This window comes from Ixodes scapularis, unplaced genomic scaffold (genome assembly GCF_016920785.2).
Source record: "Ixodes scapularis isolate PalLabHiFi unplaced genomic scaffold, ASM1692078v2 PGA_scaffold0__279_contigs__length_252992795, whole genome shotgun sequence".
Taxonomy (NCBI): Eukaryota; Metazoa; Arthropoda; class Arachnida; order Ixodida; family Ixodidae; genus Ixodes; species Ixodes scapularis.
In genome coordinates, this window is record NW_024609835.1 from 21,710,255 (window position 1) to 21,782,343 (window position 72,089).

The 72,089-nt window shown below is 44.8% G+C and overlaps 1 protein-coding gene across 1 annotated transcript; it reads right to left on the minus strand.

Annotated features, from left to right (window-relative positions):
- Positions 1–26,506: 26,506 nt before the first annotated feature.
- LOC115331266 lies at positions 26,507–50,762 on the minus strand. The gene is made up of 5 exons (XM_040216389.3): positions 50,655–50,762; positions 45,657–45,829; positions 43,724–43,782; positions 35,939–36,033; positions 26,507–26,675 (listed from the first exon to the last, which is right to left on the minus strand). The coding sequence occupies exons 1-5, from the start codon at positions 50,760–50,762 to the stop codon at positions 26,562–26,564; spliced, it is 549 nt and encodes a 182-aa protein (XP_040072323.1). The 3' UTR covers positions 26,507–26,561.
- Positions 50,763–72,089: the final 21,327 nt, after the last annotated feature.

The window sequence follows — 72,089 nt, forward strand, 5'->3', positions numbered from 1 at the left end:
GTATGCCTGGCCATATAACTCGCCTGCACAAATCGCATTAATTTAGCTTTCACGACCTTTCTAAACATATATGTAAAGCTTAAAACTAAATTGCCGTGTACAACAGTGAAAAGGCGAAACCACCATGTTGGAGCCATATGGCTCCAACATGCCGGTATCGCCTTTTCGCTGGTATAGGATGTCCCATATTACGTTATCCATGTATGGTTCCGTCCGCCTACGTGGTTCCGCCATAATCCACTACGCCGGTATAGGACGTCCCATAATACGACACGCTTGTATGGTTCCGCCTACCTGTATCGTTCCGCTGTAATCCACTATACTGGAGCTGCCTTTTCGCTTGTATAGGATGTCCCATATTACGGTTACGCTTGTATGAGCCTTTTCCATCATCTTTCCATCATCGATATTTTCCAACAGGGAAGCGCATTATACGCGGGGAAAGTCTGTATTCGTAATCGTCATGCTCATTTTTCCTGAGCACATCAAGTTCTCCGGCCTATATGTCTCTAAAGCCGCACTCACACGTCTCAAACATCGAACAAACGACACGCTGTTCGCAGTAGGCATAACAGGGAGTTTTAGGGTATCGCGTTTGCACATTCGATACGGTGCAATGGGCCGTCCGCTACGAACTGCGCGTTTGAGAGTCTTTAGCGGTAGTGCGTGCGCAGTTCGTATCAGAGAGTCTATCGTGGCATATGGAATGCGCAAAAACGGTTCCCTAGATCTCTCTCACAGGGAGGTTTAGGGAAGCGTTGTTGCACATCCAATAATAGAGAGTTTTAGGGAACCGTTTTGCGCACCCGATACGGCAAAATGGGCCCTCCGGCACCAACTGCGCATATGTGTCTTCTCTGTTAGCGCATGCGCAGTTCATGCCGGAGGATCCGTCGTACCGTATCGGATGTGCAAAAGCGGTTCCCTAAAACTTCCTAATAACAGAATCATGCGCGGACACGCCTTATGCATCCTCGAAGCACCTTTGCTTTATACATATTTATAGTTGAAACGTGTCTGGAGATAGTTCTTGTATGGCCGATGTCGTGGTAGGACCTTTACACAAGCAAGAAACACGTTTCAAAGAGTGTCTCCAGACTGTCTTCTCTATGATGTATTTGCAGCGTACCCTCGGCTTTAGACTTGATTAGCTGACTGCAGTGAGAAGGTTACACCAGCGAGCAGTAGTAATGTGTGCTCCGAGGCAAAGTAGGCGCGCAGACATTCTAACCGCGCCTCTGGTCAGTGGCGCCACTCAGCGGGTTGTCTTATAACTGAACGCCGTTGACGAACACGGCGCGAAAGTTCGATTGTCTGCCTCGCGGCTGTTTCGGCGTTTCTGCTGCGCTAGGTACTTACGCAGACTTAAGAAGTAAACTGCTACAAGTTACAAATTACTTGTAACCCATTACTTTTTTCAGGTAATCTTCTGATTCTCAGGCTACATCTTGTAGCAGTAATTTTCGAAGCATTTTAAGTAGAAAATATTGCAACGAATCACTTTTTTAATTTCTCGTTTGTTTTATTTAAAAGTATGAATGCGGTAACTAAAGTCCTATCTTCAGTCAATTCGACCAAATAAAAACAAAAACTTAGTACAAACTACGTATTTCAGAAGTACAAATGGAGCGTGGAAATAGAAAAGCGATTACTTTCAAAGCAAACGCCTAAATGTTGGTATTGCGCTTTTTTTTTGTGTGTGTGTGTGGAGTTGCTATGATTTTTATGTTTATTAATACACATTATGTCGAAAGCAGGTGAAAGTACAACTATAGTCAGTTGCAACCTGAGAACGAAGGGCGAGGGTAAGACGGGGCGGGGAGGAGGAAGCAGACGGAACGCTAAAGAGAGAAGGATGTTTCCCGCTCTCTTCTGCAGCGTTCCGTCTGCTTCCTCCTCCCCGGCCCTTCTTAGCCTCGCCCTTCGTTCTTAGGTTGCAACGGACTATAGTGCAAACGTAGATATGATTCGCGTAATCTTTTTTACGACATGACACGCTGTCTAAATATCCTTACAACCCCATTTATTATTTAAGCGAACGGAGTCTGCCATTTTCCGTTACAGTAAGTTTTTTTTTTTTTTTTTTTTTTTTTTTTTTTTTTTTTTTAGGAGTTGCAAAATAAACTTTGAGTTTGGGAGAATTGGGAAATTACGAAAAATAAACTCCGACAAACACCGAATTTTTGCTAAAAAATAAACTCCGAAAAACACCCTCCGAATTTCACGAAAAATGAACTCCGAAAACACGGAGCCCTACCTATATTTCACTTTAGGTGTCTGCAGAGGGCTTGCCTTGTATTCGAAGTGCCAAAGTTAGAAAAGAAATATTACATCGAGGACACTTTAGCGTTGTAAGACCGGGCGGCGGAGAAAAGCTCACCGGAGAAAAGCTCACCGCAAAACCGGAAGATGCGGAGAAAAACTCACCGGCCTTTGAGCGGATGCGGAGAAAAGCTCACCGATTTTTCTTTAACTTAGCGGATTTTGTGTCAAACGTGGTAATTTAACACAATTCGCATTCGTCACTTCATTAAAAATATGTCCTCTTTTTTTTGTGACATTCTTAAAGTTCATTGGGCATATTTACTAAATCCTCAGAAATTAGTAATCACCCATTTCGTATATCAATGAAGCCACAATTATAAAATCAGAACATTGTACACCGGTAAAAAATACAACAATTTATTGACAACTGACAGTGTGCTGTCGGTAGCTCTGTCAAATAAAGATGTCTGTTCTTTGTGAGCTAATATGAATAGCGGTGTGTCAACCGTTTCAGCTCCAAATATTGCGTAGTGCCTGATAGATAAGTAGGTGATCATGTAATCAGTGTCCGCTACGCTGTTTTTTTTTTTTCAGTTAATTTCATTAACAAAACTTTATTTGCGAGAACAGCTTCGTCCCGTCGTGTTTGTTGTGTTCACTACGTCGTCATGTGAGCGGTATGTATAACGTTTACTAACTCGCCCTATTCGCTACCTTACAGAAGACTACTTCTTATATAGGTCAAGAGTAACAACGGTGCCAGTGTGCAGCCTAAAGGTCACGGGTGGCTCACCGAAGAAGGGCACTATCACACAGTGGCAACCTGTGGAAACACCAGCACGAACGGCTAGAAAACGTGCAAGTTCCTGGAAGAAAGAAGCCTCGATGTCCTACTGACTGTTTTATCCTGTTTTCAAAGGTTAACAACAGCTTCAAAAAGAATTTCAGGCACCGCGTTGTTGCGCATGCACCTTCGGATTTTCGGCATTTACAGTTCTGATATTTAGGTTTTAGGCAGACATTATTAAGTTTTCGAACTTTTTCCTGTTCTTCAAGTGCATGAGGACATTTTCTTTTTTACAATGCTGAGGAATTTTAATGATAATAAATTGATATATGTTACGCATGACCCAACAGCCTTCATATAAAATGAAGGGAAAAAAATCGGTGGGCTTTTCTCCGCATGCGCTCAATAGCCGGTGAGCTTTTCTCCGCAACCGCCTGTTTTGTGGTGAGGTTTTCTCCGGTGAGCCTTTCTCCGGTAAGCTTTTCTCTGGGATTCGTAAGACCACAACTTTCGCTCCGTTCTATATTTTAGTCGCCGGTCTGTTCGCAGCCGAAATCGAGCACGGCGAATGTCACCGGGGAAACTCTGAAACAGAACGACGCAGTGTAAGCGCGGGTTTACGCGACAAAAATACGCCTTCGTTCGAACGTCTTGAGTTATCCCGTAGATGGAGCCACTCGTGATTATTCTGCTTAGAGAGACTAGATTTAGAATAGGGAGCAACTCAGCCCATGGATAGCGTTTGCAATTTAATGGCGGTCGCCTCTTTCGCAACTTGGTCGCCACTGTGCATTCGCTGCATCGCCGCGCGGCGAGAAGGAAAGTGGATCGAGAAACAGAGACGCTTACAGAATATCATTGCGTTCGTCTGCTCCTTGTAACTCGTATCGCAAACGCGGCCATTAAACCACGTGACCGTGATCCAGGAGTTGTAAACACTGGGAAATCTAGGCTCACTAGTTCCGCGTTATGCCATCACCACCACGACGCTAATAACGAATTTATTCAGGCGAACGAATAGGTTAACTGGCTGAGATCAATATCCAACGTTCTCGAGCATGGTACAGAAAACGAAACGCCCGCCAAGACGGCTTCCGCGAACGGTGTATATGCGTGGCGCAACCAACCAGTGGCGCCCCCCTTGTGTGACGGGGCTACGTGCTAAAGCCTTCAAGATTGAAAGATAGAATAATTACGGTGTCAGAAGCTGTTGATACTGAAAATGCTAAACATTTCGACAAAAACCCCGAGACTGGGACAAAAAGGGACGGACAAACACAAAGTCTCAAACACAGCTGAATTTTTGATTTGACAAGGAAGGGTGCTTATATAGGCGTCAAGTCCTACACAAATCAAAAGAGACTAAGGAAAGAGAGGGAGGAACCTTCACAAACAAAAGAGACGAAAGAAAAAAGAAAACCCGTGCCACAAGCAGTACAAAAAAAAAAAACAAGCATTACAATAGAACTGAAAAGTTTATACAAAAACAAAAGCTAAGTAGAAGGACTAAAGTGCATTAGTCCCCAAGAGACCCCAACACTACAACAGGTCGTTTATACAAAAACAAAAGCAAAGTAGAAGGACCAAAGTGCATTAGTCCTCAAGAAACCCCAACACTATAACAGGAAGGACGCAACGAACCAACGACCAGGAAACAACAATGCGAAAAGACTTAAAATCGGACAAAGGCCTCAACACATCAATTGACAGGACGCGCAGACATCAAATTTGTAAAAACTTTCTTTGTTCTTTATCTATTGTGAGGGATGGCTTATTTACCGCATTCCCATGATTCATGATTGTTATAGATTATTTTATCAAACGCTTCCGATCATCCTTTTCTGATAAGATGACAGTTGTTGAGTCCCAGTTGGGTAGACAATTATTGCATTCAACTACATGTTTTGATACTTCCGAATAAGGATCTTTGTTTTTGACACAACGATTGTGTTCGGTGAGACGATTGTTTATACAGCGCTTGGTTTGTCCTATGTAGCATAATCCACAATCAAACGGGATCCTGTATACTACTCCTGACACACAACTGACCTCTTTTTCCTTGTGTTTTTTAGTGCACCCGGCTCTGGCGGAAGCAAACGGAGTCAAACGATTCAGTTTGTAATCATTAATGAAAACCGTGCTAATACCATACTTATTACCAATAGATTTAAGATTATGTGAAATCTGGTGAAAAAACGGAAGAACTACACGCTTTGTGGGTTGAAGAACACTTTGGCACTTTTTCTTGAGGGAGATGAGAAACAACAACTGATTGAACACGTAATCTTGAGGGTACCCAGCGGCTTTAAACCGGTCAAACAGGCGCTTGAGAGCAGACTCAATAAAGTGGGAACATGACTTTTTTTAGAGCACTGTTCATCAAATTGCGTACTATGCCAGCCTTTACATGTTTTGAGTGACAACTGTGAAATGGAAGGAGAGGTTTTGCATTTGGCTTGCCGTATTCCCAGCACAAATTGGATGGATGTTTCAGCTGTAGATCTAAAAATTGTAAGATACCCCCCTCTGGTCTATCTACAGAAAACTTTAATTCTTGAGAACTGTTAAGGGCAGCGTTTTCAAGTGATGCCGCTAAATTAGGATCGGTACTGCATATCAAAAGGTCGTCGACGTACCGCCTTACAAGAACGTCGCTGGGAGAACGGTTCCGGACGATGTCATGGAGCTTTAGGTCTAGATAACTTAAATATATCTCTGACAAAATTGGAGCAACTGCCGAACCTATGCATATTCCACGTTTCTGAATGAAATCTCGATTATTGTGTTGAACAACTGTTGCTTTTAAATATAGTTCTAGAATCCTAAGGAAGTCGGCTACCCCTATCCCAGAATGTGACTGGAATCTAACAAGATTGTTTTCAAGAAACTGACCCACGCGTTCAAGTAACATCTTAGGTTCTAGCGAATAATATAAGTCTTTGATATCCATCGAGAAAAGAGTGCAGCGCTTACTATGAAAAGGCTCCAATTCTGTCACTAAGTCATCTGAGCAACGTAGGGTCAATGGACTCCCGACATCTAAACCACTCAAGGCCTTTTGAAGAAAGGACGACACTAGTTTTTGCCAAGTGCCGTCCTCATTCACCACAACTCGAAAAGGAAGGTCCACCTATGTTCCTTCAAGAAAAACTTGATTCCAAAAGTGTCTTTTGAGGTTACTTTCATTTTGGAAGCTAAGGCAGGAAATTCATTGTCTTTCATTATTCTTACCATTTCCCGCTTAATCTGTCTTAGGTTTCCATTGAACTGCCTGAACAACCCCTCTATGGCTAAATCTGATTTTTTCGGAACTCATTCATTGGTAAAACAGCAAATTTCCCAGATTTGTCAGTTTCGAGAAACATGATGTCCTTTTCTTTCAACTCGTTTTTCACGGAGGTAACTTTTCGAAAATCCCTACGGTCAGTCCGGTAAGATGGATCTACTAAGGAAGACATTATTTTCATCGAGGTTGATTCCAATGCAGTTTTTTCAACAGGATTGGGTAAAACATTTGACAAACTGTGGATGGCTGAAACGATACCGAAAACGAAAATGCTATTGATGTTTAAAACAAGAATCAAAACAAAAATTTCCCAAAATATTTAAAAGTTATTGTTTATTATAAATCGATACATTTATGTGGTACACTACGCGCATCTGCAAACCACGGTTAGAGCATGCGTGGGAAATTATTTTATATACTCAAAAAAATCCAGGGACAACTTAAAACGAAAAGAGACGCTTGTTAAGCGAATAGAGGAGATCGATTAGATCTGGACCCCGTAGAAAAAATGCATGCCCTTGGAGAAAGCCTGCACAGCAGGGCCTTGGCGTTCCGGCAATTGGAGTTAACGTCATAAATGCTATAGCTGGTCGTACCGTTATCATCTTCTGTTACAAGTGCTGAAAAAGAAGTATTTTGATTTTATCAGTTCGAAATTTTCGCCACTCCACGTATAACAGATTATACAAAATGCTCGCGGCAGGTAGTACGCGCTTAAACCGCCTAGCAGCTCTTATCGCTTGCTCCCTTTTTTTTTGGTCTCGTGATAACTTTTATGAAGTCAAGAGGTTTTTAGACCTTCTTTGCAATACAATAGAATGTGTCTCCGTTGGTTTTTATTCATAATCTTTGAAGCACAATTTTTGTTTTCATTTTAAATATATCTCCTTTATTGACGGTTTAATTAGGTACGTGTTAGATGTTCATTGTATCATTTTATTGTTTCATATGGGGTATTTCTAATTATAACCGGCGTGCATATGCCTATGTACCCCAATTCACGTCGCCTATATTCACTAAGTAAACAATGTTTTGATGAAGTATTAATGTCGTCCGCAATCTTGTGAACCAGTTCCTACACTGTTTTTGCGCTCAAGTAGTAATCTCGGAATTATCTGATCAAATCGATAATATAAATCTTGCAAATGCTTATGAAGTCGCTCAAGCAGTCTATCAAAAGATCCTTAGTTGTTCGAGCTCTACAAATTAAACGTATCTATGTATCTGCACGTACAACTTAAAGCTTGAATTCTGTGAAGGTAAAGCTCATTTAACGTTTAAAATAAGTGAGGAAGCGATTCTTTTTTTATGAAAAAGCTTGTGGTAGAAAAGATTAAGCAAGGAAGAGCCGTTTATGTGGTGTAATATGGTGACGCATTTACGGCGATTAAACTGGTGGACGTATTTTACCATTCAATGTAATATTGGCGTTCAGAGTGCATCGTTTTTAATTGCATGTAAGATATTCTGAGACTACGATATGTCCAATAAGAAATGCATTGTTAAATATACAGAATTTTTTGTTTTAAGATTGAATTTTTTGTGCTTCCATATGACTTTACTCAATAAATGTGCAAAGTTTATTTTCTGTTTACAAGTGTTGGTACCATATATGTCAGAGTTGCCATCATTGGTGCATATATATATATATATATATGGGTGGTTTCATCTCAAATCGTGCAGGCAAAAAGGGTCGAATTTTTAATTTCGATGAAAAAAATATATGTTGTGGCGCCGTTTCTAAAACCGCAGTCGACACAAACCGCAAGTTCGTCGGATTTTTTGTTCTCGACTTATGAATTTTTAAAGAGGCCGCGGCGAAAAGCAGTGTTTTTCACACCCGTCGTGGGTCGGATGTTTCGCTTGATCTACCGCCATGAATTTTCAGTCCACATTATATTACCTTTTTTGAAGCACTCTGTGGACACATTTAAAAGGCTCCAATGCCATAAAATAATTTTAGGCCTTTTGCTTTTTTTCTGTAAAAATGTCAAAAACGCCTCCTCGGTCAATTGTTGACGAACTTTGACAATTAATTACTGGCGATCTACTTGGGTTACACCAATATTTTTTATGTCCACGGAGAGCCCAGAACACGCTCTTTATATTTATTATAAAATGCCTTGGCTGTATAAAATATCCTTTGCGGTACGTTTACGTTAATATTATGCAAAAACCAAAAAGTACCATTTTTGAAATTGATTTTCTCAAAAAACCCATTTTTTATTTTTTTTATTTTTTGTTCAAATGTAGATATGATCGTTATCTACACGAAAATCAAGCCTAGAAAGTGTATATTTTGTTTGTATGTTCTACATTTAAGCATCAATATCGTACAAAAACGTGTTTTTACGGCTTAAAGTGGACTTGCGAATTGCGCGTCTTCACAAGCTTGGAAATAATTTTTTTCTTCTTTTCAACGTTCCCACATAAAAATGAAATACAGTATTTCCACCCTGATATATTTATTGATTATTTAAATTTTATTGTAGGCGGCAAGCTACATCGGAGGAGTTCCAAAAAGAGAAAGCAACACTTCTTAACACACCAGCAGGTGTCGTAAATTTTTAACGTGTAGGAGTCGGCAGACGTCTTATTGATTCGGGGCCCTCATTGGCCTGCATGAACGTCCCGCCCTTTCGGAGCCAGCAGATGACCACGGCCTTTCGCGCTCGTTGTGTTAGATAGGACGGCCCGTGACAGTAAAGCGAGCAGCGCAACCTGTGTCACCAAACGTGAAATGGTACGATTGTGTCATTGACGCGGCGAACAGTGACAGCCACCCAGGAGGAGTCAGTCAGAGTATTGCACAAGGGAAAGCAAAGGAATCGTTGCCTGAAAGGATGAGGACACCACGGCCTTACAATGTCGACGGTCAACAACTGTTCTGCCAGCCAAAACAACGCCGCGTGCGCGCTAAAACCGGCGGCGCGGGACAGAAATCGCGCAGACGCACACACGAAGGTGAGCCGGTTTCGTTAGGGATGTGGGGAAATTTGAAACCAGCCATCCGTGCATGCGTGAAACGATACCGCATGTTTGCCCTAGCTTCGAGCGCCCTATCCTTACCTTGAAACGGCCGTGCTCTCTCTCTCTCTCCGGGAAGATCCGATAGCACCGAAGGGTTATCTATTAAACTTGAGGAAGAAAACGAGAAGGGGGTGTTTAAGTTTAATTATCCCCACCAACCCGCTCGTTCTGTCCTTATAAAGGGTTATCTCTTTTGGAAACAGCAAAGCCCGGAGACTGACATTAAAACGAGCGTGTTGGTAAATATACTTGTGTTTGTATTCTGCCCGGAGACTAGTTGGGTCGAAGTCAGCCTCCTTGTCAACTATAACCGTTTGTGAAGAGTGGGCTTCTCCCGAGGTGAAACGTTAGCGCCGGCTGACGTGTTTTTTTTGAGAAAAGGGAAGGGGAAAGAGAAAGTTTGAGTAACTGCAGAAACTACTTCGAAAGCTCCTTTCCCGATATGAAGCTTGAAGCATAGTCTCGGTTACCTTCTCGCGCATCGCCTGCTCGAATCTATTCTTCACTTTGTTTCGTACAGCCATTGTTCCGCACAGCCGTCGTGGATGTGCGTAATGGAGGGAGGAACAGATTCGAGCATCATCTGGACGCCGTCATCATGCCAGACTTCAATGTCGTGGGACCGACTCGTGTGTGTGTCTTCGCCCCGCTGAACTTTGTTTCTCGGGTGCGGTTTTTTTTAACGTTTTTTTTTCATTGTTTTCTTACTAACTGTTTGTTAGCACTGTTCAGTTGTTGGGTTTATTTCGTCATGGCGTAGCCTGGCGTAGCGGCCTGGCGGTGATGTAGAGAGCGTGTTCGCACGCGTTTGGTTGCGACCAGTTTAGGGAATGCCCGGGGGAGTTGGTTTTTGTTCTTGCCATGTGCGGCTGAGTTTTCCCGTCTTTATTAAATTATTGATTTTTTTTTTTGTTTTACCTTTACGTGCCGTCGACTTCTTTGTCTGACCCTCCACCAGGCGTGGACCTATCGCCTTGCCACCGCTCGAACCTAAATACTTTATTTATTTATTTTTTTTAACGCAATTTTCGTTAAGATCGGAGTTGGGCAATTTAATTCCTATTTATTTATTTTTATTTCCTACCCCTCTCCATGACACACTCTCTGTGTGTTTCGGACCGTTTCTGTGTCATCACTTCTGTGTATTACGGAAGTGAAAGGACATTCCCTGGTGACCTGTGCGATGTGCGGTGAACAAGCCCCAGTGTTTGGTTTCGTAAAGAATTGTATATAATATATCCACGATATGGTGACTTTCTTTGTCTTAGTAATATGACAGCTAATAGCTAGTCGTGCTAGTTTACTTTGAAAGGTTTATAAATCGAAACAATACAACGTCTGTGCCTTTTGGTTATTGAAAGTCTACTAGGCCTGCTGATTTGGTTAGATATGTATCTCATGGTTCCCGCTCTTATCCAAACATACATAAATATTCAATACCAAAAAATCAGTTTATAATTGATTACAAAATGCGGAAGAAAATTCAAGAAAACTTTTTCACAATTCATAGAGACGCATGGGTCGCTATGTCTGACTTAGGTCTTGCAAAACGTCTTTTTCCGATATTGAGGCCTAAATATAAAACATTCAAACAAAATATACACTTTCTAGGCTTGATTTTCGTGTAGACAACTATCATATCTACATTTGAACAAAAAATAAAAAAAATGAAAAATGGGTTTTTTGAGAAAATCTATTTCAAAAATGGTACTTTTTGGTTTTTGCATAATATTAACGTAAACGTACCGCAAAGGATATTTTATACAGCCAAGGCATTTTATAATAAATATAAAGAGCATGTTCTGGGCTCTCCGTGGACATAAAAAATATCGGTGTAACCCAAGTAGATCGACAGTAATTAATTGTCAAAGTTCGTCAACAATTGACCGAGGAGGCGTTTTTGACATTTTTACAAAAAAAAAAAAGCAAAATGCCTAAAATTATTTCATGGTATTGGAGCCTTTTAAATGTGTCCACAGAGTGCTTCAAAAAAGATAATATAATGTGGACTGAAAATCCATGGCGGTAGATCAAGCGAAACATCCGACCCACGACGGGTGTGAAAAACACTGCTTTTCGCCGCGGCCTCTTTAAAAATTTATAGGTCGAGAACGAAAAATCCGACGAACTTGCGGTTTGTGTCGACTGCGGTTTTAGAAACGGCACCATAACATAGATCTTTTTCATCGAAATTAAAAATTTGACCCTTTTTGCCTGCACGATTTGAGATGAAACCACCCATATATATATATATATATATATATATATATATATATATATATATATATATATATATATATAAAACGAAAGGCGATAATCAATATTTTAACCTATAAATGTTACCTTTTGAATCTAGGAACGCATGGCATAATTCTGGTCTAACTACTTTCCTTCTAAACTAAGCAAACGCATTTATTAAGGAAGGCAGATTAACTGAAAGGAAATATAGTAATCATGTGCATGGAATGACGGCCATCACTTTTATCAAAGATTAACCTTAATTTCTCACAATAGAGAGGATGCAATACTCCAATCACTAAAGTAGAAATGTACTATATATGTACATGTTTATATACGTATACGTATATGTCTGTGTCAGCTTTGTCACTGAAAGAGCTGCGGTATTACAGGAGATCGAGGTAGGCCAGTGCGGCCTCATATTCGCTCTCTTAGAATATGCTCACTAGTTCTTAGAAAGTATGCTGCTCCTCGGTAAGGGTGTTGTAGCAGGGTGAGTTCCTCTGTTTGGCCTGAAAAAGAACGTCCATTTAGTACGCGGTCATCCATCTTGTCTATTCACTAGTAATGTCTGGTTCACACAATTACAACCACGTTACTGCGCAGCTAGTCGTTAGCAGTCACAAAAGGCTTAAAATCCGGTTTTGGCGTAGTCGGTCGTAGTCAAACGCGAGTGTGTGAATTAGCCTTAGCGTCTTCATCAACGGCTGTGATATAGGCATTAAGAGGAAAAAGTCGGTCCTCACAATGTGAGGCCAGAAGACTATGTCTTTTGTTTTAGGTTTTAACTTCCGCGCAACATTTCGGATTAATTGCACGTCGTTGAAACCGGGCGGAAGTGAAAGACCAAACTAAACGAGAGAGAGAGAGAGAGAGGAAAGTTTACAACTGAGAGAGGCTTTAAAGACAGTATGCTAATTGATATATTCTATAGAATACTCAATTAACCCAACAAGATATTAGGGCCAACAACCGGCCTCTTGACAGCTTTGCTTTAATTTACTCTAGTTGGCCGATGCACCTGAAACTCAAGACCGTAGGGTGCATATCCAAGAACAGCTACTTTCACTCAAAGTACGAAAGGCGTGGTAAAGTCACATTATCGCGCAGAAAACCAAAGGTAAATTGTTTTGCCTTTTTTAAGCCCTATCTTTCCACCTAGAACTACTTCTTGAGTAATCCCGTTTTCACTAACATTTTTATTTGTGTTTCTGAATTCGCTTTGATAGATAAGATGTTCCCATCTTGAACACCCTTGGTTAGGAACGAAAAGTGAACAACGCACACACACACACATTTCAAACCTCTTTGTGTGTGTTGTCTGCGTTTTGTTCCTAGTCTCGGGTGCTCAGGATTCAAAAGTTCACCAGCTCGCCTGTATCTTCTCCGTTATTTCTATAAATTAAATTAAGCCGAAAGTAAGATGCTATAGAACGGGTATAAGTTCATGTAATTAATGAGAACTAAAGAATTCTAAACTTAGTTGCTGAAGTGAATAAATGTTGTGATTAATTATGCTCAAATCAATGTTACTTTCTCCCATTACCGTAATTGAAGATCTTTAATTTTTATGAGATTCATATGCTGTTTATTCTTAGAAAATACTTAGGTGGCTTGGTTCTTGTTTAACGAATCAATAACAAAGATTCACAGATTGGGTCTAATAATAATTAAAAGAAAAATAAACTGTATTTTTGCTCCCCCACTGAGCGTTTTTTTTTTTCTTCCAAGTTGGGTTTAATGCCATTGGACACGGTGGCCGTTTTCTACTTACCGTTGCCTATGACCAGTCCAGTGTCGGAGTCGTTTTGGTAGAAGCTGGTCAGTTCAAACCTGAAATAGGCACTTCGTTCAACTTTGGTAAAGTATTTAAAAGTATCTTTATTCGTTCTACAGACCACTTTTAGAAGTTTCTTAGAAGCTTAAAACTAAACTTTCTCCCAATTGAAATAAAGCATTGAGGTTGACTTTGATCCCAGAACTTTTTCGGAAGCTCGTGAATACATATTTCCCGTGATACACATTTTACATCAGGCATGGTAATTTTTTAATCAGGTTAGCCAGTAACGATCAGGGAAGCAATTTCGTCCAAACGTTCACGACGCGTCTTTCGCAAAGAATGGGAATACTTTCGCCACAGCCTATTTGAAAGGAAAAGAAAACAATAAAAAACTATTTTCCCATAGGACTCCCATATCCCCTAGCACCCCTAGAAACAACCATGCCATTTTATAGGCACTTTTTACTTAACGAACAGCGCACGGGTCGGTTCAATGCTTAGACATGGTTGTCTATCCTTGTTTCTCTATCAGATAGCGCATAAGTTGTATTGTTGTCTTCCACGTGTTTTTAATACTTTTTTAATTAGCAATAATCTAATTAAATGCATTTCGTACGCAGCACCGATGCTATTTTGTGTTTTACGATTATAATTCATGTATAAAGTAGGATAGATTGTTTTGAACCAGGCAAAATTGTGAATTCCGCTAATACAACTACATAATATTTTGATTGTTTTGGCAGGCGTTCATCCCATAGTATGATCTGATAGAGGTCGTAGGGTGCATACGATGTTTTTGTAGGGTGAAGTATTATCGTCATTAAACATGTTATCGATCTCTGTGAGCATTGTCCTAACAGATGAAAGCAAGATCATTTAATGGTGTTATCAGTGCATTAAGAAGAAAGTATTTATGCAAAAATTTCGATAGCTGTAATACGTAACTAGTTCGGAGCCTTATTCCTGTATCGCATGTGAGCTCTGGAAACCCTTACTTTCATAAAACCGTACAGCCATGCTCGTCCGCTGCTCTAACTAAACACCAAATGTTCTTTCTTTAACATTAACAATACGTTGAGTGAATGGTATCATGCTCCAACATTCATGTGGCTTCGGTGCCAAGAGGCTTATGCATTTTTTTCCTATTGAAACGGCATGGGTTCTGGCTCAGAAAATCATAAAATCAGTATTCTTCCCCACTGTTTGTTAAACTGTCGCAAGGAAAACCATTTGATTTGTTTTTCATGTCAACGGTTTTGACAACACTCAGGGGGGAACTTCCAAGATTTAGACCGCTATTTGAAACTCCAAAAATAGTTATTTACTCTTACTTGCACTATAACTGTCGTGCCAATAGATGAAGTACCTGGTAACGTTGTCTGATCCGTATGTAGTTTCCCAAACCGTTCCTTCTACGGTGTTTTCACCGTCTGTACCGTCCCAGAGCACTGCTACGGTCACGGTGTTCAATGATCCAGAGACAGTTGAGTTACGAAAGCACAAGTAGAGGAGTATTGGACGTATCTTGATTGCCTGTAAGTGTACGGTTGGCCTTCGAATAAGTTTATTATACTTTTTCGTATTGGGTTTTTTAAAAGTAAAAGAAAATCGTGTAAATCAATGAACAGTTTACTTCTTTTTTTTTTAGCTCTATAGCTGTGGGAACCACTTGTTCGTCGCACTTTCATTTTCCCGCTAAATCTCGCGGGAACATTTTTTGCTAAACTTGGCGGAAAACGTGTCCGCTAAATTTGGCGGTAAAATTGTTCGCTACATTTGGAACGAAACTTTTCCGCTAAATTTGGCGAGAAAATTTTCGGCTCAATTTATCGGAAAGTTTTTCCTCCGAATTTAGCGGGTTGGTAGGGTCATCACGTCACAGCCCCGTGTGAGGTTACACATGGCTGCGCGCGTGAGATTTTACGGTCCCACCGGCGCCGACGCCGGGTTTCCCGCGACACAAGCTCCTAAACGCTATCACGTTAAAAGTGTATTTTCAATCGATGTTGTATGAAACTTGGGGGTGGTTGCGGTCATGTTAAATATTTTATTTTATTTTGCCAAAATAGTACGATTGGGTATTCAGAATTTGAATCATACAAGATAACAAACACTGCAAAGTTGACGTGAGTGTTTGTTCTGCCTTTGTGGAATGACAATATTGATTCACGCTGTTGATAAATAATTTAGTCGCTGCTGTGCGACTGCTAGTCTGGTGTTTTTAACTTGCACCGTGCAGCTGACTAGAAAAGCGCCTGTGGTGCCTATCCAAATCTAAACAGGCAGCAGCAGAAATCGAATAAAAGGTACCGCCATATTCTGCTACAAGTGTATTTAATAAATTGCTTCACTTTGTTAATGCCTACCATATATCTAAGCAGTCATTGTGAGTGCCGGGAGGACAGTTGTCCGATTGCGATTGTTGAACACATCCTTAAAAGTTGCCCACAATATTTTCAATGAATTGACTGACTTCCAATAGGAACAAAATATTAGACGACTATCCCTTTCCCATACGGTCCTAACAAACTTCGACATGAAGTTTGTTAGGACCGTATGGTCAAAACCACCAACGTTTATTGAACTCAATGGCCATAAAATGCACTGTATCACGACTCCAAACAGGCGAGAAATATTTAGATATCACGTTACCTCCAAATATTACAAGGTGATTGAATCATGAGATTAAATAATTAGGTCTTGACGTGTTGTTGCATGTCTGTTTTTTTTTCTTCCAATGTTTAGTAATTAGTATGAAATATAGATTATCATATGGAAATTTAGAGAACTCTGTGTGTGGAATTTATTTAATATTGAGCTTTATTGCATTGATTTTATTGCGTATCAAATTGTATAATATATGTATTACTAAAGAATTACTTCTCTTTACAATGTAGTCGTTCCCTATTTTAATTTCTTTGTTCTATTGCCCCTACTATTATTACATAAACTGCGTGTTTCTTTTTAGATATTTGGTTACAATGAAACTAAGGGGTTGTCACATTTTATTAAAACTTTCTATCCTTGTCCCGGTCTCTAAATATGATAGCGACTTCTAGAAACCATCAAAAAGGTACTAAATTATCCATGTATTTTTTAGGACTCTAAGGGTTAATTTGACGTTATAATTCATGTAATCAAATGTGACGAATGACGAGATGTCGTATTACCGACAACATTAATCGTTTAACGCCGCGTACTTGTGCCTCCTAACAAAGACAAACAATGCTAGATGCGTGGATGCAGTATTGGTAGGCAATGTGGAACGCAAATTAAAGAGGTATAAGGTGCACTCCACACTAACCTAGCGCTTCATTTCATACGCACGCCACAGCCGCGAGCATCCGAGGTCAACTTAAAAGTGAACTTTCGCAATAAAAAAAAAAATAAATAGTGTCATTCATCGGAGCTATGAAACAATTAAAGGAACGAAAGCCCCGGTTTTTTTTATGCAAGAGCCGAGTGTGCTTCATTCTTGGCCCTCGTGCGGGAAGATGTTTTAAAAATATTCCGAGTTTGTTTTTCCTCACAGCGCTTGCATTGGATCTAAACGCGTCACAAACGGCTATACCTCCCTACAGAGTTTACGCAAAAGTCACATCAGGGCACTTTACCAGGTATACACGTCGGAAAAGCAACTAACTTGGCACAAGCTTGGCCATCCCATGGGGCTTTCTTTAGGCCTAAGACGGTTTTGCTCCCTTCATACGTTAGTTTGTCAGAAACCTTTTTTTTCACCTTGTTTTGGCCTTTCTGGGGCTCGCCACATAATTGCCGAAGTCCCAGGCTTGAACCAAAGATGCCACATACGAACCTAAAAACCAGCTGGGAAACCCAAACCTAGCACTTGTTGGCAGTTTAGGCCCAAATTTGCCCCGTGAAAACCAAACAACCACAAGTGACGCCAAATTCTGTGACTTCTTTGGGGATTTAGGCCCAAAGATGTGAGATGACGCTCTAACTGCCAGCAGTGAAGCCAACCTTTGGCACTTGTTTGGTTAATATGGTCCAAGATACCCTGACTCTGGCCGAAGAACGTCAAGTTTGGCTCTCCCTCGCCTTCTTCGGGCTTTTTAACATCCTGAATTCCCAGACAAAGCCCAAATTTTGACCCGAAAATACTGTGCTAACTGGATGGGCTTTTCACCCGTACAAGTTAGTCGTGAACAACAAATTTCAGTGCCTATGCTGGAGCTCTACGAGGGCAGATCCAACGTACAGCTCAGAACTTCTGATGAAATTAAAAGTATATCGTATACAATTCAAATACATTTATATTACCTCGTAAAATCTCTTCGTAGGTGTCGAGGCTCCATCGATGTAATACAAAAATGTTGCGGACAACACAGCAAAAAGCAGCACCGAAACTTTCATGTCAGTTATCTTAGTCAAACGGCTGCGGGAGAAAAATATACTCGGTTATTTTCGCTGTAGTAAGTTCCTGCATAAACACAATATACCACGATGTACTCGAATTGTCAATCACTTATGTTTTCTGCGTGAATTTAACCAACTAAATAGGCATAGCTGGTCAAGTGGTAATTACTCACGATGTTCAAGTGACAAAAGGCCTCCACCTTTTGTGCCCCTCAAATAGTTCCACAATATGCAGAGTCACACTGTTCGCCTTTATCATTGGTTGAACTCATTGAAATTTAATGATTGGTGTTCTGATTACATCAGTGCACAATATGTACCTAAATCACTTGAATTTAACACCTCCAACACTATAGATGTGTCCTTCGTTTAACAACGACGAACAAATTAAGGCAGCCGAAATATAACCTTGTAAATTATATTTATCTTGTTTATCGACAATCATGACAATTTCGCGGGCATAGCAACCGCAAAAACTTTTTAAAACAAAGAATATATATGTTTCGCTTCCGCTTTCCAATGTGAACATTAGAGTGCCATAAACCTACGAAATCGTCTGCTCAAAGCGCGGTGAAATCAAACTACTACGGCTGCTAAAACCTGAGCCTAATTGCAGTAGTAGTTGCCAGAAGACATTTCCTGAATAGACGGCTAGTTTTTTTCTTTTTACAACGCGCCAGCCACTGGAAACATCTGTAGCCCCCCTCGTGCAACAGGCGCAATGCTGGCGGTTCAAAAACATGCCGAAGGTCTCCTGTAGAATACACTCTGTACCATCTCAAATGTTAGCAGGATACTGGAGAAGATACTGGGGACTGCGCCTCCTCGGCCCTCCAAGTGATCGATCAGCCTGCGGAGTTGAGGATCGCACTACTGAAGTGCTGCCATCTCACTCTTGCTGACGGCTCAAATGAAAACCTCATCGTCGTCGTCGGCAGTGCTGGTGAGAGTTGACTCGACGGGGGAACTCGAGAGACAGTCAGTAAGCGCGTTTACATGAATGCGACTTCACCGCATCGACTCCAATCGTCCTTCGAATGAAGTCGACGTGGCAACGTTTACATAAATTCGCACCAAGCCGTACGAGAAAGTGGTGCCACGCCGTGTCAAAGCTCAAAGTTAAACCTGCGTTTCTGGCACCGGCCGCACCACGTGACCACATTTTCCCCTGCATCGCACGTGAAGGCCTTTCGACGCTTTCGGTCAGCGCAAAGATCGTGCCCACTGTCTTCGCTGTGGTGCAAGAAGTTACGAGAGGGAAGAAACATCGAAACCCAAGCGTTTCAGGCTCCGGGTCGGGCCGCTGGGAAACTCTGGATCAGAGGCGACGTGCGTGCGGACGGCCCGGCGGCGAGCGATATCGTTTCCAAAGGCTCCGAGGACGCCACCGCGCTTCGCCTCGACAAACCTTGCCATCCGCGCCCGGATCCCGAGGCCGATTGGATCCGACGCAGCCAGGAATGGCACCGAGGTGGGAGCTGCTCGTTCTGCGCTACACCATGCAGTTCTCGGAGCTCTCGGCGTCGTTCGTGCTTGCGGCGAAGCCTCTAGAGACTCCCTGGGGCGCGCAATTCGTATTTCGCAAGGATCGGACAGGGGCCGCCCTCACTGAGCAGCTCAGCTATTTTTAGTTCACTTATGATGGCAATAAAAGCTCGCTTTTTTGTCCAGGAGAAAACTGGGGCCGACACGGGACCGCTATCCGCCGCCAAGGTTGGCCGCCGCCATGTTCTCAGCTTTTCACTCGCTCCTGCCAGCGAGCGCCTTCCAACAATCCTCCCCGTTCCAAACTGCGATGCGACCTCCGTTTACATGGGTTGAATGAATGCGTATTCGCCATCTCGATCCACGTCTGTCTAGCGACTTGAATACGATGCGCCTCCCTAACGCATTATGCCGTGTACATGACCGCATTGAATGCGACAACGGGATTCCAAGCGACTAAGTTGCATTTATGTAAACGCGGCTAATTAAAGTTCTGCTGGAGCGCTTGCTGGACTTCCCTTCGAACAATCTCGGCGATCGAGAGCGAATCTAGACGTTCGGTGGCAGGTAGCGGCTTCTTCAGGTCTGCACGGAAGGTAAACCGAATGATTTCGCGGATCCCCGAGATATTGGGGCTGATTGGGCAGCTGGACGGCGTGGGTGCAGCGACACTAGGAAGTCGATGGTAGTGGGCGGCTCGTGCTTCCAGGCCTTGTCCTATGTTGGTCGCCTCCGTCACAAACCTTTCGACAATGACAGGTGGACATCGCACACGGCCTTGGAAGATGCTCGCCTTGACACCGAGAATCAGGATTCTCAGCTTCTTAGCTTCGGCTGCTTGAGGATCGACGCGGCTGCTGAGACGAAGAATATCTTCGACAAAGTTAAGGACGCTCTCGTTAAGGCGTTGAATCCTCGCTTGATGAAGCTCTTCGGCACGTTCTCTTCGCTGTTGGTCGGTGAACGTACCTCGGAGCTCAGCCTTCAGTTGGTCCTAGGAGGTGATCGACACTCTATGGTTCTCAAATCAGTTCCGTGCTGTGGCCTCCAAAGCGAAGTAAACGTTCTAAAGGCACTGCTCTGGTGACTAGGTACTCCTTTATTTTAACAATTTTCACAGCAAGCCCATCGTCTGGACAGACATTACAGACCACTTCAAAAACCTTGAGACATATATTCTGAAACCCTATAAACAAGTAATGACATATTATTTCATTTACTTTATTTTCAGGCATCATAGCTTATTGGCGATGCCATCGGTGCTGGAATTGAGATGCTCTAAACCGGATTAGAGTTGTGATGTAGGCGAGTTGGTTTATCGTAATCGGAAATAAACAGCGCAAAAAAATACAGACAAGGACAAAGGAAAGATGTGAACGACACAAGCGCTGGACTCACAGCTAAACATTTTTTGAAAGTAGCACCAACGAAGTAAACCTCACTATCGCGTCAGCATGTGTCAAGATAAGCGTTTTCTTCTCTTTTTTTTTTTTTGTCTTTGTCAAAATATTTATGTTTGGTTGACGCATGCATCTTTCCCCTCTTTTGTTTTGTATACGCTTCCAGTATTTATTTGGTAGTTTTATTTTTGCATCTCCCGATGATGGTGACGTTGAATTTGGGCTGGCATTTACAATCAGCACACTGCAGAGGCAAGTGACCCCCAGCGGTCGGCCGGAGTGACCCGTCATGATCACGGGCTCTCTCATTAATACTTCGGCCAAACTGGCCGATGTATAAATTACACTCTTCCGTAGCTTAGTGTGATTTTGTACACCACAGCAACCACAGAATCACACAAAAGGGTAACCGGGTGTTTTGACGTTAGCATTGTGTTTTCGGCACCCCGAAACGTGGCGCAGCCCTGTCATATAATAGCGGAAGAGGCTGGCGACAAGAGCCAATGTGCCGTAAAACACAAGAGCAAGCATGTTGATGGTGTGGTTTGTGTGGTAAGGTAAAATCACACTAAGCTGAGGAAGAGTGTACATCTGCGAAACTGGCCGATGTATTAATGACAGAGCCCGTGAGCATGACGGGTCACTCCGGTCGACCGCTGGGGGTCACATGCCTCTGCAGTGTGCTGATTGTAAATGCCAGCCCAAATTCAACATCAACATCAACAGGAGGTGCACAAGTAAAACCACCAGATAATTATTGGAAGCGTATGCAATAACGAAAGAGGGACAGGATTCATCTGTCAATCAAATTTCGGTTTTTCTGAAGAAAAAAAAAAAGAATTTGCTTATTTTGAGAAGTGCTGGAGCGATAGTGCAGTCTACTTCGTTGGTGTTTTTTCTTGTTTTCAATAAATGTTTAGTTGTGAGTGATGGGCTTGTGTCGTTCGCATCTTCCCTTTTTCCTTGTCTGTATTTTTTAGCGCTGTTTATTTCAGATAACTCAAACCCGATATGTTTTGAGATCAATACTTGCCTGACTCGACTAGATTGAAGACTTTCTCTGTACATATTACCTTCATAGCCCTGCGGGGTTCACCATAGTTCATACCGAAAGAATAAAAGCACTGAAATGACGATGAGTGTACAGCGTCATTATGACCGACTGCTCCAAGCCGGGTAACAAGCAGACCTCCTCCGTACTACCCTTCGTTGTCTCATCGCAGCCCCCAACCGTCCTTCATCTAACAACAAAGGACACAGACAGACACGCCCGGCCTGCATTCCATACGCGCATAACGCCGCCCACCGCCTGAAGAGTACCGTACCTCAAATCGCCACGTAGGTGGTCTTCACATGCACATTGAAGTTAAAACAAATGTACCAAAGGGTGAATAACTAAAGTCGTCCACCAGAATGCACCATCAAGCACTCCAGCAAATATGCTAAATGCCAAGAAAATTCAATTTATTCTACTCCTCTGGGTTGTGGCAGCCAATACATCGGCCAGACAGGACGACGCCTAAACGTTCGCCTTAGGAAACAGTTTCTAGGAGTCAACAAGGCGTTATCTGACTCTTACCATCCAATTGTTGAGCACGCCCGCACCTGCCATGATTGTATTCTTTAGCTATGAAAACACTACGGTGCTTGGTTCACGCAAGGACAAGTATGGGCGAGAAATAATTGAAGCATTTAACATCAAGAATATCACAGACATTGTTTGAGAACCCTTATTGTCGTTATCGACAGAAAAGCTGGAATTCCTAGCGCCAAAGTTACCATAAAAAAGCCTCCTTAAATTTTATTATTTTTCCGGCAGTAAAATAGAGTTATCTTTATCTTTACCTTTTTATAGTATTTCCGTCTTCCTTCAATTCCTCTGTGACCATAGTGGTTTTCGTAGTGCGAGGGACATCATACAAATGTCGTTGCTCGTTGAAAGAACTATGAGCGTCTGTAACTCGTCCGTTTCAGTGCTTTCACTCTTTCAGTATGAACTATAGCTTTTCCAACGCGCACTGCCACTTGTGCTAAAATTTAGCAGCACGATATATGACGTGTCACCACGGTTTGAACATGTAGCACTGAACAGGGACTTTCGTTTGTCAATTTTGGCTCTTCTCCATACAATCTACAGGCGTGTTCTTTTTTTTTTTGGTCATTGTCGCAGAATACCTTTACTTCTTGCAGTCTGAATAGGTGTCTTATAAGCAACCTTTACCCTAGAACTTTTTTTTCACGCTTGCATACAAAAAAGCTTCATAAACGGTATTAAGTTCAATAGCATTTTAAAAGTAACAAAGTGCAGAGCGTTCATTTGTGCTCTTAAAGATACACGCTCTTTTCCATCAAAGTATTTCCCTGTGGGTTGCCGATACTGCCCCCTGCAGTGGCCGCGGCTGCCCGAAACTGCATGTTGACGATTCGCGCACTACAGAAAGAGGTGCAACGTGTTTTAGACAAAAAAAAAACAAAAAAAAAACTTATCTTTGACGAAAATATTTATGCGAATGAGCAATTTATGTGGCGTGATGTTAAAATTAGATTTTACATGTTAATTAACTTCAGACATTTGTAAAAGTATAAACCCAAGGACGGCCAGCACGACTCATGTTTAAACTTTTAACACCCCATATGCTGAAACTAGAGATCTCTCGTTTTGTCCATCCTAATGTTTATTCTTCTAGTAACGTGTAATTTCAAGTAACGTGCCTCCTTCTACTTCTACTGTATTTTAACGTGAAACATTTATAGGCTGGGTTTTCATGTTTTCAGGTGAAGTAAAGCCACAAAAAGCGTAACCACGAATTTCCCTGCTGATTTTAGCGGGGAAAATGACTTCGCATGGCCCGATGTCACATGACCTGCACACAAATTCAGTTTTCCCGCTAAATTTAGCGGGATAATTGACACTTGACTGGCCGCAATCTGTTCTTCTCCGTGCTCTGTGGACACAGGCCGCCCTGACGAGGAAAGTCAACCAGTTAATAAGTGAATGAGTCAACGGGTGGAGACGAGTCAGTGGAATGTACAGAAGTGAGTGGCGTCAATGGGGTGGAGAGAACTGGATACACCTGGGCCCGTTTGCACGAAGCGCTAACCGCGGCTAAAGTTAGCCGCAGTACCTAGGAGAGGGATTTTAAAATCACGTGACTGGCTCGGTTGGGATGCGGGGAAACATGGCGGCGCCCCGTTGAGTGAGCGCCGCTCGCTTTAAAACTATGTGGTTGTAGCTGCAATATCGGGCGCGTTAGTCAGCAACGATTGGTGCAGGAGGCTTTTGTTTTGCCTTACCTCACTTAAATCGCAAAGCACGAGCAATGGCCTCGCCGCATTTTTTAGAGTCTTTCGATTCTGGCCATTCCTAAGCCTAAATGAACGCGATAATTTTCGGCACGGCAACGTCTTTGGAAAGCGAATTGCCTTGACTCAATCGGCCAGGTATTGATAGCACACGTAAGCAGACAGCGTCCCAATAGACCTTTTTCTAAAATACGCCAGGGTCGAGGAGAACGCTGGAAGTGTAATTCTACGGTCCGCGCGCGCTGGCCTTCCTTTTATAAAGGATTCGATGTAAATAATCGTAATAAGGCTTTGACGAACGCGCCTGCGAGCCAAAATTTGTTTTAATTTTCGGCTTTAGAACAATTACTACTGCAGACGCCAGCACGTGCAACGCGTGTAACTACACTCGTAGCATGCACCTCGGTGCTTGGGAAATTTAGAAAAAGTCTACTGGGACGCTGTTTACTTTTTTGTGCTATCAATGCCCGGCCGATTGAGTCAAGGCAATCCGCTTTCCAAAGACGTTGCCATGCCGACAATTATCGCGTTCATTTAGGCTTAGGAATGGTCAGAATTGAAAGACTATCTAACAAATGCGGCGAGGTCATTCCTCAAGCTTTGCGATTTAAGTGAGGTAAGCCAAAGCGAAAGTCTCCTGCACCATTCGTTGCTGACTAACGCGCCCGATATCTCAGCTACGACATGATAGAGAGTTTCAACCGACCGTTTTTTCGCCCCGATAATGACACCCGATAACGATACGATGCATGCCCAAGGCCGCCAGAGGAGAGAGAAGGTATCGTTATCGGGGCGAAAAAAAACAATCTGCTAAAACTCTCAATTAGTTCCAAAGCGAGCGGCGCTCACTCATCGGGGCACCGCCATGTTTCCCCGCATCCCTACCGAGCCATCCACGTGATTTTAAAATCCCTCTCCTAGGTACTGCGGCTAACTTTAGCCGCGGTTATCGGTTCGAGCAAACGGAGGCACAGCTCGAGAAGAAATGCTTGGAGGTTCCAAGCGCTAAACCACGAATGTTTCATGTAGCAACACAATTGCAGGGCAATTAGCGAGACATTTTTTTCTTCAACGAATTATATTGCTTGTGCTTGCAGCCCGTTTACTTAAGAAGTAGACGCTAACCATACAAGATATGGGCCACCATCAATAAGCGTGAGCAAATATTCTACCGCTGTCCTTGTTATGTTACCCTACTCCTCCAATAAACTTACAACTTCCTGGAGTGGGGCAGTCTTGTACAAAGTATTGCTGCAGCAAATAGGAGAGAGTAACTTTGGTATCCTCGGATATCTGTTCTTCAGCCCAGAATCTCCTGTGATAAAAGTGGATGGTCAATCCACGTAGATTTCAAAGCTGCGGCAAAATGACCACAGGGAGTGCCAAGTCACTTGTGATTCTGGAGCCGTGCTACCTATGGACGGCTATAAATAGGACTTACATCAATCGATGTTGCAGTCTGAGGTCACCAGGTCACCAAATTGCGGTTACCTACTTACAACACTGACACGTGCGCTCCAGTTTCGCTTTCAGGAAACGCATCAAACTAGATTTGAAGCGAGTCTCAGTAGAGATGGCAATATCCGTATTTAATTATTTGTTTATCTAACTCCGTAAAAACATCAATGCTACGCGAAAAGTGTCCAATCACTTTGAACTGCACAATCGTGCAACGCGAAGAGGTTTAAAACAAAGTTGACCTAAATTACTTGATGTTAGCCTGCAAGGTGTCGAGGTTGGAAAATCACGGTTACCTATTTGTCACATTGACACGTGCGACCCACTTTTGCTTCCAGGAAATGCATCCTGTACAAAATAAAGCTGAAGCCGCTGTATGTGCTGCTGGCAATGTCCGCCCAAATTGTTTTAACTTACTTTAAGTTTCAGTATCCATACTACTCCCGACATTCTAAGAAATGGCCCATACTATTATTAGCATTTGACTTGACCAAAAGAGTTTGGGCCTAAAATCGAACTCTGCGCTGTTGCTGCACGAACAATGTGCATGTCAGCGTAAAATCGTGAAAATACTTTTTTGGTTAAAATGTTTTTTGTTTTTTTTTACCGTGGAACTCATTATTGATGGTATCAAAAATTGGTTTAACGAGTGCCGTGTAAAAAACGCAAATACACACGCAATGCCTTTTTTCAATTTTTTAATTTTTTTTAGCGTGACGTACGTTCTTGCTTTTTAATGTTAATCTCTCTTTCTAATGAACCGAAATTAGCTAGATTGTGTGCTAAGATTTAAAGAGTCTAATTAAAAATCAATTGTTTTCTCTTCGGTGCTACATTCCACACGAAGAAGGAGCCTGCACAGTATAATACCGCCCGGTCTACTACGAGCAAAAATCGCGTATTTGAAGCTCAGTCGAAGTGTAGGGCGAACAATATCACGCCTCTTTGACAATAATAATAGGGCCAGAAAACTCGACAGTTATTTTATTAAAAGAAGGTGGTGCGTTTATTGCTAGAAAAAATATTTGGAATAAACGGAGTGTGTGAGAGATACAAAAAAATGTAAAAAATATGAAATAAAAATTGCCGGAGCCTGGATATACATATAAATTGAAGGGCTCAAGTATCACGTAGTCCGCATTTGCATCCGACCTACGGCGAAAGGTTCAACTTGGTTGAAATCATCCCACACCCGTCAGGGCAAACCATAGGCAGAAGCTGATCGGCGTTGACGCAGCTTTCCACCCTGTCATATATCTTGTACACCTGGCCTTGGCCTCGTTTGCCTGCATATAAAAAAGCGCATATTAAGAATATAAAATACGTATATGATCGGTATATACACTTTGTCATATCGTCTAAGACGCCATTTTTCCGATGCATTGGATCCACCCTTAAAACGTTCGAGGGTTTTTCGCTGCGAATTAATAAAGAGCACTTTGTACCGCGGTGAGACTACCGAAAGGTTGCCCCAATGGTGAAGGCAGGATGAGGAAATTTTAACCCAGTACATTACCGAAAGCAAAAGATTAGAATGACTTGTTCAGGTCTTAATTTAGAGGCACCGTCCTTCGTTGGAGACATACGTTAACACAAGCGACTTGAAGTGAAGTACGCATAGACCAACTGAACTCTTTGACGTCACGCCACTACGATGGCGCTGCTGCCGGCACTGCGCATGCGCAGATGCTTCGCCTCGGGCGAATCTGTTTTCTGTGGGCGCGCAGTGCCCACACCCGGCGTGGGCAAACTCGGGCTCCTTTGTAAAGAGTGTGTTGGACGATAGGTGTCGCGGGCTCCTAGTCCCGTGTAGAGTTCCTGTATAGGTTCCCTACGGGAGCCAGAGTTGCGCGTCTGTTTTCCACGTGCCGCCGCGCCGCGATTCGCCGAGATCAGATCACGTGGGGAGCAGACTCAAATGTCGTGCAGGAAAGTAGACATGGCGCGCGTTCCGGCGTATGTTCCCTTGCTTTTGAGCGCGCCGCGCCTGGAACGTGCGGCGCCGCTAGTGGCCGAATCCAGTCGCGTGAGCAGTAGGCTCAACATGCCGTGCAGGAAAGACGGCCCTACGGGGATGAACATGCAACTCTGGCTCCCGTAGGGAGCCTATGCAGGAACTCCAGTCCAGCGCCTCTGCGCCTCTGCGCGATAATCCCAGACGCGTTGCACCAGTAGCTTGCGTCATCTATTACACTTTGTTCCACCACTTGTCGGAGCGCCATCGATGCTATGATTCAATTAGGCCGATGAAGCATTGCCGGAAGCACAATGTCATACTGTTCGTTATCTTTCTTGAGCGCGTGTTATCAAGGTGTCAACCAACTCGTCTCAGCGAATTTTATGTGATCTGACTCTTCTAGTATATGCACTGGTGTTCATGCGTTTTCTAGCCTTTATGTATTCGCGACTCCACCTACCAATTGGAATGAATGAATGATTGGAACTTTATTTCGGCGAGAGCTACCAGGGCCAAAATGCGCGAAGTGCATAAACTATTGCGGAAATAAGGATTGAGAAAACAGAGCTGTAGAAGATGTTTATTTAATAAGACTATGACCATGAGTCATGCATAACATATGCCCATGAGTTCTGGGTATAAATAAAAATTAGTATGACTATGGATTTTAAAATCAAACTGACCATAAGATGCTACACTCTAGGCTATTTACAATGGGAGACACATATTTTACAAATAAAAGTTAGAACCGATCTATATAGACAGTTAATTTAAGAAATTCTAAAACAGGCCTAAATGGGACCAGAGGTTGATCCTTGAACGCGATCTTTTATCTGCTGAAATTTTCTGGATTGCATGCTTCATGTTAGAATGTTGATGAAGCGGTCTCTGTCTTACGATACATCACAGGCGAAAGAAACGTTTTATTATTCGGTGTATATTTTTCTTCTTCACTCGTTTATGGCAGACGCTCCATTCTATTAATGTAATCGATGCTTTATATTTACATGCCTTATTTCGTTTTATTTTTGGGGCGTGTTTTTCGCATGATGTTATTTATTGTTCATGGTTTGTACTGCTAAACTCCAGGAGGGGGGAGGATAAAAATGGATGGAAAGGTTAAACTGAAGATGGGTGTCTACAAATATCTGGAAAACACACCCGTCGTTGTTGATAAAGGTGCCTGCAGGGCATCACAACGTGTAATACAGTCATTACTTTGCCATAATGCTCACACTCAGGAGCATCTTCACCATAAATTAAATACACATGTGTCAAGCGCGAATGGCCCATCCTCAATCGGGATGTGAAAACTTCATGAAAACGGTTCCTATGATGGGAACTTTCCCACGCCCCTAAACAAGATTTGAGAGCTTGTGGTTTATTGCCTATTTCCATCACCCAATCTGACTGCCTAAGCTTATTAATTGCTCTGTTTAAAGCTGGTTTAAAATCTTCATACCGCAGTCTAAGGTTTTCTTTTTAATGGTATCATTGAGAAAGGCGGCTAGCGTATCTGCCCCTTCATTACCGATAGTACGTACATGGCTTGGTACCCAGGAAAGTTTATTATCAAGTCCGAGTAGGCAACATGGTGCATTTGTACACGCGCTTCTTGTGTACGCCGGTTCATTGTGTCAGTAAGAGAGCAAGCCGGGGGGGGGGGGGGGTGCGCTGTGAGCATCAACACACTAAATAGTATTATCACATGACTCTTTAAGATATGTTCAGGGGCCATAATATATCATAAAGCTCAAGAGTAAAACTACTTGCAATGCTATCGATATTGAACTGCGCTTAAAAACTGCAGAACCTAGGTAAGGCTAGGTTTTGGCACCATCCGTATATAATTGTAGGTCTTCCTGTTATTTTTACAGCAATGCTCTAAACTCCTGCTGATTTCGAAGAGGATTGACTGATTTTTTATAAAAATTTGCCAGTGACCAGTCACATCAAAAGTTTACTGCACTCCATCGAGGAATGCTCTCGACCCTTGTAATCAAGTTATTTTCAGGGACTGTAAGCTGCAGAGATGTTCAATTACCATGAAGCCGAAAACTTGATTGTCGCACAAACCTCGGCTTGTTTTCAAAAAAAGTGTAAGAAACAAGATGTCTCTACACAGCTAAAGGCGGGATATGCTAGGCCAGATTTAACTTTGAATCCAAAACACGGCTAAAGTATTGTCTCCTTTTTTCTAAAAAAAAAATTGATGAGTATCTGCGTACAAGCTTATTAGAAGCGACATCCGAAAAACTCTTGTAAGCAGTCGAAAGCCAAGATGATGGACATTATCTAACATTTTCAAGACCTATTCCCATGCTGATTCGTACACAATTGCACCATAGTCCAGACCGGAATGAACCCGGGCAATGTACAAACAGATAAACAGCGCCTGTCAGATCTTCAAGGCATGTGAGAAGCTACATTGAGGATATTAGATGATTGCAGGCACTTCTGCTTCAGTTCCTTGACGTAAGCCAAAAGGTAAGTTTCTTGTCAAAAACCACCCCTAAAACATGTGATCTTGCTTTACAGGTACAGAAGTACTACTGAGTTGTAAACTGTGCTCAGCTGACGGAGCACGACGTAGTGAAAAGGGCACGCAAACTGCATTTTCAGGAAAATATTAAACCCACTTTCATCACCCCATATACTCGAGTCATTTATCGAGACATGTAGCTCTCGCTCGCAACCTTAGAGGTTGCAAGAAAAAAGGAAATCTGCATATCGTCGACATAGGTACAACCGATAGGAGACAGATGGCGGTATTACTGCAGCCAGGCCGTTATTCTTTCTTGCAAACAGAGAAACACTTAATGCACCTCCTTAAGCAGCCCCACATTCTTAGAGAAAAACATCGGAGTGTGTGGAGCCGAACCTAACCTGATAAGTTCGGTTAGTAAGAAACTTATTTGCCACGAAACATTCGGCCACGGATGCCGTACGTATGCAAGTCCTCAGGAATCCGATACCGCCAAATAGTTTCTTAAGCCTTTTCTAGGTCGATGAATACCACCACAGAGTGCAGTCGATATACAAAAGCTTCACGTATGGAAGGTTTTCGACGAACAAGATTATCCAAAGTTAAACGATTCATTCTAAATCGACACTGATTGGTATCTAAAACTTTTCCGCCTCTAAAAAGTATACTGGACGCCTATTTATCAGCCTCCGGTAAGTTTTCCCGAGACAACTGGTCATCGCAATGGGACGATAACTCATAGGCAGTGAAAAGACTTTACCGGGTTTCACGAAGGGAATTATATGCGCCTATTTCCAGCACTGAGGAAAAACAGAAGCTCCCCACGAATGGTCAAAAAGTCAACAGATGACCCAGCGATTCCTGGGACAGGTGCCCGCAACATGTCATAGTATATTATTTCAGGTACGGGCGCAACACCTTCTTTGTTGCAAGGGCCACCTCAAGTTCACACAATGTGAAGGGCTGGTTATATTCTAGAGCATTCGATCCAGATATAGAAATCGGCTGCTTTTCTGCTATAGCCCTCAATTTTTTTTTCCCGAAACAGTGTAATTAGAAGAATTATAAACTTATTGAAACTATTCTGCAAGAAACTTAGCCTGACCCTTCAATGTTGGCACAGGTGAAGAAAAAAGAGGTGTCTTAAAATGAAGATACTTGCCCCGAATCTTTCTTACTCGGTCCCACACCACTTTTGAAGTAACAAAACTGTTCACATTGGAAACGTAATTTACCTACGAGCTCCTTCTGGCCTGCTTCCTTGTCCAATATGCCTTTGCTTTACTTTTATTTTAGCTCTATCTTGTTCCTGACAGTTAGGTAGTGGTAAAAAGTGCTCCAGGACTTGTTCTGAGACCTAAGTATGGAAATACAGTCCTTAGTCTAGCAAGGCTTGCACCACTTCGGAGGGAGAGAGAGAGGGGGGGGGGATTTATTATTCACACCATCCGCTTCGCAAGATGCATCCAGATGCTTGTGGAACGGAAATATATGCTGAGTTTATGATTCGGTCAGTAATGTAAAAGGTAGCATTCGCAGGGGTTATAGCTAAAAGTTCGATAGAGCCAAGTACCGCTCCCAACTAAGAAGAACCCAGTCCGCCTTGTCCGATTTCCACTTGGGGATTCTGTTTGGAAGTGACGGCAGTGCTACCATCCTCTCTAAAACTACAGGAAAATGGTCAGTTCCAAAGGGATTGTCTAAAATTTTCCATGAAAAGCATGGAAGTAAAGACGGTGGTGAGAGGGCCAAAGTGATATAGGTGAAAGTATTAAAAGATGCACTAAAAAAAGTCGGATCACTTCCATTTAAAAGGCAAAGGGCAGATGATAACAAAATCGTTGAATTACTCCGCCATGGGAGTCGTAGCGGGTGCTGCCCCGGATGGGGTGGTGCTCATTAAAATTTTCTAAATTAAGAAAAACGTTGTGGAAGCTGGCCAGTCAGTACATGAACGTCAGGTAAATGCAATGAAATACTTGGTGGCAGTTAGATTGAAGCCAGTGTAATAAGGCGGCCACGAAGAATATGAACTAACACTACCACTAGTGAGGTCGCGAGAGAAAATGGAACACAGGCAACTCCGCTCTTTACAACCACAGCCACTCCACCAGACGAGTTTTTTAGAAGGTGCACGATTCTTTTTAAGAACTTGATAGCGGCGTAGAAACTTTTTGTGTGTGTCCCTAAGATCTGTCTCTTGTAGGCATAAGACCACTAGGTCGAAGCTCATCTAGAAAATAATTGATTTATTCAACATTAGAAAAAGGGCTGCGGCTATTCCACGGCATGATACTATTCTTATTTACCATTTTGAAAAGAAAAAAAAAATCTCTCTCTATATATATACTATGAAAAGTGACCTAAAATAAAGGTTCGTTAAGATTTAAAATCTATATTTACACGTGGGTGCTCTTTCTTTTTTAGGAGGATCTCTCTGCCCACGAGTGTGGTCACTGGCGACAGAAAGAGAGCCCACTTTCATCCATGGGCTCGGCTCTTGCCGTCGGCAGCTGACCCTTGGAGTTCGACAGCTTCGGCGGCTCCCCGGGCTTCCTCTGGCGGCCAGAGGTGCGAGGGGGTTCACCTCGGTCAGAGGGGTCGAAATGCAAGGTGAAGCAGGGGATGCCAACCCTTGCTCCGGTGTGGATGCTGACGGGACAGCATCCACTTTGCGATTAAAAAGCGGTGCCCCTGGCACCGCTCCCGAAAAAAGAGGAGACCGCGACGGGAGGCGCGGATCATCGAGATACGTCTGTGTTCCAGTTAAAACCATCAGCCTTACCGGTCCCCTGAGTACGGCCTGGACATAAGAGCCTTTGGAAATAAAGGCGAGGCGCTTTTTTGAATCAATCTCAGAAATGTTTTCAGCAACCTTCAAAGTGATGATTTCTTTTCCGTATTTTCATAAAGAGCAAGATCGGGAGAATGTGTGATGCTTACCGTTACAGTTTTCGCATTGAGCTTCGTTCTCGCAGACATCAGCAACATCCTCGTTACTAGAGCACTTGGCGTACGTCAACACCCTGACAGCTCCGCAACCCAAGGCAGAACCTTTGGCACTTAAAGCAGCCCTGAGGCTTCAGCACAAAGGGCCGGACACTGCATTGAATACAGCCTGCTTTCACAGTAGTTGGCAAAGTCGTGGATTCGAAGGCCAAAATAACATGCCTTGTTTTGCGTTCCACGCCTTCGCGATGGGTGTTCATGCGTCGCGCTGCAACAATTCCCTGCCCAGAGAGACCCTCAACTAGCTATGTATCTGTATAAACGAGCAAATCATATTCAGAAATGCCACCTTGGACAGTTTTTACCTTTCGGTGAGGGGTCACACTAACCTTGTAGACTTAGTTGAAGTTCAGGGCTAGGGTTGACCCACTTTGTTTCTTTTTATTTATTTTAACAAGAATGTTGCCTGATGTCATCCGTTTGGTGCTGCAGTTTTCACCAGCAACACCTTCCAGCACTTCGGACAATAAAAATGGAGATATTTAGCAAGTAGCTTATTGCCCTGGGAAATTTGAAAAGATCGTGGGCCATGGTGGCAAATTCAAGGACTTCGGTGCGACCTCTTTTCAGAGGCCGATCGGGAGGTTGTAGTTCGGAACCCATAAAAGATGGGAGGAAGATTCGGTGCCTGGGTGCACCGCCCACTACGAAGCCCAACAAGGGGTTAGGTAATGTGTCATAGCAAGGTTGGCTTGTCTGACAGAATTACACTACCTGTAGAGCCCAAGAACGATGCCCGAATGTGGTCGCAGGGACAAGACCTTTTTCACTCAAGGTTGGTTCTTATCGCCTAAGAAGGTCGAAAAGGAAGAAAGAGAATGTAGAAGAAAAGAGAAAAGGTGGAAGGAGAAGTGAAAGAAGAAAAAAGAGATTAGAAGAGGAGACTGCCTGAATCATCCTGGTCGGGCCAAGCCAGGACACCCGTCTACGAGAAGCAGGGGCAGAAGTGGTATATTGCCTCGCCGTGGGGCCCCGAAAACCAGGACAACATCGTCTGCTGCGATTGGTCAGCGCCACGCCGCTCACCGATCGCAGCAGACGGCGTTGTCCCGGTCTCTTGGTCCGGCTTGGTCCCGCCGTGTATGATAGGGCCCCAGGGTCGCTTTTCCCCGGACACGGGTCAAGCCACGCACAGCCAGGCGTGGGAGGGTGAACCTACACGGTTCCGGGTTCGTGGTGACGCCACTCACCAAACACCTACTAAAGCAAGTGGCCCCTGCGTGTCGGTATAGGGGGGCTCACGTGGCTGAGGTCCGTGGTGACGGAACTCACCGAACACACCGACCAATAGGGATTGGCACTCTCAGGCACGTGTTGTGGTTGAAAACTAGGCCTGTCGTGCCACGATCCATCAAAATGCACAGCGTTCGGATTTCAGCAGGCAAGCATTGGATCTACAATGGTTTGCCCCTATTTTTATTCACTGCGCTCCAAACCTGCGGCGGTGCGTAACATAAACGTGCTTCCAGTGGCTTAGCGTTTTTGAGAAAGCGAGAATTCAAATTAGGTAACGTTTATAAGCGCTAAATAATACGCTAGTTAACGTTTATAAATGCAAAATTCCTGGTTCACGCAGTTGCGTAGGATGCGTCTTGAGCGATCTACGCAACATGCTGATACGAAAACGACAGTCACCGGGACAACTGTGCGCCCTACACAACATGACAAGCAATTCTAATCGCACGTAAATCCTCCGGCCATTACGAGCCTTGATTTTTGTGGTTTTCTTTGGGTCTTGTCATTACTGTTGTTTTCGTTTCTGTGAACACAAGCAACGACATTTCCCTCACTTTATTTCGGTGGCCATAGCACCAGCCGCCGACAACATGCAATCCCGGACGCCGAAAAAGAAGATCAGAAATCGCGAAAGGACCCAATCCGGCCAGTTCATTGCTTTCCCACTAGAAGCCGACCGTTTTGCTGGAGTCGTGAATACTCTATGATTTATTGTGAAGCAATGCATAGCTGCGGAGTAAACTATCCCCAATACGTGCGCTATCGATGTGCGACGGTAATTGACCTTCACATTAGAAAAGAGTTGTGTAACTCTTGATACAGAAAACGTATTAGCCCTATACGTTCGCATCCTGCCTTCCCCACGTAAAAGCAGCTAACCGCAAGACAATCCCTAAAAGGGCAAAGGAACAGAGGCATATTAAAATTATGAAAAAGAAATGAAGCTAGTGAGTGAAAATAATCTCGGTAACGTAAGAGAAGCGAGCAAGGCATTTTAACCAAGCATATTTAACCGGAAAATGGTTTAACGTTAGCGAAACTTTTCTTTAATTACCTGATGCGTTTTACAACATAGTCCGTTCTAAATAAGCGATTCATTGGTTCATAAGGGCCTTGAATCGAAAATAATTAGGTGGCAGTATAACTGCCGTAAATATGGTTCTAGTCATCTTTTTTTTCAAATATCAAGCACGGGCCTGATTTAACGGATTTTGACCTAAAATTAAAAACAATGAAGGATATACAACATGTCAGCTAACTGCTTTAAGCCAATTTAGACGGCCCGCAAGAATCGGTTTCTTGTAAAATCGCCCTGCGACTGGCTACAGAATGCAGAGGTGAAAAGAGGTGGTGGAAGTTTACTGTGAAAAAACCAAGGACTGGTCTCATCTCATTCAAAATATAAATAAAAAAAACTGTTTTGGGTAGTTTACGCTGCCATTTAGCAGACTGTGCACGCGTAGAGAGAATTGCTGCCAAGAGATGGCGCACGCCGCGTCGAGGGAGCGCGGGCCGATTCGGGTTCTTCAGCGAGGTCGTCTGCTATGACCTCGAATCAGCCGGCGCCACTTGCCACGGCGTACGCCATCTGTCGACAGCAATTCTCTCTACGCGTGTATCGCCTTCGAAGTTGCAGCGTAAACTGCCCAGAACAGGTTTTTGTTGTCAATATTTTGTACGAGATAAGTTTACTCCTTGATTTTTTCTTTCCATCTAAACTTTCACCACTTGCTTTCAACGTTGTAGTATATCGCAGCGCGATATGTTGAAGAACCAATTTTTGCGGGCTGTCTAAAGTGCCTTAAAAGCGTTAGTTTACAAGCTGTATATCTGAAGTACGACTACAGGGAGTATATTCTGCAGCTTACCATATGCCACAAAGTAAGCCATTTCTTTATAGGGTTCCTGCAAGATTGTGAAGGACTCGTGCAATGTTCCTGAAATGATATGAAAGAAAAATCCTCATGTGATTGCAATATGCCAGGTCATTTAACGGGTACTTTCAAAAGTCGAGGTAGCATGAGACACGCTTGTTCAATCACCACTCAAGGAGAAAATAAACACTCGATAATTCGGGTCAGGCGGCTCCTTATGTGGTCCCGTATTACTACTGGGCAGGGCGAAAAATAAAAAAAGGCAATAAGATTTAAGTTATGATATAAATCATTATATCAGTTTTACTATGGTGAGTTAAATGAAACCTTTCGCGCAAAAATAAGCCCGAAAATGTATTTTTGTTTGTTTTGCGTTTGTCTATCATTTGATACTTCCTAGTTCCTATGTAATTGGTTTTAGATTAAAATCTAAGAATCAGCGAGAAAAATATTTTTATAAAAGTGAACACGAGCAAAAGTTAAAAAAAGTTTCGAAAGAAAATATTTGTTCTGAGCGAAACGGAGTGTAGAGCTTCCGCTTTGTTTCTAACGGACTAAGAGATAAAGCTGTTTTATTATGGCAAATATTACAGCGTTAAAAAGCGTTTTAGTTTAGTCTTGTAAAATTGGATATTTACGGGTCAAGCCGGGTAGGTGGAGAGAGAAGGCATTTCCGCCTGTCTGAGGCCTCTGCCCTCCGTTGTGTACAGTAAATACACAATTATAGAAAACAAAATGCATTCAGAGGAAAAAAAAGATACAACACTTTGCACATTCACGCGTAATAAATATACACGCTCGTCTGTAAAATGTTTAAAATATGACTAACAAAAGGTCATCGTCACTTTTTTTCACCTTTCAAAAACATGGGAAAGGAGGAAATTATTCCACAATCATCAAAAATAATCACCCCTACAAGAATTAATTTCGTAAATCACAACCAATTATTGACTGGTCATAGGCCGGGGCACAAAAACAATACACTGGTGTGATTATTAAGGTATAAAAATTGATATGGACACATTAACACAAAGGGAAAAAGCAAAACAGTATATTGTAATGTAATGTTATCTTTGAACATCTTTGAACCGTAAACTAATTTTTATTTTGTGTAATTCTTTTTTCCGCATTGTCATCAGTAACCGGAAGAATTGGTCAATTAACCAATGTGTTATGTTGAAATATAGATCTAGTAGTAAAGAAGCAATATCTTGTGGCTAAAGGAATTGAAACCTTTTTTTTTTATTAAAAAAAAAAAAAAAACTCATGAGTTTTGTGTTTTTTCGTTTAGTTTCTGTCTTTTTTTTTTTCTGATTTACCAACGGCTGACCCGCGTGCGTTGTCACGTCGAGTGTTCTCCGGACTCGTGCCGTTCCAGCATATATGGACTGCTTGCGAAAGCGATCGGTTTTGTTTTCTTAACTTTGTTTTTAGAGTTTATTGATATTTTTACGTCAAACCTTTATAATATTTCTGTTCAGTAGGTACACGTATACATCAAAGTTCTCCACGATCTCATTTTTTATGAACAAAAAATGTTCTTCAGTCACTTTCCAGTAAGAACAAATAACGATGCTAGATGTTGATGATTATATTTCTGTGATTTTCCTTGAGATGGAAAACACTGCTTAAGAAAGAGCAAGGTTCTACGAAGCGTGCGTGCTCTCACGAACCAGCAATCTCAAATAGTTTTTTTTTTTTTTTTCTTAAAATGGAAGGGCTGTCTTCAAAACTACGAGTCCTGTGCTCTTTCGGGGCACCAGCCTAACCGGTGCAATCTGCTGATCGTGAAAACCCTGAAGGAAGGAGTGAAAAAGTGCGGTCATTCCGCTCGCGTTAAATGCGTAGTACAGCGTATATCTGTAATAGCCAAACTACATTGAGATCAATGAAACTTTTCTCTGATCTGAAAATTATGCGAAGACCATCGGCGCTCTAATTGTCGTGGGAATTGGGAATTGGGGGGAAAATATCATCCTCATCATCATCATCGGCAATAACACAATTATGCCATAGAAATATTCGCTATACCTTTAGCAGAAGGACTAAACCAGCAAATTTTGCATTAGAACGAATTATGCCTTATTTAACACCTTGTAAAAACATACGCTTGCATAGGGCATACTTAAGAAAAACACGCAAATCGCAAAATGATCAATATTTTCGAGGCGATAAAGAGAACGAGTATGGAATCCGTGTTGAGTTGATTGGACATAAAATCTTTTTGAAACATAATTCGCTTTATTTAATTTTGTTCGGTATTATAAAGTGCATTCATTTCTGGTTGATTGTTGGCGCCTATCTGGAACTATGGTGCCTGGAACACGTCTCCGATTCTGTGTTTACCGCCTCCTAAGAAGTGGTGCCCTGGTTTCAGCATGATGACGTGAAACAAGTGTCATGTTACCGCCAACCGCGATCCTGGAGGTGCCACACCTCAGGGGTGGTGGAAAGGCAGGCGCGAGTTTTGCTGCAAGTTGCTCTCCGGTTTCACAGCCAGGAGTTGAGACGCCTGGACAACAGCAACACTTACGTTCTCTCGTTTTTTTTTTTTTTTCTGGAATTTCGATGCTGAACAGCCAGGCTCGCAACATGCAACAGTATGGCACTCCGGCTTTCGTAACGCCATTTCTTGCCACTTCGGGCGCACTTTCCATGCATGGTAAAATATGACGTTAAACTCACCAGTCAGAGACGCGTTCCCGGCACAGTAGTGGAATTTCTTATTGAAAGTTCTAGGGAGCCGTTTTTGCACATCCGATACGGTACAATCGGCCCTCCGGCACGATGTGCGCATGCGCTACGACAGAAGACTCACACATGCACACTTCGTACCGGAGGGCCCATCGTACCGTATCGGGTGTGCAAAAAACGGTTAATTAAAACTCTCTATTAGCGAAGCGTTTATGTAGCAGTTGAAGATAGGGCTGGGCAATACATCGATTAACCTTCCAACTAATGAATTAAGGCTTTAATCGCGAGCAACTTTTGAACCGGTTAACCGGATTTTTGGTCGGTACCCAACAAGAGGTAAATTTGATGCACGCACGACTCTATCCTAGACGATCTGCCCAATCTAAAGGTGGCTCATTTCCCCCCTCCCCCCTGCCCCCCGCCCCCCCCCCCCCCCCCCCCCCCCCCCCCCCCCAAAGAAAACGCTGCGCGGCTTGCATCCGGTCATTCTGTCCCGGGTTGTTTTCCGTTCCCACCCAGGTGCTATTGGCACGGCTCAATTCTCGCGCTCGCCAAGCGTCACGTGTCCGAGGATATACATTACAGTTCCGCCGAGAACAGACAAACAAGCCGGGCCCGCAATTAATCTCCGCGCGACCGCGAAACGTCACGTGTTGAGGATCTATTACACACTCTGGCCCAGGCTGTTGTGGCTTACGACCACGGTGCTTACGACAAGAGACAGGACGAGGTGCAGCCGATGTAGCTTCCAGAGCCAAACGGTTTTAATGTCCCGTGCATTCGTTTCGTCTCGCACATCCCAGGCGCGCGCTCACTTCTTTGCCCGCCGCCTCGCGCTATTTATTGAAACAATACTCAAACACAACACTCCTTCCCCATCAATGTTTTGGCTGACTCACACAAGAATACCTCTCCGGTGGCCTACGTTGTCGTATGCTACTTCGAAGCACTGGTGTGGTCGGTACCGCTGTCTTGATTTGTTGCTGGCGATCTCTCATGCGTCTCTCCATTTCAGGATGAAGGAAGCTCAGACGGGTCCTAGGCTTCCAAGAGAGAAACAGCTCGGCTGGAGTTCTGTCGGTCGTACCAGTTGGGGTGTTTCTGTATGCAAACAGGAACTGGTCGACTCGATGTTGCATCGATTTCGATACACCCGTCCGTTGCTCGTCGATTACCTGCCTCAGGAGGTCCCGCTTGACGGTTTGCACACACCGTTCCGCGCTTCCGTTTGAGGCGGGATGGTACGGAGGACTTTTCGTGTGGCGTACCCCATTCATCGACAGAAACTCTACGAACTCTGTCGCCACAAACTGGGGTCCATTGTCTGTCACTACCTCTTCTGGTAGTCCAAACGCGGCGAAAACACTTCGCAATCTTTCGATAGTACATTTTGTCGTAGTGGAACTCATTAGAAACACTTCTACCCACTTTGAATGAGCATCTACGACAATCAAAAACCAGTTTGACCTGTTGTCCTTTTATCAAACCCACACCTTCTCCAAAAAGTTCAGCGTACTTCTCAAGGAGCCTTGCTTCCTTTTCTTCTCTTACACTGTTTACGCATGACCAGTCTAGCCTCAGCTCTTCTAGCCAGTCTCGACCAAGCAGCGGGGTTACGTTGCCCCCTGGTGCCTTAACTACAATAAGAGGAAGTGTCTTTCTCTGTCCATTGTGCTCGACTGGTACTGACAACTTCCCAGTCACCGTGAGAAAATTCCCCCCATACGTTCTCAATTTAAGGTTGCATGGCTCCTTAGGAATGTTTGCCCAGTATTTCACACACCACGATTCTGGCACTACCGACACGGACGCTCCAGTGTCTATCTGCATTCTTACGAGCTTGTCGGCTACTTTAACATCTACTTCATAGTTACGCCTTCCCGTTTCACACGCGTACACTGTGTAAAGCTGCATATCATCAGCTCCCTCACTTGCGACGTGTTTAACGGAGTCTGTTTTGAACCTACAAACTTTTGCCAGGTGTCCGACTTTTTTACAGACAGGACATTTGTACTTGCGGTACTTGCAGGGCTGTCCAGTGTGTACCTGTCCGCAGTAGGAACATGAAGACGTGGTGTCTCCCGTATGCCCGGATGTCTGTTTAGTCGTGGAAGCTCGTGGACCCTTATTTGACTTGCGCCACGGTTCCCTTTTCTGTTGCCGAACCGCGTTCACGTCGTCTTCTTCTCGTTGGCTAGACGACCTATGACGACCTGCAGTAGGCTGAAACGTGATGGTTTCCTTGCGTGCGAGCTCGATGCTTTTAGCAATGTCACACGCGGCACCAAACGTCAACGTCGTCTTCTTCAACAAGTCGGACTGTGTTTTCTTGTCTTTTAATCCCGCGACGAACCTGTCGCGCAAAGCATCATCCAAGAAACTGCCGAACTCGCAAGTCGACGCGAGCCTCTTCAGCTCCACTGAAAAAGTGGCTACCGTCTCCTCTTCCTTTTGGTAGCGACGGTTAAACTTAAACCGCTCTGCTATCACCATCGGCCTCGGAGCGTAATGACCTTTCAGAACCGCCACCAACTCCTCCCAGCTTTTCTCTTCTGGTTTGACCGGATGGAGTAAAGTCTTAAGAGTCTTGTACGGTTTCTGGCCAATTGCGGTGACAAAAGCAGAGAGCCTTAGGGCTTCGCTTACCTTTGTAGCCTTTAGGTAGTGTTCGAATCTTTCGACGTAAGATTCAAAATCTTCGTCACCATCCTCCACAAATGGATCGAACCTTCCCAACCCTGCCATGTTCGTTCGTCCTTGCCGTGGCCCGGTGGATTCCTTCTACGATGCCCGTTGCAGTCGTGATGGACATCCCATCCTCGTCGCCAATTATGTTGTGGCTTACGACCACGGTGCTTACGACAAGAGACAGGACGAGGTGCAGCCGATGTAGCTTCCAGAGCCAAACGGTTTTAATGTCCCGTGCATTCGTTTCGTCTCGCACATCCCAGGCGCGCGCTCACTTCTTTGCCCGCCGCCTCGCGCTATTTATTGAAACAATACTCAAACACAACACAGGCAAGACAGACAAGCACACAAACAAGCTGGGAAGTTAACAACGCTATCGTTACTTCTTCCAGTATTCAGCCCCTAAACATGGACGATTTCATGAGCATAAAAGGCAATCTCGCCGGATAGTTTGGGTTTAAGGTAACTCATCTGCATAAAGTCGTTTTCGTGACGTGGAAGCGTAAGTTCGCTTAGTGTCACCTACGAGCGGAGCACCCGAGTACGGCGCTGCGGCAAGGGTCATCCGCAAAAACGCAGACAACAATCGACGCCTTCTCATCGAGGCCCCTTTCTGTGAAAAAAGACGAAAGCATCGCCCAAGCCCTTTCTTCTAGGCTTGTTTCTGCAAGCGGGCCACTGAACATTGTACAAGACCCAGGACTGAAGAATGTGCTTCAGATGGCCTTAAGCTCTCCGTCCTACCAACTGCCTTCGCGCCGCTATGGTGGACAGCCTGTACAACACAAAAAGAGAGTTTCCAAGCAGAACTTTCGGCAACTAACTTCATCAGCTTAACGACTTACTTCTGGACCGCGATTTCCAATGATGTCTACCTTGGAGTAACGGTGCATTGGATTAACGACGCCTGGGTGCTCCAATCCGAAACGCTCCAGGTGAGACACGTACCGGAACGCCACACAGCAGAACGATGTGCCCGTGATGTTTCGGAGGCTGGGAAAATTGGTCAGGAGGTGGAAGCTGTGTGCACCGATAACGCGCGTAACATTTGTCTTGGTGTAGAGAGAGCGAGCTTCCAGAGCCCGAAGTACGCAGCTCATACGCTGCAGCTGTGCATCCAAATGGCTATCACCGTGACAGGAGTGGAACGACTACTGGCCACCTGTCGACGCGCTGTGGGTCATTTTAAGCACAGCACGAACCACCAGGCCATCCTTTCAAAGCACGCACCTGTTCTCGGAGTGCCAACAACAAAGCTCCAGCAAGATATCGCCACACGATGGAATAGCACCTGCATAATTAAAACACCCTGCTAGAACTGAAGGAGCCTTTGCGCCTCGCCATAAAGGACGACAGTGCAAGCAAAGCGACTGTTCAACGCCTCACATATGTTGACTGGGACATGCTAGAACAACATCGGTAGGTTTTGAGACCCCTTTAGATGTAACGGAGCTTCTTTGAGGAGGCAAGTATGTAACACGGTCCGTCCTGATTCCAGCGATGAAGCTGCTGAAGAATAATATGAGAATAAACGACTGTGACCCCGCCTTCATCTGCCGCTTGAAGGCCATGCTGGTGGATTCAACCGACGAGAGACTAAGCGCGTGGCCGCACTACATCCTCGCCATCTCGGATTACGAGATGACGACGTGTCTTGACCGTCGGTTCAGGAGCCTCCATTCCATGGACAAAGATCGCCGAGAACACATGTGGCATGGGCTTTAGCAGCTGGCACGAATGTCGCCGGACACTCAGCGTGACAACACACAAAAGAAAAAAAAAAGAAAATACGCATTCTCGGAGGGGAGCGAAGGAACCACAGTCTCCTGCGAAGCATCACTATATCGTTCGCTGCCAGAGGTTACAGACGATAACCTGGACCCGCTACAGTGGTGGTGAGCACAGTGCTCTCTCCTTCCCGAGCTAGTGTCAATCGTTAAGGCGGTGATGTGCGTCTCAGCCACCTCAACGCCGTATGAGCGTCTTTTCAGTGCAGAAGGCATGATCGTGAACAAACAAAGGAACTCGGTCGTGACGGAGAATGAGGACGATCGTTTTTGTCTTCGAAGCTGGAGCAAAAATATGTGAGTCTTTGAAACGTTGAACTATATGTATCATCAATTGCAAACGTCCTTTGCGCCGTGTATCTGACAGTAAAGTAAGTATTCAAACGCAAGACGAGCTGTTGCATTAGTTTAATTTATTATTTATAGAAATCAGCGCAACCGAATAATCGATTAATTAATAGATTAAAGGGCGGCGATTACTCTGGTTTAGACTTTTTAATCGACGCCTCGACCTAGTTTAAAGTCGCCAGCTTATTTTCGTTAGACGTGTTAACTACCGGAACGTTTCCGTAGGACAGGCTTACCGTTAATAGTTAGATATCCAACCTCGGATTCTGGATCGTAGTAGGTAGAAAAAGTTGTCCTATAAGGGAAAGGTTCACTTAATTAAGGTCAGGCAGAGAAGTCGCCAAAGAAGCAAACCATCAAATAAGTAATTCACAGTTAAAGCCTTAGTATCCGTTAGGATATGGCTATACACGCTCATTGGTTCTGGCATATTTACAACACTGCCAAACTTTTGAATCAATAATTATTGGTTTTCTTAATTAATTTATAAATCAGAAGATCAAACGGACACGCCCACTTATATCGATACATGTTGAACAACTTCAGTTTTGGCAAACGCAACTGTTTATTGAATTAATGCCACTATCTCAGAGTTAATATCGTTCAAATGGCTATAGAAGCCTGCGTCTGAAAAGCCAAGAAATAAACAATTTTTCGCTTCGTGTGGTTCAAACATTTTTGCGATATATATTTTTCTATAAATAATTCATGCCTCAGGTCCCTGCCGAATAAATAGCCGTAAATATATCAAATAGTTTTGTAACGGAGCAGCGCAAACATTCCCTTTTCCGTCTCAATAGGTTAAAGTTTAACCAGCTCGACTGCGACTAATTGCTACCAATTTCCGAAAATAAAAAAATGTCTGTTACGACGTTGTTCAGGCGCAATAGCTTCTTCATACGTATTTCTCAAAGATGCGCTTGGAACATCATTCGTTTGTCTTTTTTTGATAAATTCAACCGGTAATAATGGAGGAATATCGTATCCCAATCGGGCGCTTGCAGGAGTCTAGGATGCAACGTCACTCCCAGTTTGATATTGCCGTGTCCGTTATCCAGTAGACAGCGCACTTGATTATCACGCGGATGTCCTGGAATCAAAACTTCTCCTTTTTAACCTTGATTTTAAGCGAGACCAGTCCTTTAACTTTTCATAGATATTCTAGAAAGTTCTAGCATAATCGGGATGATGCCAATAGTCCTCGTACAAAAACATCCAGAAGTTGTCGGGGGTATAAAAGCAGCCCTGCGTGCTAGATCACTTTTTTTTCCTTTGCCACCGCCCTACCTTGAAGTTACGCCGATATCGGCAGCCGGGGACGCTCGTTATCGTACATTTTCTTTCAGAGCAAGTTTGCCACATTAAAATTTTAGATTCCCAGTTTTTTTGTTTATTTTCTTGTCCTTGCCATTCGTTGTTTGCGGCAATACTTCTACAGGAATCTATGTCGGTGACACCATTCTGCTCTCATCACATGTTCGCTATGCATGCCTTTCTTTACGCGAACACAGTGCTTTCTAGATCACTTGAGTTGTTTCGTGTTGTGATCCACTGAGCCAGCCAGACTCGTCAGGAACGTAAATAAAAATGGGCTGCTTCTCGATTTCTGTACATATTTGTCTTTATTCCGGCATTAGACGAGCCTGCACTTGAGGAGTGTACACGTCAGTGGCAAAAATGGCGCCTTAGAACGCCACCGGGAGGCTCCGAAGAAGTAAAAACATATATGTATTTAAGCATCCCAAATACATCCCCGACTTAACTTCTTGAGTTCTGTTGTCGACTAAGCGTCTGCTTGGTTTCACGTCTTATCAGCATTAAAAACAATGCTAATTAAAATCGATTACGTGCCTTTAAATAGGGAAAGTAGCGGAAGGTTGTTAATGTTCAATTTTGCAGTTTTCGAACACGCTGTTTTGGTAACGTGCCCGGAAATGACGTCAGGTGCAAAAGCCCTCTAGGCATGCCGTCTTGCTAGAAAAAGGGCCCGCACCCTAATTGCCAGTGAAAGTGTAACGATAGCAACGATACCGATGACCCGTTTTATCAGCTGAAAGTATCGAAGAACGAGTAATTATAACCTTTAGAAGTGCATTGCGTTGTAGTGCATAGAACCTGCGATTTGTTAGAATGCAAGCAAAGTTTAGGGATCAAAATCGTTTAGCGTACGTTGTACTGCTTCGTGCTGTTCCGTTAAATATCTCCCATATTGTGTTTTTGGCACACTCGTTGTTTCCAGATGTTCCATCCCACAGCCCTGACGTAATAATGGTATTCGGCGTTTCCAGGAAGCTCCCGTTGCGATAGCACTGGTACCAGATAAACGGAATGTACTGCATTCTCTGCAAACGCAACAACACAATGAACGAGGGAATGGCAGTGCGCTCTTAGAAAATTCTATATCTACATTTGCCCCCAAACACACTGAAAATACCAACCATACTATGTAAAGGTTCGTGGGTTACGTTATCTATAGAAAAATGTGTTTTTGAGGGCGCAGAAAAAAAACTGGCCAGTGCGAAGGTTTAGCAGTATACATTATGGTCATACAGTCGGAATGGCTACGAAACGTCCGCTCATTTTGCCACTGAAACGTTTAACGTTCTCGTTTGATGGGTGTTCCGACCTTACTAAATACTTTATATAAGCGTATAGTGCGACACGGGTATAGTTTGTCTCACTCCAAATGATCAGTAATATCCAACTAATTTGTTCTCGATATATTTTGTTCATTTGTAAAACTGTAAAACGCACGGATTAATTTTAAATAAAAAATAAGACTTTATACCAAAAATCAAAACAAAAATAAAACGAAATGGTTTCCAAGGACAGATATTTCAATCATGGTTTTTGGCGAACAATGAAGTGGCTCCTGATTAATATGCATTACTGCGCTTTATTGCCTATCGTACTAAAATCGTCAGATTACTCCTGACCTTATATCAGGTAATGAAGGCAGCACGAATTAAGATAAAGGCTTGGGCGGGTTGGGAATTCTAGAGGCGTTTGCAAGCAGCCGCACTTCAAGAGCGAGTCTGGCCTCCATGAATGGAAAACACTCTGTTTGGGCGCCAGATTTGAAACCGTGGGGACGCCTCAACAGTACTTGACTATCAGAAGGTCTACCCACACATGCAGCAAAATGGCGGCGCCCAAAGGCCGTACTTGCAAGCGTCTATTTGTGGTATTTTTCCATGCTTTGCAGATTTGTGAAAAAGCAAAAAAAACTGAAAGCTACGCTAATACAATTTGTGCAGTTAAGCTACACGGCCAGGGGGACAAATATAAATGAATATTTACCATGATTATTTTAACCCGAGTCTGGGTCAGGAGTAATGTATTTTACATTTGAAGGGAAGGTAAGTGGGACAGACAGCATCTGAAACTCAGCTAATCATTATATTCAACCAACCTTCTTATATACAAAACTACAACCACCACAAAAGTACCGAACATCATGTTTTTCAAGGTGGCGAGCACGACTCTCACCCACATCACAAAACAAATGAAGTGGTGTCACCCATAAAGCACAACCACCTTCCGGTTTAGACAAAAATGTTTCCAGACAGCTAGAGGTCACATATAATATACAACGCTTCTGAACTACTACATACACACAGCCAGTTATACCTTTGGTTAGTTTAGACGAAAAGCTTCTAAAATACTATCTCAGAAAAGTACACTAACAAAAAAGAAACAAACTTCCTTGACACACAGACTCATGAAGGGTTTACAGCCTTCACGCATCTACACAGTGATACTTTTAATAGAGTATTGACTAAACAGGAGCTTTTCTTTCTAAGACAAAGAAGTAAACACAAATTTAAAGACGTTTATACTCTCCGTGATGCCGAATTAGAGCGCAGCTCTTGGGGAGGAGGAGGGGAGAGCGCGGAGAAGGAGTATGACCCTCGCCCCCCCGTACCCTCTCCTCCTCCCTTCCTGCCTCCCTCCCATCTAGCGGGAAATTTTCAGAAAATTTCCCGCTAAATTTAGCGAAAACTTCCCGCTAAATTTAGCAGGAATATTTTTCCGCTAAACTTGGCGGAAAGCTTTTAAAAATTTTAAAAATAAAATTTTCAGTTAAGTCTAGCGGGAAATTTTTCCGCTAAATTTAGCGATAACTTTTCCCGCCTAAATTTAGCGGAGAAATTTCTCCGCTAATTTTAGCGGGAAATTTTCCCGCTAAACATAGCGAGAAAAATTTCCCTCTAAATTCTGGGGGAAATTTTCCAACTCAAGATATCGGGGAAATATTTCGGATAAAGTTAGAGGGGAAATTTTCCCATAATGCAAGGCGCGGTTACGCCCGGTTGCATTATTACCGTAAGGCCCGCTTCAGACGGGGCAACTTTTCCAGCAATTTTGAGGTTGCTGGCGGGTTGTTCCCTAGCTTTCCCTAGATCGACGCGAATTGCTGAGATCGGGTCCGGCTCGAACAAGCGAGCAACTCGGAGCAATTCGTAGACGGTTGAAGCGGCTGCAGCCAATCAGAGACGCGATATTTTCACGTGACACCCCTGTCGTGGTGATGATGACAGCTAAAGACTTAGTTCTGGTTTAGAATGGATCGTTTTCGGAAATAAACAGTTTCAGAAAAATGAGTTAGTATTCTAAACGACGTTCAAAGATATAAGAACAAATTTAATGATTATGGTGGCAAGTCGGAGCAATTCGGTTGCTGCGTGTGAACGCGGGCGGCCGGTGTTGCTGGTGTTGCGACCTCAAGTTGCTGGGTGAAATTGCTCCGGCTGAAGCGGGCCTAAGGCAGCGCGCGCGGTTACGCCGACGCCGACGATGACGCTACTCGAGCCGGAAACGGGCGTCTACGAGCTGCGCTATAAAAATTCATTCATAAGGGAGGCATAAAGCTCCATGTTTGACCCAAACCTAGCCGACTTCTGGTTCACACGAACGGACAACCAAAACAAAGCGCAACTGAAGCTGAAAGGATTTATGTGAAATACTACTAAGCTGTAAAGAGGCGTGACGGATACAGCCTCCTACTGTTCTTATGCGGATCGTCTCTCTTACAACTCTCTTTTTATTTTAGCTACCTCCTTGTGTACTATTTCTGGTCCTGACCATTATGCACTCTATTCGTTTACGTGTTCAGCTAATTCTGAATTTGCAGAATTATTCTTTGCGTTTCTTTCGGGTTCGTGAACCTGTCATTGACACACCTTGAAGTTTGCCCTACGTACTTAACACCACAAGCCAAAGGTATCTTATAGACCGCTCCGCTCGAACCTGTCTGAAATGGCGTGAGTCTACTTAACCTAAACTCTGAATTGAAAACGGTGTAAACTCCGAACTCTTTTGGAGTTGCTTTCAGGTTAGGCGACATTTATGGCAAGAGAGGATTGCAGCGAATTCTCGTTTTTATTTCTCTTTTCCTTCACTTTTATCTGCGATTTCTATAAATAATTATCTTTTTTGCGAACTAATTTTTATATCCGGCTTTGTTCATTCTTTTCCACTGTCGTTCCAACGTTTGAGTCATCCAATAAATACAAGATCTATCTAGTGCATTCCTGGTTAATGATTTAATCACCTCCTCTTTCACAGTTTTTAATTGGAAACATAATTTTGATAGCACTGGTTTTCAACTTTCCTTGTCACACTTGCAGCACAACCCATCTTCAGTATGAACTAAAAACGTTAAAATTTAAGGACTCTAGTTTTGGGTCTTTCCACCCTGAAATGAGGCTCGGGTGCTGCTGACCTAATTAATGTTTCTAGGTTGTTTGATAGACATTTGCGAAAATAGCAAATCACTTTGCATCAACATATATTTGAACAGTGCATGTATCTGATGACTCTTGGAGCCATCAGACACAACACAGTCTAAGGAGTTCAAGTAAATTTCCACTCACGCCGTTGCAACAGACGACCCTATGCACACTCCCTCTTTTTTCTGTATACTCTTTTGCTTCATAGTCCACAAACGTCGACTGGAGGTAATGCTAAAAAATAGAAAGAAAATTATCTATGGAAATGCCTGACTGTGATTGGAATTAAACCAAATTCAACTCGAGAACCTCTTTCACCCTCTTCAGTTAGTTTATTATTTGAGATAGTAGTTCAGAAGCTTTTCGTCTAAACCAACCAGAGGTATTATTGTGTGTGTGTTTGTCGTAGTTCAAAAGCATTGTATATTTTTTGTGACCTCCAGCTCCCTGAAACCGGAAAGTTGTTGTGGTTTTCTGGGTGACATAGCTTAGTCTGTTTTGGGATGTGGGTGAGAGTTGTGCACGCGACCTTGGAAAGCAGAATGTTTGATGGTTTTGTGGCCGTTGTAGTTCGTTATATAAGGAGGTTGGTTGAATAAAATGATTAGCTGAGTTTGAGATGGTGTCTGCCCCTCTTACTTTCTCTTAACCTATAACAGAAGTTTCTCCTTCTGCCACAGTTTCGAATTAGAATAGTCAGAGTGATCTTCCTCCAGCTCCCCTGCCTACTAACCGTAATTTCGTTAATGAGTGTATAATTTCCGCCATAAGTTAGATCATTAACCAAATTTTGTTCATATGTTTTTTTTTTTTTAATGACAGAATGTAAACATTCGGTTTAAATAACGCATTTGATGAGAGTCATCGAAAACCAATAAATAAGTAAACTTGGAAACAAGGCAACGATTGCGGCGCGTGGGAAGGGCCGTGGTGCGCTAAAGTTACTACTTTTGGAACGAGTGGCATGCTGGTGGTGGAGGAACCGAGCGGGCGCGTATTTTCACCACCATTGTTGCACCAGTTGCACGAGTGGTAAATTTTGCGCTCATCCGCACTTCTCACGCTCCTCAAAACTTTCTAAAATTCATTTACTTAGTGGTTTCCCGTGACGCTCAGTAAGTCTATGATTAGATTAATATCTTTATATTTTATAACATAAAGTTAATCAACAAAGTTTAGTTTATTCACCGACTAATCGTGACAATTATCTTTCTACACTATGTCCACCTTGCCGCACAGCTCACCCGGACAAACATCATTGACGTAGCCTTCAGGTCTTTAAAAAATCAGTAAAGCTTTAAAAAATACACCCAGTACAGGGAGCAACAGCACAATAACGGCTAGGACGACACAGGAGACACACAAAGAAAAACAGCGCCCTTTTTTGTCTTTCTGCCTTTGTCTTTTTTTCCGCTGTTGCTGCCCAGCATGTTACCTCATAAAACTTTGCAGTAGGGCTCTTGCCCTTTGATGTTCCTGCTTGTGCGCAGGATATTCCGCCGTACAAGACGAGGAGGATTGAGAGCACCGTCCATGACTTCATCCTTACTTCTCCTCCACGGATTTCGCTTGTAGTCATGTAGGTGCAACCGAACCTTGAACGCAATTGAGAATACACATTTTATATATTGCGCACAAAGCTGGCCGTTCGTTTCAAGCAGGAATTGTTCGATCACACATAGCTGCAACGCATTCAAACAGATTGAAGATGTCTTTAGTGAATTGGCACACGCAAAGATACTACACAACGTTGATTGGCAGCACATTCCGTTCGTTGATTCACGCCACTAAAAAAAAACAAAAAACATTAACCTTTCTGACATGCCTACACTCTTATCATACACAACTGGGTTTCTTTCAACAAGTTTAGCAAATGTTATGCAGGATCGGCATTGTGATTCAATGAATGCTTCAGAGGCGAAAGAGTCACTGGCTGTGTTTTTGTGATTGTGACCGTAGCACGTCGAATTAAAAAGAGCAGATCGGTCGAAGAGAAAAAAAATGAAAGCCGTTTACAACTCCCTGTAACGCAGAATTAGAGCGCAGCTCTTGAAAAGGAGGAGGGAAGGGCACTGGGTGGGTGGGTCAAGTGACCTCGGGTGGCGGGGGGGGTCACGTGACCTTGGGGGGTCACGTGACAATGCTGATTGGTGACGTCATCAGTGATGATGACGATGACGATACGGATACCAGTGACGTCATCCGTGACGTCACTGATGACGTCATCAGTGGCGATGACGCCAACGGGGGTCACGTGACCTCGGGGGGGGGTGACGTGACCTTGGGAGGGGGTCACGTGACCTGGGTAACCATCGTGACTCTCGTGAGGGTAACCCTAGTAACCTTCTTGAGGGTAACTCTCGTGACCCTCGTGAAAGTAACTCTCGTGACACTCGTGAGGGTAACTCTCGTGACCCTCGTGAGGGTAACTCTCATAACCCTCGTGAGGGTGACTCTCATAACTCTCGTGACCCTCGTGAGTGTAACGCTTTTGAGGGTAACCAACCCTCGTAACCCTCACGAGGGTTACGAGGGTTACTCACGGTTACGCCGACGCCGACGGCGACGGCGACGGCGACGCCGCTCAAGCCGGGAACGGGCGCCTAAGAGCTGCGCTCTAAAAGCAGGAAGACAAGTTGCATGCGATTGGTCCGGACTCAGTTCGATGAGCTACGATCACATTTATGTAACTCCAGCCACTGGCAGCTTATGAAACACAAGACGAGTTTTGCACATCTCATTATAGCTCATCATTCCATGGCATAGAGGCATTCGCTAGTCAGAACACCAAACACAAATAACGAAACAATATGACAACAGGCCGCGTCTGGCGTTTCTCAAGTTAGCAGCGACTTTAAGCACAATTTGTATCGCTATGGCGACATGACGACTGGGGCGTGGTGCCGCTCACCGCTCTCATAACGTAATCTGATTAAAGGGACTCCGACAGGGCATTTATGTTCGCCGAGGTTTTTATTTGAACACGACCTGTAAGAGCCCAACTACCCAGAACACAATTTACGGATCAAAACACGTTTTCTTTCCTCCCCAAAAAAGCTAGTCGAGAATTGGCCGCTTGCAGTCGCGCTCTTTCTCTTTTTTTCATGGTCACGTGGCGTTTAAACTATATATACCAAATACATTCAAAGTTCTGGGTCATCTAAGGCACACATGCAATATTAAAAATATGATGATGATGATGATGGTTGGGGGTTTAATGGCGCAAGAGCAACTTAGGCCATATTGCGCCAAAACAGAGGTTTTTATAAGGAGCTTAGAAATGCAATCTAAAATAACTGCAAGTTACAGCTGGTGTAAAAGGCCAGTTTTATGTAGAAATTTTATAACTCGATTGAACGGTACCAAGGGTTGATCACCAAGTAGAAAGTATGGATGAAAAGGAAGATGATCCCGGAACAGTTCTGGGAAACATGATTGGCGCTGTTGATTTAAAGATTTACAATGCCACAGGATGTGCAGGACAGTCATAGCTTTACCACAGTTGTCGCAGAGCTTAACATCCTCATTACAAAGAAGGTGCAGGTGAGTCAAACGGGTATGCCCAATTCTTAAGCGGCAAAGAAGAACTTCAACGTGACGGTCTTTATGAAAAGAGCTCTCCCATACCCCCAGAAGGGGCTTGATGACGTGGAGCTTGTTATCTTCTTCCATATCCCAATCCAGCTGCCATGACTTCATAATCAATTTTTGTATGAACGGTTTCAGGTCTTGGTGTGGCAGGCCAAGGGGCAGTTTTGGGCACTCTTTCGCAGATGCAGCAAGCAAGTCTGCTTTCTCATTGCCAGGAATACCCACGTGGCTTGGAACCCAGCAGAATTTGATCAGGTGTCCTTGCTGAAGAGCTCGATTTAACTGAACCCGAAGACGTTGCACAAGAGGGTTCTTGCTGTCTGTTAAGTACGAAATTGCTAGAAGAACGCTCTGGGAATCGACAAACAGAATTGCTTTCGTGATATTGTTCTCTAATAAATACTCCACAGCCATTAAAATGGCACACAATTCAGCTGTAAAAATACTTGCAAGGGTGTTGAGCTGTCGAACTTTCCTGAAAGCATTGGAATAAACCGCACATCCCGCAAAAGTTGAGGTTTTAGACCCATCAGTGTATAAATGCAAATAGTCCTTGTATTTCTGTTGTAAATCGAAAAACTCCTGTTGAAGAACAAATGGTGAAACAGCTCTCTTTCTGTACTTGGACAGTAACCAGTCACAGGAGATTGGTAGAAGGTCCCAAGGTGCAACTCTCGCATTGCTCTTCAGCAAAGCAGCATCACTAAAGGGAAGATGGAGCGATGTTGTCATCCTTTGAACTCTGAAACTCAGTGGCCGAACAATACTAGGCTTGTTTTCAAAGAGTCGGAAGGATCTAGAAAGTTGGAGGGCACCAAAAGTGGGATGTTGAGGATAGCTGAGTATTTTGTAAGCATAACAAAGACTCAAATATTGCCTTCGTCTTTCCAGGGACATTTGATGTGTATCAGCATACAAGCTCAGCACAGGTGATGTTCGAAATGCCCCCGTGGCAAGTCGGAGCCCCAGATGATGGACGGGGTCCAACATCTTTAGGGCAGACGGACGCGCCGACCCATAAACAATCGCGCCATAGTCCAGGCGGGACCGCACCAAGGAGTTATAGAGTCGTAAGAGGCACCGTCTGTCAGACCCCCAGGACGTATGCGACAGGACTTCGAGGATGTTTGATGAACGTAAGCATTTATGTTTCAACTCTTTTAAGTGGGGTATAAAATTGAGCTTTTTATCAAATATTATTCCTAAAAACCTGTGTTTTTCCTTTACAGATATAGCAACATTATTCAAGTGCAACACTGGATCTGGAAACAGACCACGGCGGAGAGAAAAGGAAACACAGATTGTCTTTTCAGGGGAGAACCTAAAGCCATTTTGATCAGCCCACCTGCTCATCTTATTGATTGTGAGCTGCAGTTGCCGTTCACAGCTGGACAAGTTACAAGAGGAAAACAATATTTGCACATCGTCCACATACATTGAATAGGATACAGATGGTGGTATAACCTTAGCCAGACTATTAATTTTCACGGCAAAGAGTATAACGCTTAATACTCCACCCTGAGGGACGCCATTCTCCTGGGGAAAACATCCGACAAGATGGAGCCCAACCGCACTTGGAAGGTCCAACCCGTCAAGAAACTTTGAATGCAGCGAAGCATGCGACCTCGGAAACCATATGAGTACAAGTCTCGAAGGATCCCATATCTCCAAGTCGTGTCGTAAGCCTTTTCTAGGTCAAAGAAGACAGAAACACAATGCTGGCGATGGACAAATGCTTCCCGAATAGAAGTTTCCAGGCGGACAAGGTGGTCAACCGTGGAGCGGCCCGCTCGGAAGCCGCACTGATTTCTATCAAACACACCCTCTGCCTCTAAAAAGTGGACAAGACGGCGATTAATAAGTCTCTCATAGGTCTTGCCCAGGCAGCTTGTCAATGCAATCGGGCGATAGCTCGTCGGTAGTGAGGGGTCTTTGCTGGGTTTCAGTAGAGGAATTATGTGCGCCATTTTCCAGCAGTCAGGAAAACAAGCAGCATCCCACAATAAATTAAAAAAGGTGAGCAAACTGTTTAAACATTCAGGCGATAGTCTCCTTAACATCTCGTATTGAATCCTATCTGGCCCAGCCGCAGAGTCTTTTTTGACGCCGAGAGCCAGTTCAAGCTCACACCGTGTAAATGGCTTGTTATAAGGAGCACCCTGACCACCAGACAAAGGAATAGTTTGTCTTTCTGCTACTGATCGAAACTTCTTAAAAGATTCACTATAATTGGCCGAGTTAGACACTTCCTGGAAGTGTTTACCAAGTACATTTGCTTGTTCTTTAAGCGATGTTGCTGATGGAAAAAGAGGTACCCTGAAAGACCGATAGTCTCCCCTAATCTTCCTAAGATGATCCCACACTTCCTTTGAAGAAACAAAACTACTCAAAGAGGTTACATACTTTCTCCACGAACTGCCTTTAGCTTGCCTTCGTGTCCAGCGAGCTTTGGCTCTTCTTTTCTTGAATTCAAGTAGATTCCTTTGAGTGGGATAACGTCTGAAGATGCACCATGCCTTGTTTTGCAACTTGCGTGTTGTGGAGCAGTCCCTGTTCCACCATGGCTTGCACCTCTTGGGGAGTCGTCCAGAGGTCTGGGGGATAGTGTGTGATGCGGCATTTATAATCGCTTCAGTAACGTACAGCGTGGCATCTTCAGGGCTCATATTTACTAGAACAGATGAATCAATAAAAGCCTCCAAACGAAAAAGAGACCAATCAGCCTTTTCCAATTTCCACCTTGGAAGTAGTGTCGGAATGGAAGTAATTGGCATCGTGCTTTCTAAAACAATAGGAAAATGATCGCTCCCAAAAGGGTTATTTAAAACAGTCCATGAAAAGCATGGAAGTAAAATTGGTGATGCAATAGAAAGGTCAATAGATGTAAATGATTGATGTGCTGCACTAAAAAATGTAGGTTCCCTCCCATTATAAAGACACAACCCAGATGATAATAAAAACCGCTCTACGACACCTCCACGTGAATCCTGGCGAGCACTACCCCAAAAAGGGTGGTGGGCATTAAAATCGCCTAAAATCAAAAAAGGTTGAGGTAGTTGTTTTACAAGTGACTCAAGTTCACTGATATGCAGTGGAGAGTTAGGTGGCAAATAGAGAGAAACAACAGTGATCAAGCGGTCAACAAGAAGGCGTACCGCTACAGCCTCCAAGGGCGTAGAAAGGGGTACCTCCGAGCAAGCAACACCACTCTGCACCACCAGTGCCACTCCTCCCGACGTATTTGGGGAGAGTCTATCTTTCCTAAAAACTTGGTGCCGACGTAAAATCTGTGTATGAGTGTCATTTAAATGTGTTTCTTGCAGGCTGAGGGCGATTGGTCTCAACTCGTCCATAAAATAATTTACATCATCTATATTTCTGATAAGGCCACGGCAGTTCCACTGCATAAAATGGAAATTGGTCATTGTTTAAAAAAGGAGATTAAAATATGAATAAAGAAGAAACCCTGGGCGAATAAATGAAAGTTCTAAAGCTGCTGCATGTGGCATAAATTAATTTACAATCTCACGTTGGAGGGATCACAGGTTTTTTGCTTTTGTGTTTACTTTTAGAAGTCTGCCACTCCATGTCGTCTTGGTCAGACGCATGAGTGGAGACTTCTTCACACTCATCCATGGCCTCAGTTTCCTTAGGCGAGGCTTTTCCTGCTGGTTTCTTTAGGGTCGGGGAACGGGGCGCCATGCGCCGCCCGCGACCAGACCCAGCCAAAGGGGCAGAGGAGGTGCTGGGCGGAGCGTCACCCGAGTCCACCCGTTCCTGTCCCTTAGGCGCTGCAGGTGCGGCACGAGAGCCATGCCGCTCCTTCGATGATGCTCTCTCCAGGGAGTGTGGGCGAGAGTGTACACCCTTCTCCCTGGAAGGAGACTGCGGAGGAGGGACGGTTGCAGTAGCCACCGGCCCATCCTGGGTCTGGGAAACAGCCAGAGAGGACAAAGGCTGTTGTCCCGTTGGAGCGTGAGGGTTCGCACTCTGGCCGGGAGGGTCGGTAGACCGCCCGGCCGAGATCGCACGCCCCGGAAGCTGAATCTTCAGCTGGGGCGTGGGGGACTGCCGTGGCTTCCCATAGTCCAAAAAGGACGTCTGGGTTGCAACTGCAACCTTCAGTGGTGCAGGTCCCCGCTGCACCACTTGGGCGTAGCCGCCTTTTTGCACGAATGCAAAGCGACGGCGGGCTTCAGGATAAGAAAGGTTTTCTTTGACTTTCAAGGTGAGGACCTCTTTCTCGTCTTTCCATGTCTTGCATGATGTGGAGTATGCTGGGTGAGGTTCTGAGCAGTTTACGCAGTGGGGGTTGTTGGTACATGCATCGGCTTCGTGGTCGGTCTTGCTACACTTTGCACAGGTGGCCTTTCCACGGCAGCTTTGAGAGCCATGGCCAAATCTCTGGCACTTGAAGCATCTACGGGCGTTTGGCACATAAGGCCGAACCCTGCAGCGCAGGTACCCAGCCCTCACAGCTTCAGGAAGGACGGTCGATTGGAAAGTGAGTACCACATGTTTTGTCTTCAGCTCGTTCCCGTCACGACGCATGGTGATACGCCTTGCAGCTGTGACACCTTGGTCAGAGAGGCCTTCAACAATTTCACTTTCAGAGCTATCAAGAAGGTCATCCTCGGAGATAACTCCTTGAATGCTGTTTAACGTTCGGTGGGAAGAGACAGAGACGTCATAGCCAGAAACAGACGTTAAGCCTAATAGCGCACTACTCTGCTGATTTGTTTCCACCTCAACAAGTAAATCCCCAGAGCTCATTTTCTTCGCTTTGTAGTTTCTCCCAATTGCACCTTCAAGTACCTTTGCTACTAAGAATGGGGACATTTGTGAGAGTCGTTTATCACCTTCAGAATGTATAACTAAAAACTTGGAGAATTTCGAAGGAAGGTCAGGTGTTTTTGCAGTGGTGGCTTCGGTGCGGACCCTTTTCAGGGCCCGATCAGTGGTTTTTTGCCTAGAACCCATAAAGATGGGAGAAAAGTTCAGTGCCCGGGTGCACCACCCACCACGGAGCCCAACAAGGGGGTAGGTAATGTGCCATAACAAGAAAGGCTTGGCTGACACAATTACACTACCAGTGCTGCCCGGGCACTATACCCTAGTGTGGTTGCAGGGACAGGACCTGTTTCCACTCAAGGTTAGCCCTTGCCGCCTAAGAAGGTGAAAAAAGAAGGAAGAGAGTGCAGAAGAAAAGAGAAAGAGGTGTTAGGAAAAGTGAAAGAAGGAAGAAGAGGGTAGAAGAGGCGACTGACTGAATCATCCTGGTCGGGCCAAGCCAGGACACCCGTCTACGAGAAGCAGGGGTCGAAGCGGTGTATTGCCTCGCCCGGGGGGCCCCGAAGGGTCCAAACATACCCCGGGCTCAGCTCAACCACCAGGGTCCCCTTTTCCCCGGACACGGGTACGCCACGCACAGCCAGACGTGGGTGGGCGAACCCACATGGCTCGGGGTTCGTAGTGACGCCACTCACCATGCACCTACAAAAGTAGGTGCCCCCTGCGTGCGGGTATGGTGGCCCACGTGGCTGGGGTCCGTGGTGACGCTACTCACCAAGCACCTAGCACCTAAGGTGCAGGTGCCCCCTGCGGGGCTCGGGGTCCGTGGAGACGCCACTCTCCAAACACCTGCTTTCACAGGTGCCCCCTGCGGGGAATATTAAAAATAGAAAATGCAAACCCCAATTCGGTGGCCTTGAAAAAGCTGCGGATACGTTGATCGAAAAAAAAATAATAATAATCGAGGACACCTAAGCACCCACTGTGAGTTGTGAATGCAAAAACATGAATGTCGTTCTTCCGCTTCCTTAGTTCGTTTGCGGCGTACTGGCGTGGACGGCCACGCTTCGTTACGGCCGAGGTTGCGGCCACCGAAGATATAGATGCCTCAGGCGCCGCACGTGCTCACACAAAAGGGTGGACGGCTTTGATATACAAGTAACGAAACTAGAAGATGGAGGGTACCCTCTTACGCTTATTAAACATGTGGCAGAAGGATTGCTACGAAAGCTTCGGGGAGGGGGAAGGGGTAGTGGAAAGGTCAGGCGGAATGTGAGACCGACTGAGATACCATATGTGCACAAATTTAGCCATAGTCTGAAGAAAGTGGGCGAAAAACATGGAGTACCGATACTACTCTCAGCGCCTCAGAAATTGGGTAATCTGTGTGCAAGAATAGAAAGGGGAGATTTGAGGGTGGGTATATGTAAGAAGAAGCCTAGAACTAAATATGTGGAGTGCAAGGAAGGGGTGGTGTATAGAATACCTTTAATGTGTGGGAGGGTTTACATAGGACAAACCGGAAGGTGCATCAACGACAGACTAAGGGAAGACGCACTGGCAGTAAGATCTTCGCCTTCGGGTAATCTTGCGATACACTGCAACCGATGCGATTGTGGCCCAAAGCTTCAGGAAGCTGTTTTCCTGAGCAGGAATCGTAAACAAATGACAAGGGAAATGTCGGAGGCGTTTTTCATAAGGAAGTGCGACAGCGACACGTCCATCAGCGCCCCATTGATAGCATTGTACGATTCGGAGGTGGCGTATCTTCAGTCCTTTGTTAGCCCAAGCTAGAAAGATTATATATAGATTCTTGAACAATGTTTTTACATGACGTGGATGGTTGTTGACAAGGCATATATGTTTCTTCTTTGGTTTAAATGACAATAAACCTCAGTTGCAAGTGCGCTCTACTGTGTGTGTGTCTTCTTTCACTGGTCCTCGTTTTTTTAGCGCTTTTATTCCTGAAAAGGAGCAGAAGCGGCCGCAGCCCGCCGCCTCTCCTGCAACGCCTGACACAAGAGCGGCGGCCGAGCGCGCTCTCGTTAAGTGGCCGTAGCCCCCCCCCCCCTCCTCCCCTCTCTCTCTCTCTCTCCTGCAACACCTGACACGAGAGCAGCGGCCGAGCGCACACTCTCATGAAGCGGCCGCCAATGGTTGTCTCGACGCCATATTGAGAATGAGGAGTACATGTACTTCCTGTCATCTACGCAACATTTTTTTTTTTTTAATCTGAAAGCATTATTATTTTATGAAGCGGAGCCAACAACACCTGTAAAAAAACAAAAAAAAAACAAAAAAAACGAAAGAAATGCTGATTTTCAGCGACGTACCGCGGGCATACCGCGGGCTGGATGACGTTTCTACCCCACTCCCTTGTTTTCGATCTGTGATCGTTGGTACAGACTCCCCACCGAATCGGTATTGCCCCATTCTAAATGTTCGTTAGCTCTAGTGGATAGAGAAGTTGAATTGGTATTTTTAGAATACCGTTCTTGTTCGAGCGTACTATACATGCACGGATCTTGCCGTTTCGTCCACAGAAGACTTTTTCAACTCTTCCCATTTTTCAAAGTAAACGTGAAAGCGGTTCCTTCAGGAGGACGAACTGACCCAACTCCAGACGTGGCGATTGCCGCCCTTTTGTTTCATAGGCAGATCGAAGCACTTTTATATATTCTGACCTTCACGTTTCCCAGAATCTGTAGAGGAACGCTATCCTTCGTTTCCACAACTGAAGGAGCAACTCCGGAGACGTCTCTAAATCTTCTCTCAGCCACTGCAAGTGTTGTCAGCCGTCGTCCAGGGAGAAAGCTCGCCGGTGTGAGCGGTTGGCCGCCGTGAAGCTCATTGTAAATTAACATTAGGGGGTGTGAATTTAGCATCGCCTCAATTTCACAAAAGACTGTGGACAATTTTCTGCGTCCATACTTTTTCTTCCGATAATTGTTTTTCGTCCCACCCTCACAAATCGAGTTGGTCACTCGTAGAATCCTCTCCATCAAGGCGCACGCTCGACAGTAAAACGCCACTCAGTGGTCGCAATGGCGAAGCGATTCACCATTTATGAGTGTTCAAGGATCTTCCAAAATTCTTCCATGTCTCTCGAGACTCGCTTGAAGATTAGTGCGTTGTCTGAGTAGATCATAAGGGACAGTCACCTTCGTGACACAAACCTACGGAAAGCCAGAGGAAAACTTCTCGTCGAAATGTCTGGTACGAGCTTTAAAAGGGTCCTGCAATGACTTTTTTTACTAATTTTTAATTTGCACCGAACCTGAGCACACTGAACGTAGTACTTTAATGAAACCTTTCTTTCCTCGAATTTCGCTTTACCTTAAAAGTTATAGGCAAATTCATATTACAAAAAAAAAGCAAAAAATAACCTTCTTCATGACGTCCTTGGTTGCTTGAGTGGCCGTGAACTAGAGGAGGGCTAGTACGCTATGCGAGCGCTCACGGCTGCCGCACTCCGTGTCGACGGCGCGAGAGGGCGCCACTAAAGCATGTTCTGGATAGGCTGTATGCAGCGGGCAGCCAGAGCGGCTCACATTTCATTTGCTACGCGATTAAACACTAATTCGGCATGAAACTTCATTGGCCACGAACGACAGCAAACACGGGGTAAATATCAGTTAAGAATGGGAGCCACTTCGCGGTGCCAAACCGCGAAACGGCCAAACCGCCAGAGAAAGCTGCTCGCCGAAGGCCTTCGGAACTCTCGGAGCCGATCGGATCCTCCAGTTCCTACGACCGCAGCGCCGCCACGTACATCCGGTGCCTTTCCGTGTCGGCGCCTGATTCCACTACTCCTTTCTAGTATCCGCCGCCTTTTCCACCGCTTGGTGGCGGGTATGTCGACGTGTCATTTCTTGTTTCCGTACTTTATAAACTGCATCTGTTTCTTTTCTGATCTAAAATACTGAACAAAAACTATTTTTATACCTAATTGAAACGGTCCGCCCCACTTGTATTCTGTATTTCGACTAGAAAAGAAGCTTTTAGCGGCTCTGACCAGTAGTAAGGCCAGGACCAAAGACGTCACACATCGCGCGCTTTCGGTACCGCGGGTCGCCTCCGTCGGTGGAGGAGGTTTCCGCGTCGTTCGGTTAAAATATGACGCACTGATATTTAGTTACTCTCTCCGTGTCCGCTGGCTTGCCCGAACCCCAAGAGACGTGGAAACCGCAAAAAAGGTAGGCGCTTGACTATGATTGCAGGGCCCCTTTAAGTGGACCGCCTGTGTCACAGACCAAGTAAACAAAGTGTTGTACGACTTACGGATGACCTCCTTTGTCTGTATGTACATCGGCACTGCAAATCTACACCGACTGCCTCGATAGATTCAGCCTGCTTCGTTCTCGTACACGGCAAAGATCCCGTTGGAGCACTCGCCGGAGTAGCGCTAAATCGCTGGCACGTTACATACGCCCGCAGCACCTTCATTACCAGCTCTCGAAACCGAAGGATCTAACACCTCTCAAGGAGCTCTACAAGCGTGCCTGTCACTCTCGCGTGCAGCATCATCCGGTCAGCTTCTATCGAGAGTAGCGTGGAATATCGAAGCTGTTTCGGTAGTACGATGAGGTTTCGTTCATCATGTGTCATATTGTCAGATCGGAGTCGACCACTTATGCGAAGCACTTCCTCCTGGTCGATGAAAGTACTGAAGTCTCGGAGAGGAGAAGTAGATGGGGTCTCGGCTTTGTTGCTCGCGCATCGAAGCTCGGCAGCAAGCGTCGATCGCCGTGACTCTTTTGTCCAGTATGTTCGCTCTTCTTGGATTTCTTCCTGACGTTCTGGAGGAAGCGAAACATTCACGCTGTTTTCGGTTCAGTCTTGAAACCGAGTTGAATGCGGTGACATCGAGCAACAATGCAGATGATGTTTAAATTATGTCCAACACGAGCTTATCTTGAGGTAGCTCCTCGCGCTCCTCTTTGGGCCACTCTTTCGCTAGCGCAATGGCAACCAACTGGGCACCGAGCACCAGAGTGGAGGGGAGACCATTCGAGATGCGGTCAGATCTCGCGACATGAGGTCGGCGGGGCTCACCTTTGCTTGCCAGTGGTGCCATGTCGCGTCTTGGCAGTTCTTCTGGGTCCTTCGAGAAATCTGCTTGTTGTCTACCACCCTGACGTCTACATTCCATGGAAATTCGACTTCGTATCTCCCATCTGACTTGGCGATCGTGGCCTCAAAGTCTCGCATGACCTTGTTCTTCGACGGATAGTCCATGGATTCGTTGATGACATTCATACTCACTATATCCCCGAATTGCTTAAGGCTTGGCATGAGTTCGGGCTCTTACACCACCGTTCTCAGCACGACCGCCTGGGAGCAACTAATGACTGCGAAGCTTAAACCTGTTCGTTTCTTAACCGCCTATTCATATATGGTCTCCGCCGCCGTCAGGATTCCTCTCAGTTGGTGAATCCTTTCAGTGATGCACACCCAACAGTGATCCAACCCTAGCAGGATGTTGACGCCGCGTTGTTCCAGTCAGGTCATGCTGTCTCCTACGGGGCAGCCGAGCTCCTCTAACGTCGCGATGATGGATTCATCTGGGCTTGGGAGAGCCTGTTCGCAGATGGTAGGTGCTTCGATCGCGTCGACCTCATATCTTTGATTGTACCGTTGGTCCCGCAAAGCCACTTGCACCCTTCGAAACGCACGCTCGGCTCTTTTGCCTCTGAACACACCAGATGGGAAGTTCTCCGTCCCGAGCTTTTTGCAACCGAGTCTCTCGGACGGCTCCTCCGAAAAGAAGGAGCGCTGGATGCCGCTGTCAAAAAGAATTCGGTCTAGTCTTCTATTATTTTTTGTCCCAGCCCATGTGCTCACTGCTGCAGGAACACTGCCGGCTTTTTTTTTTCACATACATGAAGACTAACCGGTGTTGTTTCTTCATTTTGTGTTTCGTTCCGCGGCACATAATCCGGGTTACACAATGTAGGTGCGTGCAGTCCCCGACACCTAGTGCAACACAGCGTGCCTCGGCAAATTCTAGTGGTGTGGCTAGTCTTGGTACACCGGAAGCACCGCTGGGTAGGCCTGCAACCTGCGCTTCTTTTCAGAAGCTTTATCCTGGCGTTGCAGTCAGGGGTGCCTTGCGTGTTGTGTGTACACAAAAAGCATTCCACATCTTTGGCCGTGCCATGCAGTACGGTCGCTGGTAACCGGTGAGGCTGGGTGTAGCTTTGGAACCTGTCCAACCGTTCGTGCATTGGATCAGAACGATTTGTGGGCTAACCGCCGATGCGTCTTCTTGTTCCTCTCACGTCCTTTCTCGGCTCTCCACGTCGACTCGAATAAGTTTGAGGAAAGTCCGCATAGCTTTCAGGTGAACGTGCTCTTTTGGAGACTCGGAACCGGCGCCTGTCGCTGCGGTGGCGTTCCCGGTGTCTTCCGACGACGTCTTCCGGTTGTACATCAGAGACATGTCCCTCGGGACTGCTCGCAGAAAGACCGGGTGCACGATAGCGCAGTAGGATCCCTCACCCACACCCAGTGCTCTGAGTCCCCGGATGCGCGCCTGAAGACTGCCGTACGAACGACGCCCGGCTCGGACATTGCCCTATAAAGCTACCTTTTAGATTTCTATTATACTTAACACGTGTTCCTGTACCAGAGCCTCTTGGGTGCCCAACCGCTGCTGTAGAAGGTTGATCGCGTCCGCGTAGCACTGGCGGTTGGCAGCAGTCCCTGAATGGCAGCTACTTCATCTCCGGTCAGCTCCGGACTCAGGTAATTAAACTTTCCGATTGAGTCAGTTCCGGATTTTCGAGGATTGTGGTTTCAAACTTCTCTCAAAATACTTGACAATTCTTCCGGTAGCCGTTGAACTTGATCAGTTTCAATTTTGGGAGTTTGATATTTGTGTTTACCGGTGTTGGACTTCGACTGTCGCTAGAGGACCCGCTTGCTTGTTGGCTAATGTCCGCGCCCTTCGCCTTTTCTTTCTTTCCTTATTTATTGATATTGTCAATCTCTTCAAAGATTGTAACAGGTGTGGTACATCGAAATAGTTTCAAGCAGGGAGAACTTGCATGCGACAACAGAAAACAAAAATTTGAATATGTGGTAGCATTTACAACGTCAGGTGGTAGGCTGTTCTAATCGATGATTGCACAAGGAAAGAAGGAGAACTTAAATGTATAATCATTTTTATATTTATATGGTTTTATTGTTTCGCTATGTGTATATCCAGTAGACCTTTGTCAAAAACAAAGTTAAATATTTATCCTTCTCTATTCCAAGCTCGTCACTGGTGATAAGGTAAAGAAATTAAAGGCGGTTTATTCTTTCCTGTAGGGATTCCAGGCCTGCATCATTACAGAGTTTGGTTCGAGGAACATATAAGGAGTACATATTATACACAAAGCGCACTGCTAGTCTCTAAATTCGCTCAAGTTCCGAAGTACAATATGAGGTATGTGGATCTCAAATGACGCTTCCATATTCTAGCACTGGCGAACAAGAGTTTTATACAGGAGTAGTTTTGTATCACAGGGAGGCCTGCCTCATATAACGATGCAAGAGATCAAGCTCACGCACTGCTTTCCTAGCGGTTCGATATATATGAACATTTCATTTAAGATCAGACGTTAGTGTCAACCCCAGATATCCTCCAGGCCACCCAACCGAGCACGAGGCGCGGCCAACCGCGGTGGCCGACCACGACAACCCGCCGCCCGCACCCGCGACGTCCCTGACGCCGCAGAGTGACCCCGCGACGTCCATGACGCCGCGCAGTGAACTCTTCCCCCCGTTGCGACGGACCCTGCGACCCCCCCCCGACCACCTGCTCCACCGTCTGCCCCTCTGGGACACACTGGACTACGCGCCCCTTCCCGACACACCGCCACCCACAGTGGTGAGTTCAGACTTGCCTCCCCCTCTTGTCCAAGAACTGATAGAGCCATTAGACATAGTGCTGCATGACCCTCAACCAGTACTAGTGTCCATAGCCGGCCAACTTATAGTGGCCGTAGTTCAGGACGTCATAGACCCCCCTGATCTCCTTCTCCAGGCCCTTAAGGCCGCAGACATCCCACTTCCGTTGCATGTGCAACCTCCGTCTCCTTCTCCAGAACCGTCCTCCTCGGAACCCTCCTTGTCCTCCTCCTCCCTCTCCTCCTCGGAGACGGAGGAGGAGGACACCTGGGTCCTCGCGGCCGATCGCATTCTGCGATGGCTGCGAGACCAAGACTCTGGTGAGCCCTCACAAGGGGACGATGAGTCACCAGAGGAAGACTCCCGTCTTCCCATCCTCCCAGGCCTGCCATGGCAGCCCGTGCGAGCCAGTGCTCCACCCCCAGAAGTTAACTGGGATCTTACCGCCGACACCTTTGGGTTCCACCCACCTGCAGACTATGGCAACTTGCGAGTCCGTTGTACCGCTCCCTCCGTCGTCAATAATCGGCCCCCCACGGCCGACCAGTTGCCCATTCTGCGCGCTGCAGTCGCGTCAATGGCCGCTTCCGGCATCATACGGCGTACCCGTCGGGGTCCCTACCTGAGCCCCATCCAGCTAGCACCCAAATCCACAACGGAGTCCAGGTTTATCCTTGACGCTAGCCACTTAACCCCGCACCTCGGGGCCCCCCCCCCTTCCGTCTTGACCCCCTCCCTAAAGTCCTCCTCCAGGTCCCCCTTCCTCCAAATGCATATTTTACAAAGGTGGACCTGGCGGAGGCCTTTTACCACGTGACCCTTCACCCCTCTGCCCAGAGACTCACGACTTTTCGTCTCGATGGTGTTTATTTTTCTTTCACTAGACTCCCGTTTGGGCTTCGCCCCGCTCCTTTCGTCATGCAGTCCCTCGCGACCGCTTTTGCTAGAACCCTTCGTTCAACCCATGTACCCCAGCGCAGTACCGTCGCCTTGCCGGCCTCTGGGCCTTCTATTTTTCTTTATATAGGTCCGGTTATAGTGCCCTCCGGCCGCTTTTTGACAGTACTCTTACCAACCACCCCCCCTCCCCTCCAGTGGCTTCTCGTGTTCAGGGAACTGTGGCGAAGCCTCCCGCACACTCTACCGCTCGTTCCCACTCCGCCAGTGCATTTTTCTTTTGCGGACGCGTCGAACAATGGACTGGGTGTGGTGACCTCGACCTCTGCGCTCGCCATCCTGACGAACACCGACCCACGCATCTACCTTCGGGAGGCAATGGCATGGACCATCGCAGCACTCCTCGCACCAGTCTCGTCGGTGATCTTCACCGACAACCGCGCCCTCAGATGCGCCATCACCAACGGACACCTCCGTGCCCTCCCGTGGCACCTGACTGTAGCCATAACGGCGCTTGCAATAAAAAAGGATTTGCGAGCAAAATGGCTTCCAACGGAGCAGAACCCCGCCGACATGCCCTCACGCCTTCCGCACTTCTTTTCCGCCCATTCCCTTCCGGGATTGGCTGAGGGCATGTCGGAGGGGGGAGAGGAGGCATCCACTATAAAAGCAAATGCCTTCCTCTCTCTGCCAGTTGGTTGACTGAGTGAGGTTGGGACCTCCGTGTTGCTCTCGGATCCAGGTTTCAACCATGGGTTGAACATGGGTTTTCCAGCATCGGAAGAGTGTCGGCGAGGGACTGAACACGCTGTTTGGTATGACCAATAGTGGATGCGGTAGCATCAAGCTGGAAACCGAGGAACTTGATGTTCGTGGAGGGAGAAAGGCAGGTGTCTTTGGGATTTATACGAAATCCGCAGTCAGTTAATTGTTGGACAAAAAGTTGGGTTTGCTGAGCAAGAAACGAGGGATCTGGGTGTGCGAGAAGAAAATTATCGATGTACGCCCACGCCCAGATCCCGCGTGAACGAAGAGTTCTAGCAAAAGCGGTCGCGAGGGACTGCATGACGAAAGGAGCGGGGCGAAGCCCAAACGGGAGTCTAGTGAAAGAAAAATAAACACCATCGAGACGAAAAGTCGTGAGTCTCTGGGCAGAGGGGTGAAGGGTCACGTAGTAAAAGGCCTCCGCCAGGTCCACCTTTGTAAAATATGCATTTGGAGGAAGGGGGACCTGGAGGAGGACTTTAGGGAGGGGGTCAAGACGGAAGGTGGAGCACTGGCTCGCACGGGCTGCCATGGCAGGCCTGGGAGGATGGGAAGACGGGAGTCTTCCTCTGGTGACTCATCGTCCCCTTGTGAGGGCTCATCAGAGTCTTGGTCTCGCAGCCATCGCAGAATGCGATCGGCCGCGAGGACCCAGGTGTCCTCCTCCTCCGTCTCCGAGGAGGAGAGGGAGGAGGAGGACAAGGCTCAAAAACATGAACTTACTCTCTGAAGGCTACGGATTCCAATCGAATAATTGAAAGTGATAAGCTAATTTTTTCGAGTAATTGACATAAATGCAGTTTTTGCAAATTTAGTGACATGTGCAAGTCATCACACCATCTAGACAGTTTTTCTAATCAGGAGTTTAGTACTTCACAGTCCGCAGAACTTTTGATTTCTCTAAAAATAACACTATCATCCGTAAACAGTCGACTCTTTACTGTAATTGCACAAGCAATACCATTTACGAATAATTAAAACAACAAAGGCTCGAGGACCGATCCCTGTGGGGCGCCAGAGGTTACGTCTGTGGTACCGGAACAAGCGGTGTCAACTTGGACAAACTGCTGTTTCAGAGATAAGTAACCTTCAAGTCACTTCAGGACGGCAGGATTATCTAAAACTGGTGACAGCTTTATCAGTAACTTTTCGTGCTAGACACGATCGAACGCTTTCAAAAAATCGAAGTAAATCACATCAGTTTGCCCTCTTCATTAATCACAGATGCAACTTTATGCACAGTTTCTGTCAGTTGGGCAATGCTAGATACTTTTTGGCAAGAACCATGTTGAAAATTAGTAAAAAAATTATTTTGTTTGAAATATGTATATGTGTTTAAACACCACATCCTCTAACGCATTGCTGAAAGTATTAAGCAGAGAAATAGGCCTATAATTAGAAAATAATCTTGAGTCACCAGACTTTAAATTGGGATCATCTTTAAGACTTTCCATATGGAGGGCACTGTGGACGTCTCCCGAGATTTTCTGAATATCAAAACCAAGTACTTGGCTCTCCATTCCGCTTATCTTCTGAGAAAAGCATTAGGAATGTTTTCTGGCCCAGCCGCCTTTTTAACGTCAATATTCAGTAGATAGTTTGCTATACCCTCCTCAGAAGTCGTTATATCCGGCAAAGCATTTCTACTATGTGCACTGTAACTGACGTGAACTAGCTATTAAGAGTATAACCAATGCCCTTGGGGCCGTCCACAATGTCGTAAGCAATAGGCAACTCGTTTACTTTATTCTGCGGAGTTTACGGCGCTTTTGGATAATTTTCCTATTAATCCACGGATTTTTTTGTTGGCAATATTTACTCTTTTTGGTACGAATTTGCCGATGCAGTCGAGAACGACATTTTTGAAGAAGTCCAAGAAAAAAACTCAGGACGTACTCAGTCACTTTGTAAGCACTGAGAAGATCGCTAGAACATGAGGCTAACGAGTCAATATTAGCAACGTCATCAGCATTAGAGAAATCCGAGTATTCGTTACGTCTTTCTGTGTTGCGTGTTTCATTCATAAAAAACAAAGTAAGAAACACCATCTGATGGTCCGAAATGCCTTCCACTACATCAATGCACTGCATTCGTTCATGCAAGTTCTGAGAAAGCAATATCAAATCCAGTATCCAGTCTTTTTCTTCAAAAAGTATGGTGGGGGAGCGTAAAATTTGATTTGTTTTATGACAAAAAGATAGCTCTTATTGTGTTTCCGAAATCTGGCACGAAGAGCAGCTGTTCTCCCAGTCAATGTCTGGTAGATTAAAATCACCGGCAAAGATAACTATAGAGTTCGCGTGTACATTCTCTGAAAGATAGTCTTTTATTTTTTCGAAAACATTGTTGGCTTTTGTCCGCGCTCTTCACCTTCTTATTGAGATTCGTGATGCATGTTATGATCTTGTCGGTATAGTCTATAACTTGCGTGAACTCCGATTCACCGTCTCTTTCGTCAATCAAAGGCTCGATCGCGGCATCATCGTGGCTGAATTGGTCACTAGTAAGGTTTAGGCGCTCGATGAAAATCTCCAGATCATCGATGGCCGGCGTAGTCCAGCTGGAGTAAATCATCTGTCTCGCTGAAGAGTTTCGTTACTTGTGTTCGCAGAGTCTTCCGTTTTTTCTGGAGGATGCCCATGATAATACAGTCTTGTCTCAATTGTTTGTTGCTTGCCTGTGTCGTTTGAGAGTTAATGCGGCGGTGTACCAGATTCTCTTCGTTGTGTCGTTACTACCGGGTTTCGGCATCAAATGTAGGAACTTCTGGTGGTCGTCGTTGGATATGGTAAAGGGAGGTTGTACATACACGATACTCAAGAAACAATGCAGTTTTATCTGACGTGTCGATTTCACCTCTTTCGAGCAACGAGCTGCCCCGAGCCACCAGCTCCTCTTCAAAACGCTTCTGCCCCACTTCCTCGTCTTCAATCACTGGTCGTTGGTGCACACGAACGCGAACAAAAGAAACGCGAACGACGAAGTGACAGCCTCTCGAATCTTTGGCGTTAATCACCAGTTGTAAGCGGAAAAGCGCGGCCTGTTATGCAATAAATTCACCCGTATTTCCATCAGTCTTTCACTTGATCCAGACATAATCGGGAAGTTGACAATGCAGTATTCGCGTTTCGAATTCCCAGTGATGGCACATAAAATAAACCAGCCTCATATCGATATCACAGTAATATTACAATTTACAGAGAGGTTTGCGACTGATAAAATATTGTTGTATGTAATCATGGGGACATTCGAAATGCTTATGCTGCATCGTCAACATAACGAAAGCTCAGGAATTAGCGCCGCATGTGTGGTTAACTGAAACAACTCGACTCGACTTCTGTCTACTGAACGAGCAGGCCCACTTGGCACCGTAACTACTTTAGAAGCGAACTACAAGCTCCACGAGAGCTTCCACTGACGACCGTCGACTGACGCGACGAGCGCGCGACAAGCGAGCCTATCGCACCGTTGTTTTTCATTTCTTTTGTTCAGTAATGTGCATCGCACTTAGTATCCCCAGTCACAACTATTGCACATTGTCAGCAGTAGTTTATTCACTCTTGTTTGTTTTTCTTTTCTTTTTGCACTGCGGGAGTGCGCCAGTTTCCATGCGGTTATACCTTGTGAGTCTTTTTGGGCGCAAGTGAAGTGTAATATCCTAATCAACTAAATATTGCCTTTCAAATTGGAGTATATATATATTAATCCACTTTAGCTTGCGGAGTTCTCTTTTTTTATACTTTAACACTAATATCTGTGCTGAAATGATTATATATGTTTATCCTCGCTCATGTATACTCTTTTACACCGGCCCATGGGACTGCCATAGATTGCTAATCCGTCCAACCCCTTTGACCGAAAGTTTGGAGACCCCTGCACTAATCAATCCAAGCAAAGCTCGGTGTTCTAGCGTCCAAACGACCTCTTGACATCACCCCTTCCTCAGTTTCTCATCGCATAGTCAGTACATGCCGATGAAAGACAAATTTCTTGAAGAACATAGAAATAAAGCAAACTTAACAGATATAGTGGTGACTTCTAAATAAATGCCAACATTCCGTTGAAAGCCAACGCTTCTTCGACTTGACCCCCCCGTGTCCCACGTTGCTCCTTTTATTATTTTTCTCCTCGAGAGGGGCAGGAGCGTGCGTATATTATGGCTTACTTAATATAAAATAACAAAAAAAAAATAATACTAGATTCAGACAAATAATATTTTTGAGCGTGCGGTGTAACTTGCAATTCTTTATTCCTAGTTTAGATCATTTACGTAAATATAATCACTAATACAAAAGGTTAATACTTACAACTGAAATTATTTTCTGGAAACGTGCCCGCTTTCAGTTGCAGCTCTTGCAGAAACTAAATACGATCGCAATTTACAACAGGTTTTTGCTCGAGTTGCGTACCAGGTGGTTTTAAAGGCCAAACGAAATTGGAGAGTACAAATAGAGTTTCTGTGTAACTTCGCGCCAGTTTCGTATACCAAAAAGGATATATAAAAAATGACACCGCCTTGTTATGAAGCGGTGGCACGAAAAGCATTCTGAGTACAGACGTCATAGAGCTCGCTTGTAATGCAGGAAAATAGCATTTTTTCCACTTTTTTTGTTAGCAACATTTTTTCCTCTACCCTGCCGAATCCAGAATTGGAGTTCATTGATGCCACGTGTAGATCATTGCAATACAAGTGTACAATCTAAAAGAAAAAAAAATAATTTTTGGTGGCACTATTAGCTGGGGCCAAAAAGGTACTGGCACATCCGAACAGCAAGGGTCTGGCCGTTCGCCAGTAACCACTGAATGACTGTAAATCTGGAAAACATCTGTAGGTGACAGAAATGGCCACACGCAGCACAGTGTGACTTAGTTCAAAAATGAAGAAAGATCTTTCATTAGGAATACTCTTACTGCGATTCGCCGAAAGCAT

Excerpts from the sequence above, each read along its gene's own strand:
- LOC115331266 (XM_040216389.3), bottom strand. The coding sequence starts at position 50,762 with ATGAAGTCATGGACGGTGCTCTCAATCCTCCTCGTCTTGTACGGCGGA. Across the intron at positions 43,783-45,656 it reads ACAGCACGAAGCAGTACAAC|GACAACTTTTTCTACCTACT; the intron begins GTACGCTAAACG and ends TTTCCCTTATAG. Across the intron at positions 26,676-35,938 it reads TGCAGAATATACTCCCTGTA|GTGTACAAGATATATGACAG; the intron begins GTCGTACTTCAG and ends GGCCAAGGCCAG.